Consider the following 69,353-nt stretch of genomic DNA (forward strand, 5'->3'; position numbering starts at 1 on the left):
CCTGCGGTTAGCGGACCCAGGATACATGGGGAACCTTCAGCGTTGGTGGACGGAGGCCCTCAAGCGAGTGCGGAGGATAGACAGGAAGCGTTTCGACTCGATGGTCATCAGCACGGCATGGACGCTCTGGAAGCAGAGGAACGCGAGGGCTTTTGGGAATGTGAGCGAGCAGAAATCAGTAGACCAAATGCTGACGGAGATTAGAGAGGCTTTCCACTTATGGGAGAGGGCAAGAGGAGGGAGGCTAGGTATAGCGAGAGAGTAGGCATAGGCGGAGGGAGGTGGTGTGCGTGTGTTCAGCACTCCTGTGCTCTCTTGTAATCTGTTTTGCTTCTCCTTCTATAAAGATAAGGCACGTTTTTCGCGTGCTCTCGAAAAAAAAAAAATTTAAGATGTTTAGTATCCTGTTTAGAGCAACAGTTTATATCATGGCGTTTAAGCAAGATTTTAGCAATTGTATTCAATTTTTCTATCACAACACTCATAACTTTTCCCGTTCTTGATTCTCTATAATCTATTATATTATTAAAACAACAAACAATCAACGGTGGAGATTTGTCATTGTAAAACTAAGATGTTCTAACGGTGAAGATTTACCAGCCACATAAAGCAAGCGTATACCAAGACGGACGGATCTACATGACTAGCCGGAACGAACATGGAATCTTTAAACAAACAAAAGGACACCTAGAGAAAAAAAAATACACGGATAGATGTTCCGCGTCAATACGCGCATGCAATCCAAACAGAAAAGGGACACCGATTCACAGCTAGGCATGATCAAATCTGAACCAACGACCAAGGTTTAACTTCATGATCGGTCAACAGTTGAGTTGATTTTGGTATGCGTATATATAGTTCCCTTCTTTCTCACGTCTAAAGCTACAGCCCATCACGGTTTACAACAGAAAATCTATTCGAAGCAAATCCTTTCACGGGAGAGACAGGGTCGAAGATCGGATGGCCACAGCCAACAGCGTGACGGCGAGGCCAGATTCGTTCCCATTGGAGAGGAAGATGGTGCGGATGGCCCAGCAGACGCCAAGCGCGGTGTCGTCCGGCCGGAGCACGACGTCTAGCATCTCGGCGGATACCGTGGTATAAAATCAAAAGATGATGCATGTATCGATCTGGATCCTCTTGGCATCGTCAAGACGAAGACGAGCCTCTACAGTTGCATCGACATGGTCGCGGATGCCGGACTGCGGGAAGAGGGCTGCGAATAAGGTGGGCAAGGTGTGAAGTTAGCGAGCCCCACACCGGACATGAAACCGGACGTTGAGGTAGATCACAGAGATCGCGATGACTTGACAGGGCCAGACGCCGCATGGCCCTCAGCGAAGGGTTTGGAGCTGGACGAGGACTCGGCCATGATGGATGAGTGGTGCGAAGGAAGTAAGAACTTGGTGTCTCATTGTTGATACTCCTGCCATGTAGAGGAACGGAAGAAAAAGAATGGGCTCAACAACTAATTGTATTGCCTCTGCTGTGTGTATAGAACATACAATCAACTGGACGGAAACGTGATGCCTGCAGCCACTGCGTTGTACTAGCGATCATGCATGATGAAAGGATGATATTTACATCTATGCAAGGTCCAGATGGAGAGCACATTCATACAATTCATAAAACTATTTTCTCGACTATTGAGTTTCCCTCCGATGTATTACTCACAGGAGTCATGGTGGCCTTGTGGGTTGGGCATGCAGCACGGTACGGTTAAAGATGTGTTAGAACACAGAAGGTAAATTACGTACTCCTCGGTCCATTTACACCTAAATTTAGATAAAGTTTAGACAATTTTCAGATCACTTGACTGATAATGCCATTTTTCAGTAACTTCTAATAATCTTTTTTTATTTGTAGGTTGCACATTAAAATCCCGCTTGCAGATGGGCGATGGATGACTAGAACCCCCGATCTTTCCAACATGAAAGCAAGTTGCTGCTACGTACTCTTTCTTGCATCTATGCTTTGGTACAATGACTAAAGCGTATATAAAAATACAGATTTTGATGAAACTCCATTTTTTGTGGTAGTTTAGTTGATTTACTGCCTCAGTTCACGTAAAAATTACATTATTTGTTTATACTATTTCATGTCTTCTTCATTTTGGCAAGTTTCAGATCCATTCACATGATGGTTTGTGGAATAATGACAATATAATTTTAGAAAAATCATTTAGGCATATGTCAGGTAAATACTTCTTGCCTTACTTCTGCTTCCTCAATCGGCGGGTCAATTTTCCGCAGATCATTAACTAAACAATAATTTACAGGCATCATATCCGCAGTGAGGTCTCCATAAACAAGAAAAAGGATTACAGGGGATTAATATCGAGAAATTGCAAATTAAACTAGACAGTGGAGAAGTGCACTATTTCACAAAATATAATGCTTATTTACAAAATTATGGTTTGTATTGGAGTAAGTAAATATTTCATGAAGTGTATATACTCATTAAAAATATAAAAAATATTCTGTTTTGACCTTTTGGGGTGAATAAATTTACATGATCAATGCTAACTCAAATAGATGCTACAGATTTTGGTAAATTGCTGAAAGAAAAAATATTTTGGATACTTTGAAACTTATGAAGACCAAGTAATGATCAGGATTAATAGAAAAAAGATAGGATAAGATTTAAGATCAGTTTATTATAGCAGAGAATAATTGTACAAGGATGAACAAGAAAATATGAAGTCATTGCAATGAGAGGAGTTTGGAGCAACACATAAAACGTAAAAATTGCATATATACTCATCCATATGCAATGCTTTTAACGCTAGGTTTTCTACCCTATGCATGAAAGTCACACTCATATCTCTTGGTTCGTATCCTTGGTATCATCATAATAAATTCAAGTAGACTATTCTACTTGAGATATTATAATACTACCATTGTTTGATAGTAAAGACCTGGGTAATCAGCGCGGGATGCCATTAATTCTCATCACCGATCTTTGGTAATGTTTCAGAAGATAAAAAAAATATTCCATAGAGATGAAACACAATTGATTGTTGGAGTTTGGGGAAACAATAGAGGTTGAATGTCCGAATCCTCTTCCAGATAATAGAACTTACACAAATCCAAATTGAAGTCACCCAGGTAATTTATTAGTATCATGTGCAAGCTTCACAGAGTAGCAGGAAAGCTCTATATATTGAGTCATAAATTGACTTCATTTTCAATTCTTTTTTCCTTTAAAATGTTCCAAAATGGTATCAAGAAGAACGTATAGACATTATACATGAAGATTCATATAACCTCATTGCTAGCCGCGCAGTTTGCGCGGGCTATCCAGCTAGTTATTATATAATTCTATAAGCTCCAAATAGGTTGTGGGTTCTCCCATAACAACAGTTTTTTATTTTTCGGTTTTTCAATTTTTTATGGATTTTTGGGTATATAGGAAAAATAAAACAAGACAAAAACAAACTAAACAAAAGTAAACTAAGCAAAATAATACGAAATAAACTAAGCACAAATAAACTAGACAAAAGTAAACTAAGCAAAGCAAAATAAAATAAAATAAAGACAGAGAGAGAGGTAGAGTGTACTCCCCAGGTGAACTTATGAGTAGAGCTATGCCTCCCCGGCAACGGCGCCAGAAAATAGTCTTGATGACCCACAAGTACAGGGGATCGCAACAGTCTTCGAGGGAAGTAAAACCCAAATTTATTGATTCGACACAAGGGGAGGTAAAGAATACTTATAAGCCTTAACAACTGAGTTCTCAATTCAGCTGCACCTGGAAAAGCACTAGTAACAGGGGTGATGTGAAAGCAGCAGTAATATGGGAGCAATAGTAACGAGTAACACGGCAGCGATAACTAGATAACACAGAGGCAATGGCACCAGAAAATAGTTGATACTACTTCCAATGTCATATAGGAACGAGTATATAATGATGAGAGATGGACCGGGGTTCCCAGCTATCTACACTAGTGGTAACTCTCCAATGTTGGGTGAACAAATTACAGTTGGGCAATTGATAGGATTGAAATAGCATTAAGACAGAACATTGATACGTCTCCAACGTATCGATAATTTATTATGTTCCATGCCACATTATTGATGATATCTACATGTTTTATGCATACTTTATGTTGTATTTATGCATTTTCCGGCACTAACCTATTAACGAGATGCCGAAGAGCCGATTGCTGTTTTCTGCTGTTTTCTGATGTTTTTGGTTTCAGAAATCCTAGTAAGGAAATATTCTCGGAATTGGACGAAATCAACGCCCAGGGGCCTATTTTTCCATGAAGCTTCCAGAAGACCGGAGGCCTTACGAAGTGGGGCCACGAGGTGGCGCCACACTAGGGCGGCGCGGCCCAAGCCTTGGCCGCGCCGGCCTGTTGTGTGGGGCCCTCGTGTGGCCCCCTGAATTGCCCTTCCGCCTACATATAGTCTTCGTCGCGAAACCCCCGATGCGAGAGCCACGATACGAAAACCTTCCGGAGACGCCGCCGCCGCCAATCCCATCTCGGGGATTCGGGAGATCGCCTCCGGCACCCTGCCGGAGAGGGGAATCATCTCCCGGAGGACTCTTCACCGCCATGGTCGCCTCCGGAGTGATGAGTGAGTAGTTCACCCCTGGACTATGGGTCCATAGCAGTAGCTAGATGGTCATCTTCTCCTTATGTGCTTCATTGTCGGATCTAATGAGCTGCCTAACATGATCAAGATCATCTATCTGTAATGCTATATGTTGTGTTTGTTGGGATCCGATGGATAGAGAATACTATGTTATGTTGATTATCAATCTATTACCTATGTGTTGTTTATGATCTTGCATGCTCTCCGTTATTAGTAGAGGCTCGGCCAAGTTTTTACTCTTAACTCCAAGAGGGAGTATTTATGCTCGATAGTGGGTTCATGCCTCCATTAAATCTGGGACGGTGAAAGAAAGTTCTAAGGTTGTGGATGTGTCTGTTGCCACTAGGGATAAAACATTGATGCTATGTCCGAGGATGTAGTTATTGATTACATTACGCACCATACTTAATGCAATTGTCATGTTGTTTGCAACTTAATACTTGGAAGGGGTTCGGATGATAACCTGAAGGTGGACTTTTTAGGCATAGATGCATGCTGGATAGCGGTCTATGTACTTTGTCGTAATGCCCAATTAAATCTCACTATACTCATCATATCATGTATGTGCATGGTCATGCCATCTCTATTTGTCAATTGCCCAACTGTAATTTGTTCACCCAACATGCTATTTATCTTATGGGAGAGACACCTCTAGTGAACTCGTGGACCCCGGTCCTATTCTTTTACATCGAATACAATCTACTGCAATACTTGTTCTACTGTTTTCTGCAAACAATCATCATCCACACTATACATCTAATCCTTTGTTACAGCAAGCCGGTGAGATTGACAACCTCACTGTTACATTGGGGCAAAGTACTTTGGTTGTGTTGTGCAGGTTCCACGTTGGCGCCGGAATCCCTGGTGTTGCGCCGCACTACATCCCGCCGCCATCAACCTTCGACGTGCTTCTTGGCTCCTCCTGGTTCGATAAACCTTGGTTTCTTTCTGAGGGAAAACTTGCTACTGTACGCATCACACCTTCCTCTTGGGGTTCCCAACGGACGTGTCGACTGCACGCATCAAGCTACGTTTCTGGCGCCGTTGCCGGGGAGATAAAGACACGCTGCAAGGGGAGTCTCCACAATCCAATATCTTTACTTTGTTTTTTGTCTTGCTTTATTTTATTTACTTTCTTGTTTGCTGCATTATATCAAAACACAAAAAAATTAGTTGCTAGCTTTACTTTATTTACAGTCTTGTTCTCTATATTAAAAACACAAAAAAATTAGTTACCTGCATCTTACTTTTGTTACCATGTCTAGTTCTGCACCTGTTACTTCTTCACCTGAGGAATTAGTCTTCACTTTTAAACAAGGGGATGAGGAGAGTTTTAAAGAGCTTGGTCCAGAATTTTTACTTCTTCTCGTAAAGCTGAACCTCAAATGACTCTAAGTTTGCTCCTTAGTAATTTTTATTTTGGTCTTATGATTCGCTATAGATATGCCTTGGATGCTGATGTCTACGGGAGCTTCTATTCTTGTAGACAGTGTTGGGCCTCCAAGAGTAGAGGTTTGTAGAACAGCATCAAGTTTCCCTTAAGTGGATCACCCAAGGTTTATCGAACTCAGGGAGGAAGAGGTCAAAGATATCCCTCTCATGCAACCCTGCAACCACAAAGCAAGAAGTCTCTTGTGTCCCCAACACACCTAATAGGTGCACTAGTTCGGCGAAGAGATAGTGAAATACGAGGTGGTATGAATGAATATGAGCAGTAGTAACGGCGCCGAGAAAATAGCTTGCTGGCGTGTAGTTGATGGTGGTAATATGGTAGCAGTAGTAACGCAGATAAAGCGAGTAAACAAGCAGCGATAGCGATATTTAGGAACAAGGCCTAGGGAATAGACTTTCACTAGTGGACACTCTCAACTTTGATCACATAACAGAATAGATAGATGCATACTCTACACTCTTTTGTTGGATGATGAACACATTGCGTAGGATTACACGAACCCTCAATGCCGGAGTTAACAAGCTCCACAATTCAATGTTCATATTTAAATAACCTTAGAGTGCATGAAAGATCAACACGACTAAACCAAGTACTAACACAGACATGCACATTGTCACCTTCACACTATGTAGGAGGAATAGATCACATCAATACCATCATAGCAATAGTTAACTTCATAATCTACAAGAGATCACAATCATAGCCTACGCCAAGTACTAACACGGATGCACACACTTGTCACCATTACACCGTGCGGGAGGAATAAAACTACTTTAATAACATCACTAGAGTAGCACATAGATAAATTGTGATACAAAACACATTGCAATCATAAAGAGATATAAATAAGCACTTCACTACGCCATTCATAACGGTGAATAAGTATTCTGTGAAATACAGCCTAAGAGACCCACACGGTGCACACACTTGTCACCTTTACACACGTGGGACAAGGAGTCTCCGGAGATCACATAAGTAAAACTCACTTGACTAGCATAATGACATCTAGATTACAAGCATCATCATATGAATCTCAATCATGTAAGGCAGCTCATGAGATTATTGTATTGAAGCACATAGGAGAGAGATTAACCACATAGCTACCGGTACAGCCCCGAGCCTCGATGGAGAACTACTCCCTCCTCATGGGAGACATCAGCGTTGATGGAGATGGTGGTGGTGTCGATGGAGGAGCCTTCCGGGGGCACTTCCCCACCCCGGCGGCGTGCCGGAACAGAGACTCCTGTCCCCCAGATCTTGGCTTCGCGATGGCGGCGGATCTGGAAGGTTTCTCGTACCGTGGCTTTTTCGTATCGAGGTTTTAGGTCTGGGACCTTTTTATAGGCGAAGAGGCGGCGTCAGAGGGTCGAAGAGGCGGCGACACCATAGGGTGGCGCGGGCCACACCCAGGCCGCGCCGGCCTATGGTCTGGTGGGCCTGTGGCCCCCCTCTGGTCCTTCCCGGGTGTTCTGGAAGCTTCGTGGAAAAATAGGATGCTGGGTCTTGATTTCGTCCGATTCCGAGAATATTTCCTTACTAGGATTTCGGAACCAAAAACAGCGAAAACGAGGAACTGGCCCTTCGGCATCTCGTCAATAGGTTAGTTCCGAAAACGCATAAATATGACATAAAGTATGCATAAAACATGTAGATATCATCAATAATGTGACATGGAACACAAGAAATTATCGATACGTCGGAGACGTATCAGCATCCCCACGCTTAGTTCCTGCTCGTCCCGAGCAGGTAAACGATAACAAAGATAATTTCTGGAGTGACATGCCATCATAAACTTGATCATATTGTGAACATATGTAATGAATGCAGCGATCAAAACCATGGTAATGACATGAGTAAACAACTGAATCATAAAGCAATGACTTTTCATGAATAGCACTTTCAAGACAGGCATCAATAAGTCTTGCATAAGAGTTAACTCATAAAGCAATAATTTAAAGTAAAGACATTGAAGCAACACAATGGAAGATTAAGTTTCAGCGGTTGCTTTCAACTTATAACATGTATATCTCATGGATAATTGTCAACATAGAGTAATATAACAAGTGCAATATGCAAGTATGTAGGGATCAATGCACAGTTCACACAAGTGTTTGCTTCTTGAGGTGGAGAGAAATAGGTGAACTGACTCAACATAAAAGTAAAAGAATGGTCCTTCGCAGAGGAAAAGCATCGATTGCTATATTTGTGCTAGAGCTTTTATTTTGAAAACATAAAGAGAGCATAAAAGTAAAATTTTGAGAGGTGTTTGTTGTTGTCAACGAATGGTAGTGGGCACTCTAACTACCTCATCGACCAGACTCCATGAAGGACGTTATCTCTACCAGCAAGGTAGATCATCCCTCTTCTCTTTTGTTTACACATGTACTTTAGTTTAGTTTTTCTTTATTTATGGATGACACTCCTCCCAACCTTTTGCTTACACAAGCCATGGCTAACCGAATCCTCGGGTGCCTTCCAACAATCACATACCATGAAGGAGTGTCTATTTGCAAAATTAAGTTGCTTACTGATGAATCAGAGCAAAACATGTGAAGAGAATTATTAATGCAAGTTAATTAATCGGGGCTGGGAACCCCATTGCCGGCTCTTTTTGCAAAATTATTGGATAAGCGGATGTGCCACTAGTCCATTGTGAAAGTCTGTCAAAAGTAAATGACAAGATCGAAAGATAAAACACCACATACTTCCTCATGAGCTATAAAACATTGACACAAATAAGAGGTGATAAATTTTGAATTGTTTAAAGGTAGCACTCAAGCAATTTACTTTGGAATGGCGGAGAAATACCATGTAGTAGGTAGGTATGGTGGACACAAATGGCATAGTGGTTGGCTCAAGGATTTTGGATGCATGAGAAGTATTCCCTCTCGATACAAGGCTTAGGCTAGCAAGGTTATTTGAAACAAACACAAGGATGAACCGGTGCAGCAAAACTCACATAAAAGACATATTGTAAACATTATAAGACTCTACACCGTCTTCCTTGTTGTTCAAACTCAATACTAGAAATTATCTAGACTTTAGAGAGACCAATTATGCAAACCAAATTTTAACAAGCTCTATGTATTTCTTCATTAATAGGTGCAAAGTATATGATGCAAGAGATTAAACATGAGCACAAAAATTTCCAAGTATCACATTATCCAAGACATTTTACCAATTACTACATGTAGCATTTTCCGTTTCCAACCATAAAAAAATTAACGAAGCAGTTTCAACCTTCGCCATGAAAATTAAAAGCTAAGAACACATGTGTTCATACGAACCAGCGGAGCGTGTCTCTCTCCCACACAAGCATGTATTTATTCAGAGAATGAAAATAACAAAACAAAAATAAAAGCACACAGACGCTCCAAGTAAAGTACATAAGATGTGACCGAATAAAAATATAGTTTCAAGAGAAGGAACCTGATAATTTGTCGATGAAGAAGGGGATGCCTTGGAATCCCCAAGCTTAGACGCTTGAGTCTTCTTAGAATATGCAGGGTTGAACCACCGGGGCATCCCCAAGCTTAGAGCTTTCACTCTCCTTGATCATATTGTATCATACTCCTCTCTTGATCCTTGAAAACTTCCTCCACACCAAACTCGAAACAACTCATTAGAGGGTTAGTGCACAATAAAAATTAACATGTTCAGAGGTGACACAATCATTCTTAACACTTCTGGACATTGCATAAAGCTACTCGGACATTAATGGATCAAAGAAATTCATCCAACATAGCAAAAGAGGCAATGCGAAATAAAAGGCAGAATCTGTCAAAACAGAACAGTCCGTAAAGATGGATTTTATTGAGGCACCAGACTTGCTCAAATGAAAATGCCCAAATTGAATGAAAGTTGCGTACATATCTGAGGATCACTCACGTAAATTGGCATAATTTTCTGAGTTACCTACAGAGAATTAGGCCCAGATTCGTGACAGCAAAGAAAACTGTTTCGTGCGAGTAATCCAAATCTAGTATTCACTTTACTATCAAAGACTTTACTTGGCACAACAAAACATAAAACTAAGATAAGGAGAGGTTGCTACAGTAGTAAACAACTTCCAAGACACAAATATAAAACAAAGTACTGTAGCAAAATAACACATGGGTTATCTCCCAAGAAGTTCTTTCTTTATAGCCATTAAGATGGGCTCAGCGGTTTTAATGATGCACTCGCAAGAAATAGTATTTGAAGCAAAAGAGAGCATCAAGAGGCAAATTCGAAACACATTTAAGTCTAACATGCTTCCTATGCATAGGAATCTGGTAAATAAACAAGTTCATGAAGAGCAAAGTAACAAGCATAGGAAGATAAAACAAGTGTAGCTTCAAAAAATTCAGCACATAGAGAGGTGTTTTAGTAACATGAAAATTTCTACAACCATATTTTCCTCTCTCATAATAACTTTCAGTAGCAACATGAGCAAACTCAACAATATAACTATCACATAAAGCATTCTTATCATGAGTCTCATGCATAAAATTATTACTCTCCACATAAGCATAATCAATTTTATTAGTTGTAGTGGGAGCAAATTCAACAAAGTAGCTATCATTATTATTCTCATCAAGTGTAGGAGGCATAGTATAATCACAACAAAATTTACTCTCCATAGTAGATGGCACCAAAAGACCACTATCATTATAATCATCATAAATAGGAGGCAAAGTATCATCAAAGAAAATTTTCTCCTCAATGCTTGGGGGACTAAAAAGATCATGAAAACCAGCTTCCCCAAGCTTAGAACTTTCTATATCATTATCAACAATGGTGTTCAAAGCGTTCATACTAATATTACTACCAGCATGCAAATAAGATTCCATAGGTTTTTTAATTTTCGCATCAAACAATCCATGTTTTAAATCGGGAAATAGAATAAGAAGCTCATTGGTGTCCATTATGCCTAACTAGTGTAAACAAGAAACAAAAAGATGCAATTGCAGGATCTAAAGGAAATAGCTTCGAGTACTTACAACGGCGAAAATAGCTTAGTAGCCGAGATCCGGAGTGTGAGTACCTTTTACCTTTCCTCCCCGACAACGGCGCCGAGAAAATAGCTTGATGTCTACGGGAGCTTCTATTCTTGTAGACAGTGTTGGGCCTCCAAGAGCGAGAGGTTTGTAGAACAGCGAGCAAGTTTCCCTTAAGTGGATCACCCAAGGTTTATCGAACTCGGGGAGGAAGAGGTCAAAGATATCCCTCTCATGCAACCACTGCAACCACAAAGCAAGAAGTCTCTTGTGTCCCCAACACACCTAATAGGTGCACTAGTTCAGCGAAGAGATAGTGAAATACAGGTAGTATGAATGAATATGAGCGAGTAGTAACGGCGCCTGGAAAATAGCTTGCTGGCGTGTAGTTGATGGTGGTAATATGGTAACAGTAGTAACGCGATAAAGCGAGTAAACAAGCAGCGATAGCAGTATTTAGGAACAAGGCCTAGGGAATAGACTTTCACTAGTGGACACTCTCAACATTGATCACATAACAGAATAGATAGATGCATACTCTACACTCTTTTGTTGGATGATGAACATATTGCGTAGGATTACACGAACCCTCAATGCCGGAGTTAACAAGCTCCACAATTCAATGTTCATATTTAAATAACCTTAGAGTGCATGAAAGATCAACACGACTAAACCAAGTACTAACACAGCATGCACACTGTCACCTTCACACTATGTAGGAGGAATACATCACATCAATACCATCATAGCAATAGTTAACTTCATAATCTACAAGAGATCACAATCATAGCCTACGCCAAGTACTAACACGGATGCACACACTTGTCACCATTACACCGTGCGGGAGGAATAAAACTACTTTAATAACATCACTAGAGTAGCACATAGATAAATTGTAATACAAAACACATTGCAATCATAAAGAGATATAAATAAGCACTTCACTACGCCATTCATAACAGTGAATAAGTATTCGTGAAATATAGCCTAAGAGACCCACACGGTGCACACATCGTCACCTTTACACACGTGGGACAAGGAGTCTCCGGAGATCACACAAGTAAAACTCACTTGACTAGCATAATGACATCTAGATTACAAGCATCATCATATGAATCTCAATCATGTAAGGCAGCTCATGAGATTATTGTATTGAAGCACATAGGAGAGAGATTAACCACATAGCTACCGGTACAGCCACGAGCCTCGATGGAGAACTACTCCCTCCTCATGGGAGACAGCAGCGTTGATGGAGATGGCGGTGGTGTCGATGGAGGAGCCTTCCGGGGGCACTTCCCCGCCCGGCGGCGTGCCGGAACAGAGACTCCTGTCCCCCAGATCTTGGCTTCGCGATGGCGGCGGCTCTGGAAGGTTTCTCGTACCGTGGCTTTTTCGTATCGAGGTTTTAGGTCTGGGACCTTTTTATAGGCGAAGAGGCGGCGTCAGAGGGTCGAAGAGGCGGCGACACCATAGGGTGGCGCGGGCCACACCCAGGCCGCGCCGGCCTATGGTCTGGTGGGCCTGTGGCCCCCCTTTGGTCCTTCCCGGGTGTTCTGGAAGCTTCGTGGAAAAATAGGATGTTGGGTCTTGATTTCGTCCGATTTCGAGAATATTTCCTTACTAGGATTTCTGGAACCAAAAACAGCAGAAAACAGGAACTGGCCCTTCGGCATCTCGTCAATAGGTTAGTTCGGAAAACGCATAAATATGACATAAAGTATGCATAAAACATGTAGATATCATCAATAATGTGACATGGAACACAAGAAACTATCGATACGTCGGAGACGTATCAGATGCTGTAGTGGGAGGAGATTTTCTTCATTGCGATGGGGATCAAGCTTTTAATGCCATAAAGAAGTTGGTTGCATCACATGATTCAGCTAATAACTTTGATTCAGCCCTTATTAGCATTTATAATAGATTAAACACTCTTGAGATAAGTGCATCTCGCTTGAATGAAAATTATAGATATGTTCGTAACCGTCTTGATCAAGTTTTAGTGAAATCGGAACCTTCATTATGGGATCCTACTATTAAAATTGTTATCGGTGACCAAACTCTTCATGCCAATTGTGATATTATGTCTGAATTTTGCCTAATGCCTAAGAGTACTCATGAATCTTTGAAACTTTGGGGATTCGTTGAAGGGGAGAAGGAATAACTCTTATTGATAACTCTGTTATAATTCCTAAAGGAATAGCTGTGGGTGTGCATACAACCATTCTTGGGAGAACAATATCCATTGATTATCTTGTTATTGAATGTGCGAGGAACAGGACAAATCACGCTCGGAAGATCCCTGCTTGAAACTATTGGGAGCGAGTCATAGATATGGGAGAAGGCACCCTAAAATTCACCTCTACACCGGGGGGTAGACATATATTCCCTAAATCAAAGAGTAAGAAAAAGAACAAGAAAGGTAAGGGTAAAGCCCAAGGTAATTTTGATACTTCGTCTCTTGATAACACTTGATACACACTTTCTGCGCCTAGCTGAAAGGCGTTAAAGAAAAGCGCTTATGGGAGACAACCCATGTTTTTACTACAGTACTTTTATTTTATATTTGAGTCTTGGAAGTTGTTACTACTATAGCAACCTCTCCTTATCTTAGTTTTGTGCATTATTGTGCCAAGTAAAGTCGTTGATAGTAAGGTTCATACTAGATTTGGATTACTGCGCGAGAAACAGATTTCTTTGCTCGTCACGAATCTGGGCCTAATTCTCTGTAGGTAACTCAGAAAATTATGCCAATTTACGTGAGTGATCCTCAGATATGTACGCAACTTTCATTAAATTTGAGCATTTTCATCGGAGCAAGTCTGGTGCCTCAATTAAATTCGTCTTTATGAACTGTTCTGTTTTGATAGATTCTGCCTGTTATTTCGCATTGCCTGTTTTGATATGCTTGATGGATTTTTCTATTCCATTGACTTTCAGTAGCTTTGTGCAATGTCCAGAAGTGTTAAGAATGATTATGTCACCTGTGAACATGTAAATTTTGATTGTGCACTAACCCTCTAATGAGTTGTTTTGAGTTTGGTGTGGAGGAAGTTTTCAAGGATCAAGAGAGGGAGATGATACGATATGATCAAGGAGAGTGAAAGCTCTAAGCTTGGGGATGCCCCGGTGGTTCACCCCCGCATATTTTAAGAAGACTCAAGCGTCTAAGCTTGGGGATGCCCAAGGCATCCCCTTCTTCATCGACAACATTATCAGGTTCCTCCCCTGAAACTATATTTTTATTCCATCACATCTTATGTGCTTTGCTTGGAGCGTCGGTTTGTTTTTATTTTTGTTTTGTTTGAATAAAATGGATCCTAGCATTCATTGTGTGGGAGAGAGACACGCTCCGCTGTTGCATATGGACAAATATGTCCTTAGGCTTTACTCATAGTATTCATGGTGAAGGTTGAATCTTCTTCGTTAAATTGTTATATGGTTGGAATCGGGAAATGCTACATGTAGTAATTCTAAAATGTCTTGAATAATTTGATACTTGGCAATTGTTGTGCTTATGTTTAAGCTCTTGCATCATATACTTTGTACCTATTAATGAAGAAATACATAGAGCTTGCTAAAATTTGGTTTGCATAATTGGTCTCTCTAAAGTCTAGATAACTTCTAGTATTGAGTTTGAACAACAAGGAAGACGGTGTAGAGTCTTATAATGTTTACAATATGTCTTTTATGTGAGTTTTGCTGCACCGGTTCATCCTTGTGTTTGTTTCAAATAACCTTGCTAGCCTAAACCTTGTATCGAGAGGGACTACTTCTCATGCATCCAAAATCCTTGAGCCAACCACTATGCCATTTGTGTCCACCATACCTACCTACTACATGGTATTTCTCCGCCATTCCAAAGTAAATTGCTTGAGTGCTACCTTTAAAATTTCCATTCTTCACCTTTGCAATATATAGCTCATGGGACAAATAGCCTAAAAACTATTGTGGTACTGAATATGTGCTTATGCACTTTATCTCTTATTAAGTTGTTTGTTGTGCGATAACCATGTTCCTGGGGACGCCATCAACTACTCTTTGTTGAATATCATGTGAGTTGCTATGCATGTCCGTCTTGTCTCGAAGTAAGGGAGATTTACCACTCATTTAATGGTTAGAGCATGCATAATGTTAGAGAAGAACATTGGGCCGCTAACTAAAGCCATGATCCATGGTGGAAGTTTCAGTTTTGGACATATATCCTCAATCTCATATGAGAACATTAATTGTTGCTACATGCTTATGCATTAAAGAGGAGTCCATTATCTGTTGTCTATGTTGTCCCGGTATGGATGTCTAAGTTGAGAATAATCTAAAGCGAGAAATCGAAATGTGAGCTTTCTCCTTAGACCTTTGTACAGGCGGCATAGAGGTACCCCTTTGTGACACTTGGTTAAAACATGTGTATTGCGATGATAATCCCGGTAATCCAAGCTAATTAGGACAAGGTGCGGGCACTATTAGTATACTATGCATGAGGCTTGCAACTTGTAAGATATAATTTACATGATACATATGCTTTATTACTACCGTTGACAAAATTGTTTCTTGTTTTCAAAACCAAAGCTCTAGCACAAATATAGCAATCAATGCTTCCCTCTGCGAAGGGCCTTTCTTTTACTTTTATGTTGAGTCAGTTCACCTATCTCTCTCCACCTCAAGAAGCAAACACTTGTGTGAACTGTGCATTGATTCCTACATACTTGCATATTGCACTTGTTATATTACTTTACATTGACAATATCCATGAGATATACATGTTATAAGTTGAAAGCAACCGCTGAAACTTCAATCTTCCTTTGTGTTGCTTCAATACCTTTACTTTGATTTATTGCTTTATGAGTTAACTCTTATGCAAGACTTATTGATGCTTGTCTTGAAAGTACTATTCATGAAAAGTATTTGCTTTATGATTCATTTGTTTAATCATGTCATTACCATTGTTTTGATCGCTGCATTCATTACATATGCTTACAATAGTATGATCAAGATTATGATGGCATGTCACTCCAGAAATTATCTTTGTTATTGTTTACCGCTCGGGACGAGCGAGAACTAAGCTTGGGGATGCTGATACGTCTCCAACGTATCGATAATTTCTTATGTTCCATGCCACATTATTGATGATATCTACATGTTTTATGCATACTTTAGGTCGTATTTATGCATTTTCCGGCACTAACCTATTAACGAGATGCCGAAGAGCCGATTCTTCGTTTTCTGCTGTTTTTGGTTTTCGAGAAATCCTAGTAAGGAAATATTCTCGGAATTGGACGAAATCAACGCCCGGGGGCCTATTTTTTCACGAAGCTTCCAGAAGACCGGAGGACTTACGAAGTGGGGCCACGAGGTGGCGCCACACTAGGGCGGCGCGGCCCAAGCCTTGGCCGCGCCGGCTTGTTGTGTGGGGCCCTCGTGTGGCCCCCTGACTTGCCCTTCCGCCTACATATAGTCTTCGTCGCGAAACCCCCAGTACCGAGAGCCACGATACGGAAAACCTTCCAGAGCCGCCACCGCCGCCAATCCCATCTCGGGGGATTCAGGAGATCGCCTCCGGCACCCTGCCGGAGAGGGAAATCATCTCCCGGAGGACTCTTCACCGCCATGGTCGCCTCCGGAGTGATGAGTGAGTAGTTCACCCCTGGACTATGGGTCCATAGCAGTAGCTAGATGGTCGTCTTCTCCTTATGTGCTTCATTGTCGGATCTTGTGAGCTACCTAACTTGATCAAGATCATCTATCTGTAATGCTATATGTTGTGTTTGTTGGGATCCGATGGATAGAGAATACTATGTTATGTTGATTATCAATCTATTACCTATGTGTTGTTTATGATCTTGCATGCTCTCCGTTATTAGTAGAGGCTCTGGCCAAGTTTTTACTCTTAACTCCAAGAGGGAGTATTTATGCTTGATAGTGGGTTCATGCCTCCATTAAATGCGGGACGAGTGACAGAAAGTTCTAAGGTTGTGGATGTGTTGTTGCCACTAGGGATAAAACATTGATGCTATGTCCGAGGATGTAGTTATTGATTACATTACGCACCATACTTAATTCAATTGTCTGTTGTTTGCAACTTAATACTGGAAGGGGTTCGGATGATAACCTGAAGGTGGACTTTTTAGGCATAGATGCATGCTTGGATAGCGGTCTATGTACTTTGTCGTAATGCCCAATTAAATCTCACTATACTCATCATATCATGTATGTGCATGGTCATGCCCTCTCTATTTGTCAATTGCCCAACTGTAATTTGTTCACCCAACATGATCTTATGGGAGAGACACCTCTAGTGAACTGTGGACCCCGGTCCTATTCTTTTACATCGAATACAATCTACTTGCAATACTTGTTCTACTTGTTTTCCGCAAACAATCATCATCCACACTATACATCTAATCCTTTGTTACAGCAAGCCGGTGAGATTGACAACCTCACTGTTACGTTGGGGCAAAGTACTTTGGTTGTGTTGTGCGGGTTCCACGTTGGCGCCGGAATCCCTGGTGTTGCGCCGCACTACATCCCGCCGCCATCAACCTTCGACGTGTTTCTTGGCTCCTCCTGGTTCGATAAACCTTGGTTTCTTTCTGAGGGAAAACTTGCTACTGTACGCATCACACCTTCCTCTTGGGGTTCCCAACGGACGTGTCGACTGCACGCATCAAACATCAAGATTATTAATCATGTAGGCATGTTTTCCATATATAGTTATACGTGCTCGCAATGAGAAACTTGCATAACATCTTTTGTCCTACCAGCCGGTGGCAGCCGGGCCTCAAGGGAATCTACTGGCAATTAAGGTACTCCTTTTAATAGAGCACCGGAGCAAAGCATTAACACTTGGTGAAAACATGTGATCCTCATACCTAAGCCTTCCCCTCCGAGTTATCCCGATTCTTGCTGTCACTCTGGGGCCTCGGGTTCCGGACATAGATATGTGCAAACAACTTGTAGATACAATCTAAGCAATAAGTATAGAGCTTAAATCTAAGATCATGCCACTCGGGCCCTAATGACAAGCATTAAACACAACAAGATTGCAACAACAATAACTTCACAAACTTTATAGATAGACTAATCATAATGTAGCAATCCATCGGATCCCAACAAACACAACACCGATTACATCAGATGAATCTCAATCATGTAAGGCAGCTCATGAGATCATTGTATTGAAGTACATGGGAGAGAGAGTACCAACTAGCTACAGTTAGAACCCGTGGTCCATGGGGGAACTACTCACGGAGCATGATGGTGGTGGTGGCGTCGATGGAGATGGCTTCCGGGGGCACTTCCCCGTCCCGGCGGCGTGCCGGAACAGAGATTTTGTCCCCCGAATTGGAGTTTCGCGATGGCGGCGGCGCCCCTGGAGTCTTTCTGGAGTTTCGTCAATTGGTATCGCGTTTTTAGGTCGAAAGGGGTCTTATAGGCGAAGAGGCGGCGCAGGGAGGTGCCTGGGGCCTCCTCACCATAGGATGGCGCGGCCAGGCCTGGGCCCGCGCCGCCTTATGGTGTGGTGGCCCCCTAGCCCGCCTCCGATTCTCCTTCGGTGTTCTGGGGTCTTCCGGGAAAAAATAAGATACTGGGTCTTTGTTTCGTCGAATTCTGAGAATATTGCCCGAACAGCCTTTCTGGAACCAAAAACAGCAGAAAACAGGAACTGGCACTTCGACATCTTGTTAATAGGTTAGTTCCGAAAACGCATATAAACATTATAAAGTGCGAGCAAAACATGTAGGTATTGTCATAAAACAAACATGGAACATCAGAAATTATAGGTACGTTGGAGACGTATCAAGTAGCATAGTGAAGTGATAATATCTATGTATACAATTATGATATCATTGTTGAGAGTGTTCACTAGTGAAAGTATGATCCCTAGGCCTTGTTTCCAAGTATTGAAACACCGTTTACAACCAGTTCTGCTACATGTTTGCTTGCTGCCATTTTTATTTCAGATTGCTTCTACCACTCATATTCATCCATATTACTTGCATTTCACTATCTCTTCGCCGACCTAGTGCACCTATACACCTGACAAGTGTATTGGGTGTGTTGGGGACACAAGAGACTTCTTGTATCGTAATTGCAAGGTTGCTCGAGAGGGATATCTTTGACCTCTACCTCCCTGAGTTCGATAAACCTTGGGTGATCCACTTAAGGGAAACTTGCTGCTGTTCTACAAACCTCTGCACTTGGAGGCCCAATATTGTTTACAAGAATAGAAGCGTGTGTAGACATCACTTTCTTCCCCTATCCCCAATAATTTTATACTTAGCACTCATGCGTTCTATGTTGACTTTAGTAGTGTCATGCAAATTGTAATATCATTTCAGCACGTTGTGTAGCATCTAAATTATTTTGCACCGAAGATGGTAATGGCAACAAATCAATAGGTGCACGAGGAATAAAACCATACACAATCTCAAAAGGGCACATCTTACTGGTAGAATGCAACGAACGATTCTAATATTAGGTAAATATTCTTCCCACAAGTTTAAGTTCTTCTTCAAAACATCCTGCAACATAGTAGACAAAGTTCTTTTTACTATTTCAGTTTGTCCCTCAGTTTGGAGATGACATGTAGTAGTAAACAACAATTTAGGCCCCAATTTAGCCCATAAATATCTCCAAAAATGGCTAAGAAACTTGGTATCACGATCATAAATAGTAGTATTTGGCACACCATGTAAACGAACAATTTCACGAAAGAAGAAATGAGCAACATGCGTAGCATCGTCAACCTTGTGACAAGGAATAAAGTGTGCCATCTTAGAAAACCGATCCACAACAACAGAAATGTTGTCCATCCCCTTCTGTGTACGAGGCAATCCCAAAAAAAAATCCATAGAAATATCCTCCCAAGATACACTAGGAATAGGAGTGGGCATATATACACCATGTGGATTAAGTCGAAACTTAGATTTTTGACATGTAGTGTAGCGTGCCACGAATCTCTCAACATCTCGACACATGCGTGGTCAAAAGAAGAGTGCATCAAGTACATCCTCTGTCCTCTTCACACCAAAGTGACACATCAATTCTCCTCCATGCGCCTCCTACAGCAACAAAAGACGGACGAAACTAACTGGGATGCAAATCTTGTTAGCACGAAACACAAATCCATCATTGAGGATGAATTTGTTCCATGTTCTACCATCTCTACAATTCAGCAACACATCTTTAAAATCAACATCATGCAATTATTGTTTCTTTATAGTTTCAACTCCAAAAATCTTGAAGTCAAGTTGAGATAGCATAGTATAACGGCGCGACAAAGCATCAGCAATAACATTATCTTTACCATTTTTGTGTTTGATAACATAAGAAAGATTCAAGAAATTCAACCACTTTGTATGGCAGCGATTCAACTTAGCTTGACTACGAATATGCTTCAAAGATTCATGATCAGAATGTATAACAAATTCTTTAGGCCATAAATAATGTTACCAAGTTTCTAATATCCAAACCAGCACATATGATTCTTTATCATAAGTAGAATAGTTCAGACTAGGCCCACTCAATTTCTCACTAAAATATGCAACAGTTTTGCCCTCTTGTAATAACACACCTCCCAAACCAATTTCACTAGCATCACATTCAAGCTTAAAAGTCTTATTGAAATCAGGAAGTTGAAGTAATGAAGCATGTGTTAACTTATCTTTCAGTATCATGAAGGCTTCTTGTTGTGAATCGCTCCAAACAAAAGGCACATCCTTCTTTGTAAGCTCATTCAGCAGCGCAACAATGGATCCAAAATATTTCACAAAGCGCCTATAAAAACTAGCGAGGCCAAGAAAATTCCTCACTTGCGTGACCGTCTTTAGCTGCGATCAATTCTCAATTGCCTCAATCTTGGCTGGATCAACTTCAATACCCTGCGATGTAACAACATATAGCCAAGAAACACAACTTGATAGGTGCAAAAGGAGCACTTCTCAATATTACCATACAGACGTGTATCACGTAAAGCATTGAAAACAACACGTAAATGATCCTCCAAAGATTTGCTATATATGAGAATATCATCAAAATATACTACCACAAATCGTTCAATAAAAAAAGCACGTAAAACTTCGTTCATCACTCTCATAAAAGTACTAGGAGTATTAGTTCAACCAAAAGGCATTACTAACCACTCATATAAGCTGAACTTAGTTTTAAATGTTGTTTTTCATTCATCTCCTAATTGCATACGAATCTGGTGGTAACCATTACGTAAATCAACTTTAGAGAACATAATAGAACCAGTCAACTCATCAAGCATACCATCCAAACGTTGTATAGGGTGACGGTATCGAATGGTAATATTACTAATAACTCTACAATCAATACACATGCGCGAAGAACCATCTTTCCTAGGTACCAAAATAATAAGAACAACACATGAACTAAGAGACTCACGAATGTAACCTTTATCTTGGAGGACCTGAATTTGTCATTGAATATCTTTGGTCTCTTCCGGATTGGTGCGATATGGTGTACGGTTTGGCAGCGAAGCTCCTTGAATCAAGTCAATTTGGTGTTCTATCCCACGAATAGGTGGTAATCCAGGTGGAACATCTTGTGGGAACACATCCATGAATTCCTGCAAAAGGTTAGCAACCGCAGGTGGCAAAGAAGGAGGCATATCCTCAAATGAAAACATAACTTCTTTGCAAATAATTTCATAACATTGAGTATTGTGCACATCAAGTTTAGTAGTATCAGATTTGCTAGCAAAGCAAACAAGGACTCTTCAAACGAATTTCAGTAGCATGATTAGAATCTGATTTAGAAGTATTCTTATGTGATACAAAATCTGCAACAACAATCTGATTTTCACTCTTATGTTTCTCCTCATTTTTTACTCTACTAGCTCTAGCAAGGTCATCTTTTAAAATTTCTTCAGGAGTCATAGGTCTGAGACCAATTTTCTTTCCATCATGCATAAGAGAATAGTGATTAGTTTTACCATTATGAATAGATTCTCTATCAAATTACCAAGGTATACCAAGTAACAAAGAACAAGCTTGCATAGATACAACATCACAATCAACAAAATCAGAATATGTACCAATAGTAAAATGCACACGTGCAGTTTTTGTTACATTGAGCTTACGAGAACTCTCAAACCATTGAATGTAATATCGATGTGGACGTTGTCTTGTAGGTAGAGCAAACTTCTCCACCATGTCAACGCTAGCCAAATCATTACAACTCCATCCATCAATGATGATCCGTATAGCTTGTTCTTTTACAATGGATCTTGTTTGAAATAGATTGTGGCATTGATCATGCTCATATGTGCTCAGTTGCACACTCAACACACGTTGTGCAACTGAACTCTTGTACTGATCAGCAGTTTCCGCTCCCATTACCTCTATCTTTTTCAGAATCAGAATTGGCGCCATCACGTGCAGCAATAAGGGCCAATGTATCCTCATCAAAGTCACTTGCAGAATCATATTCCCCATCTTTACGCACCAACATCACACGTTTGGTTCTGCATTCTAGTTCTATGTGACCAGATCCCAAACATTTGCGACACTGAACATCGTGCGTCTTTCCCTTGGAGGCCATCGAATATGAACTCCGAGAAGGACCGGAAGATGGTGGTGGATTAGTAGCAGGTAGTGCTCGTGATGTAGGCGCAGTGTATTTGGAGGTAGTAGGCGCTGGTGTAGCCCCACGGGTGGGTGGATCTGATTGTCGCGAAGTCCATGATGATGTACGACCTGCAGAAATATTAGGTCTTCTCCATGGTGGTTGACGATCTTGCACTTCACGTTCAGCTTTGCAAGCAAGATAAAACAAACGAGTAATGGTGTTGTACTCTTTATAATCTAAAATATGTTGAATCTCTTTATTCAAACCACCAAAGAAATGTGCAAGCATAGCTTCATTGTCCTCTACAATACCACAACGAATCATGCTCGTTTGTAATTCTTGATAATAGTATTCTATAGAATTTTTTCCTTCTTATAAGCAAATCATGTTGATAATGTGGAAGAACAAAACGAGTACGCATCGCAAGTTTTAAACCAACCCAAGTGTAGTAGAAATATTAGTTGGTGTATTCTACAATGTTCAGACCACCAAATAGATGCAAAATATGTGAACTCACAAGTCGAAACACTAACACGCAAATGATTAGGATATCGTAAACATGCAAAACGTTGCTCTACTTCCAATTCCCAAGTAAGGTATGCATCAGGATTATATTTGCCCTCAACCGGCAGAATATTCAATTTAAGTTTTGTAACATGATCATCATCATGTACCGGTCGTAGAGGTGGACGAGCGTTGCGGTTATATTGTCGTGGACGACCAGGTGGAGGTTGTTCGACCTCCTCGGCGTCAAGCACGTTCTCATCTACCAACTCGTCGTCCCATCTATAATTGTCGTATCCTTCATCAGTGGCTGCTTCATCCGCGGCTGGTGCAACAGCAGCGGTACCCGCCGACAGATCCGCACGAGGAACGCGGCGTGCGCGTTGTGCATTACCGCGAGGCTGCGTTAACCTAGCCAAGACCTCTTGGAACTTGGCATCAAGCTTGGTGTTGAAGGGTTCCTCGAGGACTTCGATCTTCTCCATGGCGTCGGTGAGTTTGGAACCAACGTCACCAATGCGTGAATCCACGTCATGTGCACGCCCTACCAAAAGTTGGGTGAAGTGGGCATGCAACTCTGCACTCTTTATCTTATCCGGGTCAACATCCGTCGCAGATCCTGTCATGATTAGTAATCAAAAAATACAAATGTATATACCTACAAACTACGGAATAGGGTGCTTCACGCGTAATTCGTCAAGTAAAATACGAAGCTCTTACAAGTTCATACCAAGCAAGAGGAAGGCGATATGGCAACCAACAAGGAACAACGTTGCCTCAAAGATTGCCAAAGCGATGACCAGGTACCGACACAGAGCACGTGGAGACAGTATGTGGAGCTGTAGGAAGCCTAATGTGGTAGCAAAAACATCAATTGTCTAAACAACAATGCAATATTGAAAGTATGCTCAACAACGATACTGTGCTGGTCATAGGCTAAACCTTACTAGAGACGCGAGCCTAAAACATTAACGAGGTCACGACGCGGCACAAGCAACGAGCATCGATGATGTGGTGACCAAAAAGCAAAAAAACACTATGATGGCAAGTGTCTCAAACTGATTCCCGATGTCTAAAAACAGTATACCCTCAAAAAAAATTGTCAAAATTTCGGGAAAATGCTCTGGAAAGCACGTAGGTGCAAAAAAATGCTGTTATAACGGCCAGTGGAGAAAAGTGATCCCCAAGGTCGAAAAACAGTGTAGCCAGAAAAAGATTTCGGAGGCAGTTCCAGACTTTTTTTTTGCTCTCCTTCACAATCTTTGTCGGCAACAAAAACTTATCTCACGGAATTTTTTTATACAGCACGACGAAATTAGAAGTCAACAACTAATAAGAAAAAACAGGAAAATCTAATTCTACTTGGGCTCTGCCGCGACAGAGAAACAACAGCAATCCGTGTCGCGGTAGGAAACAACGTATATGTAGATGTATATGACGGTGGCAGAAGGATATGATGGGTGTATATGGCAGTAGCGGAAGTATATATGGTGGGTATATGGTGGGTATATATGGCAGTAACGGAAGTATATGGTGGGTGTATATGGCGGTGGTGATCTGCGAGCGGTGCGAGCGTGCGGGGGCGGTGTAACTACTATGACCAGAACTCAAAACTGTAAAGGAACTACACGCTAAGACCAGCAACTCGACACGAAGATGCAAACACAAATTTAATTATGCAAAACTAAAAAGACAATGCTAAGGTTGGGGTGGTTTATGGGACGATATGATCTAAAACTCTAACTGTATTTTTGGTCGTGGTTTATGGGTATGAAGGCAGATGCAATCTACACTAGAAAATTGTAAAATCTCACCGAGCAACCTTAGCTTTGATACCACTCGATAGGGCAAAGGTAGCCGATCTTTCGATGAGAGGATGATAACTTCGATTTGTTGGTGGAGTTCGTGCTTGCCGATCCGACTACACGTGCAAATCTCGTGCGCCAATGCAATCGCTAGGACAATCTCCGGGAGTTACTGATCTCGCGAATGCAGGATCAGCCTAACCAAAATGTCTTAATTCCTACCTGAAATCGAGAACAAGTAAGAACTAATAATGCAATAATATTGTGGATATAGATGAAAACTTCAATGAAAAAGGTGGGATTCCAAATAGTCGGTCTTGTTCTGGGCGTTGGCCTCAAAAGAAGTACAAGGGAGTTGCAGCAATGGCTAACTTTTAATCTAATCAAAATCCGAATCTAAACGTGACAGCTAAAGAGGAATTTAAGGAGGAAAAGGAGAGGGTTTCGGCCAGCCCCAGGTATGGTGGCCGAACCGACCTCTAGATTGCCTTTTCTCGTTTAATACGGACTCTAAAAAGTAGATGACTTAATTCTTGCGAATTTGAAATGGCCCTGGCCCAAAACTAAAGGTGACGCAGCACCATACCATGCTTAGGACGAAACTATGAAGTATCATCTTGAATATTTCCTCCAAGCTCTTCTTTCATCATTATGGAAGCTTCAAGGTTCTGAAATATTCACTCGAAGCATCCTCGTCAATCCTCACATGTTTGCTGCCATCTCCATGCACGATCATGCTCCAAAGCTTGTCCCTCTTGTCCATGCTAGGTTCATCATTTCTAAGAGTAACAACATATCTGATTTAGGCAGTATCATATTGTCATGTATGTGAGGAATAGTTCCAAGAAATGGAAGTAACCGATAGTTAAGTTGTTTAGCACGAGCTCGAGTGATCGGTCCTTGTATATGTGTGGTTGTAGGTACAACATTTGTATCAATAGATGGGATGTCCTCATCACTTGCTTCCTGCCGCGCCGCCATTCTCGTTGCGTCTTGTCGGAGCCGCTCCGACGCCACTTGCACGTCGACGAAGGTGGCCTGCCTGCGGGCAACCCTTTATTCCCCTAGCACGAGGCAACATTCATGGACAACCTACGTGAAACATTCGACAACCTCAATAGATCTACTGCATCAAATTTAACCCGATAAAGTGCTTCTTTGGTGTCCCCACATGACAACTTATCGAATACCTAGTAGGGGAATCGAAGCCAACCTCGAGAAGATCTAGGCAATCCTCTAGATGAAAAAGCTTACAAACTTGAGAAATATCCAACAGCTAGATGATTGAGATAACACGATCTTAACAACCATTTTACATGCTGTAACATGCATGCATAATAGCATGGGTCTCTTTTATTACATTCCATCAAAATCCACATCCACCTAAATTCTCTAAATAGTCTCTGTGCATTCCCAGATGACACTAGTTCTTAGAGATCACTTGATTCTTGTTCTGGTCGTCTTCCATGGCGCCCTCCACGGCCACGGCCCTACGCATCCAAGCGATGAAGGCGTCCAGAGTGCTCGCATCGGACCGGTACTGCTTCTGCGTGAACTCGAGGAACTCGCGCCAGGTGAAGTCCGGGTACGCGCGCGGGCGACCGTCGACGGCAAGCAGCTCGGGCGGCGGCACGACGGGGCGGTCCAGCTGCGGGTTGAGGAAGAAGGTGAGCGACCTGCGCGCGGCGCGGCCGTTCACGACGGCGCGGTGGAGGCAGCTGATGTGGCGCCCGTTGGTTAGCGCGGCGAAGGTGTCGCCGATGTTGACCACAAAGGCGTCGCTCCGGGGCCGCACGGCGCACCACGCACCGCCGGTGAACACCTGGAGCCCGCCAACCTCGTCCTGGTGGAGCAGCGTCAGCGACGTCGGGTCATGGTGGGGGCCCGTGCCCAGCGTCAGGTGAGGCTGCGGGCACGGCGGGTAGTTGTTCAGCCGCATCACGGAGTTGTCGCCTTCAAAGAAGCCGCGCAGTGCGCCGCGGCCGAGGCCCAGGCAAGTCGCCAGCACGTCCGTCACGTCCAGTGCCAGCCGTGTCATCTCGTCGCAGTACTTTTGGTACACCTCTCTGCATGCATATAAATCATTCGACCGAACATTAACATTTGTCTGATATATCACAGAAGAAAGTGAACACCCAAGAACAAAAACTGTTGAGAGGCCAGGTTTTCCAGTTTTGGGCCGGGTTACTCTTGAGCCTTGCCCCATGGCGCTGAGCGAACACTTGAGATGCGTGGTGCAGAGGGGGGATGCTGTACACCGACCTGGTCGGCGTGTACGGGGCACCGCACACCCCACCGACCTGGTCGGTTGGTTGGGCCGCGGCCCATTAAGAGGAGGTAAGTTGTTTTCTTTTTTTGCTGTTTTTTTTCTGTTAATAATTTTCTTTTTCAATATCTCACTTTAAAATAAAAAATTCGGAGAATAAAATTTCAAAATCTATTCAGATTCGAAATTTCCGAAATTTTAAAAATATTCAGATTTTTATTTCATTTTTTTCGAAATTTGAATATTTTCGGATATGGACATAATTTAAATTTGAACATTTTTTAAAATTTGTAAATTTTATTTTTTCCAAAAATTAACATTCTTAGTTATGAACAATTTTCGAATTTGAATATTTTTTCAAATTTGAACGCTTTATATATTTGAACGGATTTCAAATTTGAACGCTTTTATAATTTGAATACTTTTTGTATTTGAACGGATTTCAAATTTGACCGCTTTTTTAATTTGAACATTTTTTTAATTTGAACGGATTTTAAATTTGAACGCTTTTTTAATTTGAACATTTTTTTATATGAACGGTTTTCAAATTTGAACGATTTTTAAATTTAATTTTTTTTAAATTTTGAACTATTTTCAAATTTGAAAATTTCTAAATTTAAACTATTTTCAAATTTGAACAAAAATAAAAATAAACAGAAAAGAAAAAAAGAAAAAAAGAAAAAGAAACAAAAAAGAAACCAAAAATAAAAAAGAAAAAGGAAAGAAATGAAAAAAGAAACAAAAAAGAGAAAACAGAAAAAAGAAGCGAACTGGGCCGACCAGGCCGGCCCATACCGCGCGCGGGGGTGTGCGGCGCGCGGTAGCGGCCGACCTGGTCGGTGTATAGGATTTGCCGGTGCAGAGCCAGTTCCTCGGGGCGCCTATACACAGACCTTGTCAGCGTGTACGGGGCACCGCACGCCCAGCGATCAGGTTGGTTGGTTGGGCCGCAGCCCAAACAATAGGTACGTTTTTTCTTTTTTCTTTTTTGCTGTTTCTTTTCTGTTAATATTTTTCTTTTTTAATATCTAACTTTAAAAAAAAATCGGGAAACAAAATTTTAAAATTTGTTCTCGAAATTTTCGAAATTTTAAAAGTGTTCAGATTTTGATTTTTTTTCGAAATTTGAACATTTTCGGATATGAACATAATTTAAATTTGAACATTTTTAAATTTTGTAAAATTCATTTTTTCCAAAAATTTAACATCTTTAGTTATGAACATTTTTTGAATTTGAATTTTTTTCCAAATTTGAACGCTTTATATACTAGAACGGATTTCAAATTTGTACGTTTTTTTAAATTAAACATTTTTTTGTATTTGAATGGTTTTTAAATTTGAACGTTTTTAAAATTTGAACAATTTTGAAATTTAAACATTTTCTGAATTTGAACTATTTTCAAATTTAAACAAAGATAAAAATAAACAGAAAATAACAAAAAAAAAAGAAAAGAAACAGAAAATAAAAAAAGGAAAAGGAAAGAAAAAAGGAAACATAAAACAGAAATAACAAGAGGCCGACTAGACCGGCCCATACCGCGCGCGGGAGGTGTGCGGCACGCGGTAGCTGTCGACATGGTCGATGGTCGATGTATAGGAATTGCCCAGTTCCTTCCACTAACGCAAGGAAGACAAATTATTAAAGTTGATGGAACAGCAAAACCAGTCTCCAATCTCCATAGCCCATAGGTCTCAGTTGTCCCATGGGTGTGTTGCATGCTCCCTTGAGCATGTCATTCTCCCTATCTACGTGTTCCCCATTTACCATCAAATTGTGTTTCACATCAAAGTGAAGCTAATCATACTATCAGAAAATAATATCAGAATTTTTCAGTTTTAAGGATTTATTTACGAAAAAAAGTAGTATATTTAGGGACCCTCAAACCCTGAGTTTAATTCACTGTATGCATGGTTTTATGCAAGAAAAAAAACAGACGCAAGTACTGCCAAAAAAAAGAAGGCTGGCGCAAGTGCGTACCCCATGTGGCGGTATTCCTCGCCGAGGACGGCGACGAAGTAGTCGACGACCATGCGGGAGTTCTCCGGCGCGGCGGAGCAGTTGAAGGACATGGTCTCCTTCCAGGGAAGCCTGCTGTTGAACCGCCCCACGAAGCTCCCCGCGTAGCCGTAGTTCTCGCCGGGGCGTCGCTGCGCGCGCCGCTTCTCGTCGATCGGCTGCGCGTAGAAGGCGTCGCAGCAGCGGTACGCCTCGGCGAGCAGTTTCGGGTCCACGCCGTGGTTCACCACCTGGAAGAACCCATGCCGCTCGCACGCCGCGGCGAGGTCGCGGAGGCCGTCGCCAGCCCCAGCGCCACCGCCGGCCATGAACCCCGCGAGGTCGACGACCGGGACGGCGATCTCCTCCACGGCGCCGACGGTCGGCGCCTCCTCAGCCGGCCAGACGAACTGCTCCGGGATGTCAGACTTCCTGCTCAGGGCCGCTGCGTCGAACACGAGGGCCATCTCTACGCTGCTAGAGTTTGGGGACCGGTGGACGGCGAGGTGGTGGGCTGGCGCGGGCTATAAGCTAGCGACGGAGCTTTGTGCGTTACCAATTGCGAATGGCTTCATTTGCGTAGATGCTCCACGTGCATATATAGGCACCGAGACGTAATCGATGCTGTGCAAGGCAAGGCGTTCCCCGTTCGTACACCGTGATCACATGTCCCGGCAGGGCCACTTTTTTTTGGGAAAGGTTTAATAATGAGCTATTAATCGTCTCTATTTGTGGATAATTGGATATACATTGCCTGTCACCAAACAGAATTTGGCTGATATTATCTTCTGGAATTGGAAAAGGAGTGTATTCTTTCACGTACATTAATGTTTTTTTGTCTTTTAGATATATACCACGGATAAAACATGGCACTGGCTAGAGCGAGGTTCTTCGTTCTCACTCAGCCATATCCAATATCTTCAGTGTGGAGTATATGGATGGGTATTGGATATCCATAGCCGATATTATCTGCTGGCATTGAAAAAAATGGAACGTATTCTTCATGTAATTAATGTGTTGCTAAAGTTTTCGAAAATTATGATGGGTTACTGCCGCGTTAGGCACTCTCAGAGCGACACGAAAACAAAATTGCCCTTTTAATTCCATCTGAGCCCTGGTAACTTTGTTTTTTCCTTTTTTTTTGGAAAAAACCTACCTGTCACTGGCTTGGATGCATGGTTTAAATCCTATCACGTTGCCATCACCAAATTCGAAAGTTTGCCCGATATGAGAGTCCAAAGTTTTTGTCTTGATTTAGATATATATACTACTAATACCATATATATACCACGATGAAAACATGGCACTCGTAAGAGCGAGGTTCTTTGTTCCTCACTCATACATATTCAATCTTCAGGATGATGGACATGGTGTTACAATTTTGTCGGGAATGCACACGCAAGTTAAGTGAAACAGTTCAGATGTGTGCAGAAAGACGCACGTCGTGTTCGTGTATAGGGTGGTGTGTGTGGTATGCGTGCGTTGCCACGACAACTTATTTTTAAAGATACCAGCTCGTATTTTTTCTTTCGCAAAACAAAACATCAACTCTATACCCAAATGCTAAAAAGTTCTTGATGTTGGCTGGTTCAACCGAGGCCTCGTTTCTAGGCCGTCCGACGCTGGTTAGTTGGCTGATCGCCCGTCGCATTGGAGAGAGCGAGAGAGAGATCCTGACCGGTTTACACCTGAGGTCCCAAAAAATCCCCACCTGGGTCCTACCTTGCACGTGTCGTCAAGGTAGTGTTGTTGAATACCACAGAGCAGTGCTCCCTTATCTCTCCCGCATGACCCGTTCCCCATTTCTCCGCCCCGCAAAATAGATCTAGGTTTTCGCAGGTCTTCTCGTTGGCGTTGTGCGAGCAGGTGTTGAGTTTGGCGGTGGAGCGCCAGCGCACGCGGGATGGATGCCTGCGCCGGCCGGAGGGCGAGCAGCATGGTAGGGCGGCGGGAGATCGAGTCATGCCGGCAGCTAGACGATCTGGTGCGGTGAGATCTACGATGAAGAGCGAGAGGTGCACGATGACATGGAGCGAGATGGCGGAGATCTAGCCGCACACAAAGACGGGGTGCTTGGCGATGAAGATCCGTGATGGAGGTGACTACACCGACTTCTCCTATGCCCGATCTCCTTAATTATATGCGACTTGTTGTGTTGGTAAGCAATTCACACTATTTGTTCATAATGAGGTTGTGCGGATTTTACCTCGCGGGGCATATACCCCGTTCAATTTTGTGGGTGCATGTCAATCCCTAACTTTTGGTTTGAACTATAGAAAGTAGATCTCCTATAAATCATCATGGTGCACATGCATATTGTGTTTGATTTCATATTGTTGTTGCAATTTCTCGCGGTGGAATTAGTTGAGTGGTGCACACACCCTGCTAGATTTAGTTGTTGTGCGTGCTCTTAGTCAAAAATATTAACTGTTCTTTCCTTTTTTTTTGGTTTATCCCTTTTCAGATGGGCATGGATCATGCCTCCCCTGCAAGACTATTCAAACTGAACAACCTACTAACTCAAGATCAGAAGATCTCATGGAAGAATGGGGTTAAGGAGGCATGTTTAAGGTGAGGACAAAAGAAATGTCTATGGATCTTATTATGTGGGTGCTATCTTGTTTTAATCCTACCAGAAGCGAGCTCCCTATTCGAAGGAGAGGTAGTATACCAGTGAATGCAACAAGTTACACCAGAGATTTTGGGCTAGTGAACGAAGGGGTACATGTTTGTTATGAGTTGAAAACGTAAGCTATCGTATTCATGAATCAAGAGTATGGGATAGAGATTGGCTCAGCACCAAAGTGGGTTGATTGGTACAAAATGATAAAAGAGATGAATGGGGCTACATATATGAAGTTTCTTCACTTTTATTTCGTTGGAGTAATCAACCATTTTATAATCCCTACAACCAAGGCTGCCATCACTTCTAGGTGTTATCAGCCCATAGTTCACCTCAATGATTTCAGTTGGACAAATTTTGCCCAATTTGCAATAAATCAAATGATCATAGAAGTCAAGAAAATGGGAGTGAAGAAAAAAAATATGGTGTTCTACACCACCTTATGGTAATGTTGCTTTTCCCCTTCTTTTCAATGGTATGCGACAAACCAAATGCATTGTTCCTGATCAAAAATAGTGGGGCAACTCATTTTTTTTATTGCAGTTCCTTTACCTAGATTCACTGGAGGTTGACGAGGCTATGGAGTGTGAAGAGGACTTCCCAAATCGTGTTGCACCTTGGAAAGACAAGCTTATACATGCTATTATTTTCAAGGACTCTAAAGTAAACGGGGAGTTCGGGAAACTGAGAGTAAGTGTCCATATTACATTTTTTTCATTTTCTGATGAGCCGGTAATTTATACCTTTTGCCATGTATATTGTCTAACACATGGTTTCTCTTTTGTTTAGCACAAACTAGCCAAAACAAGGCATCGGTGCTACCATAAGAGATATTCGCTTTATTGTGATGACGAGGACTGGAGAATTCGTATCTTCAAAGTTGCCACAGAGCTTTCCAAATGAGGTATGAAGCAACCAACAACCATTGTGCAAATAAGTTGTTTTTGTTAGTATGATTAAGTTGGATGCACAAAATAGTTAAGTTCATATGTTTAAGTTGTTGTTTTCTTAGTTTTAGTTTCCTTTTTCATCCATAAGTTTGCCACTGGTTTAAATACGTCGTTTGGTCAAGATGACTAGGATGGCAATTTTAATTAATTATTAAGTTCGCTCTAATGGCATTCTTAAGTTGTGTATTGCAATCTAGTTTTAGGTTCTTATTTTTTTAACCAACATCCATAAGCTTTGATATTGGTTCAGTAAGTTGTTTTTGTAAACATACTTAAGTTGGCTGCTACAATTAAATAAGTTGGTTCTAATAACATTATTAAGTTGTGTCTTGCAATCTAGTTGTAGGTTCCTTTTTCATTTGACCAACATCCATAAGTTTGGTACTGGTTTAAATAAGTTTTTTTTGTCAACATCCACAAGTTGGGTACTGAATTTCATGTTAATTTAGAGTAATTCGAGGTGCATATGCACAAATGGATGAGAGAACTTCCCCGAAAAAAATGGATGAGAGAACTAAAAGATCAAATTATGGGTAATTAATCTTGGGTACGCCATAAATAAAAGCAGAAAATTATGAGTATGGAGAATATGGATATACAAATAGAGCTGATTTGTGGAGAACATTGATATTGATATCATCATGGAATTTGGTCGGCAAAAAACAAGAATGTCAAATTCATGGGGTGGGGGGGGGGGAGCGAGCATGAAAGACAAGCTTATACATGTTGTTATGTGCAAGGACTCTAAAATAAATAGGGAGTTCGGAAACTGAGAGTAAGTGTCCATATTACCATTTTTTTTAATTTTCCGATGATCCGGTAATTTGTACCTTTTGCCATGTATATTGTGAAACACATGGTTTCTCTTTTGTTTAGCACAAACTAGCCGAAACAAGGTGTCGGTGCTACCATAAGAGATAGTCTCTGTTGGGATGACGAGGACTGGAGAATTTGTATCTTCAAATTTTCCACGGAGCTTTCCAAATGAGGTATGAACAAATCAACAACCGTTGTGTATTATTATGATTAAGTTGGCTAGTGAAAATAATTAAGTTCGTATGTTTGATTTTTTTTGTATTTTTAGTTTCTTTTTTCATCCACAAGTTTGTATCGCTTTAAATACGTTGTTTTGTCAAGATGACTAAGATGGCAATTTTAATTGATTAAGTTGGCTCTAATAGCATTCTTAAGTTGTGTATTGTAATATAGTTTTAGGTTCTTATTTTTTGACCAACATCCATATCCATAAGCTTTGATATTGGTTCAATAAGTTGTTTTTGTAAACATACTTAAGTTGGCTGCTACATTTAAATAGGTTGGTTCTAATAACATTATTAAGTTGTGCCTTGCTCTAGTTGTAGGTTCCTTTTTTCTTTTGACCAACATCCACAAGTTTGCTACTGGTTAGAGCATCTCCACCGGCAGCCTCGAAATATTCGCCGGCAGGGGCGCCGGCAGTGCATCCTCCATTTGAGGACGCTGTTCCCACACTAACGCCTCCCAAACGGCGGCTCCCAATTTTTTTTTCCTTTTACAATATTTTGAAACAACATATCAATCAGATTTTATTCATACAATCACATAATAGAATTAAATTATTCATACAATCAATCAAACAAATAGAATTGAATTATTCATACAATCAATCAAATAAATAGTACTTAAATTATTCATACAACCCAACAAACAAATAGTACTTAAATTATTCATACAGGCAAACAAATAGAAATAAAATCATGCATTGTTGGCTGCTCCTCTCTTCGCCCACAAATGCGCAGCTAGATCCGTCTTCAGCTGTGCATGGACACCTGAATCTCGAATTTCATTGTGCATATGAAGAAAAATAGCAAATTCTTGGGGTGCATGCTCTACCTCATCTAGTGGCCCTTGATAATCAAATGGATGATCATCCTGCACAGGTGCGTCACGCTCTCTCTCAATGATCATGTTGTGGATGATCACACAGGCATTCATCACCTTCCACATATGTGCCTCGGACCAAGTGAGAGCAGGGTACCTGACAATGGCGAAACGCTGCTGAATCACCCCAAAAGCACGCTCAACATCCTTGCGTGCTGCTTCCTGGCATGTTGCAAAATAGGCTTCCATCTCGTTTGATGGAGAGGGAGTTGTCTTCACAAATGTAACATACATCGGGTAGATACCATCAACTAGATAGTACCCCTTGTTGTATGCGTGGCCGTTTACCTCAAAGTTCACGGCAGGAGCTTGTCCCTCAGCTAGCCTGGCAAACACCGGAGAGCGCTGCATCACGTTGATATCATTGTTTATTCCTGCCATGCCAAAAAATGCATACCAAATCCAAAGCTCATGGTCTGCCACCGCCTCAAGAATGACACTGCACTCACCAGTATGCCCCTTGTAGATTCCCTGCCAAGCAAAAGGAAAATTCTTCCAGCCCCAATGCATAGTCAATGCTTCCGAGCATCCCAGGAAACCCTCTTGCTGCATTCTTTTGCAGGATCCGAGCTGTATCATCTTCTCTTGGTGCTCTCAAATAGTCTTTAGCAAACACAGCTATGACGGCTCGGCAGAACCTGTAGAGAGTCTCTGTACATATCGACTCTGCCATTCGTAGGTAGTCATTGGCTGTATCTGGAGGAGCTCTGTATGCAAGACAGCGCATTGTAGCAATGCACTTCTGAATTGAGGTGAAGCCCCACAAACCTGTGCAATCTTTCTTGGCCATGAAGTACTTGTCGTACTCCCTGACGCCGTGGACAATCTTCAAGAACAGCTCCTTGTTCATCCTAAACCGGTGCTGAAATTCCTTCGGCGAATGAGTCGCGTCGTCGTTGAAGTAGTCGGCGTCAAGCAGCATTGCGTCGGCTTCACGATGTCGGTTGATGTTCCTCCTCTTGCCTGGCTTTGAGCCGCCGCGCCGAGGCACGACGAAGAAAGGCTGGCGAACACGCAACATGTTCGTCAGAATCAGGTGCTTCTGTTGCCGCCGAACAGCCTGAGCGTTCTGCTCCTCCGTGAACAGCTGCACCATCATCTCGTCGTCGCTGTCCATCGCGGCAATCGGACGAACACCTTGCGGGCGGGGCGATACTATCGCAGTGGCAGCGAGCTCTGTTTCGGGCGAAACAGCGGTCGCCGGTCGAGGGGGTGGCGGCCGTGTCGATGGACGGCGGTTCCTAGACAGTAGGCGGTGTCTATTGCAAGCAGGGGGCCGCGGCGGCGACGGTAGCGATCTAGAGGGGTGGGATCGGCTCGGGCGTGTGTAGGAGGTGGGAAATCGGTGTGTCTGGCTGCCAGGCGGAGCCCACACTCGTTTTCAGATGTGTCGTGAGGTGCCGGCGCGCCCGATTTGCGCCTTTGGCTAAGGGGTCGACACGGGGTTGCCGGCGATTCTATTGGGCTCCAAAGTTGTCCGGCGCCGTTTGGGCGCACCGATGCGAGCCCATTTTCGCTGCCTTCCCCCAAAATGCGGTGAAGATGCTTTTAATAATTTTTTTTTTGCCAACATCCATAAGTTGGCTCTCTGGCCTCTGAAAGTTTTGGGGAAGACGGACGCCATCGGCAGAGAGAGAGAGAGAGAGCAGCAGCAGCTGCCGCTGGCACGCTGAGCGGGAACGGGGCAGCAGCCAAGGCGCGCTAGGTCATTTCGTCACTCCTCCCACCGCCTATTTCCCCGCTCTCCCCACCCTGCCGTCATCACCCCCATCCTTTTCTTCTCTCGTCACCGCCCCCCTCCCCGCTCCCCCTCCTCCCGTGGTTCGCCGGCGCTAGATCCGCCCCGTCCGCCCCCGTCTGCCGGGACTCCTCGCCGCTTTTGGAGGTACTGCTCCTGCCCCCTCCCCCTCCTCCCGTCCTCTCGCCGTCTCACGACCTCTCCCCCCTCTCCCCCTCCCCGTGGTTGCTCGACCTCGACCTCGCCGTCCGCCGCCGCCGCCGCGGCCTCCTCCTAATCCGACCCATACCCAGGTTCTCTGCTTCGGCCGGATCTGGCATGCTATGGTCGAATTTCGGCCGTTTATTTGGGGGAAATTCGAGTTAGGGTTTGAGCCTGTCATTGTTCACGCCACCGCATTATCGTAACCCTAGAAACCGCTTCCTATGGCGAGAGAAACAGCCTTGTGTCAACATGGTCGTTATGATAAAATTATCCTATGGGATGGCATATTTTGCTCTTTAACTTTTCGGAATTGCGTAGCTCATATCGTTGTTTAGTCATAAGGAATAAATTAGACAGACCGATGGAAATAATGTCTTCGCTTGAACTAGCAATGTCCACCATCACCACTTTGAATCTTGAATAGTCAAAGTAAATTGATTCTATGCAATACGATGTCTTCGTATCATGGACGATTATCTTTAACCACAGTTTGGAACTGTTCAAAAGATTTCGATGTAATTAGTAAGATGCCCTGTTTTTTCTCTGGCTTCAGAAGCCTTATAGCGGGTCATGCTTTTCTGAAGATGAGGCTTCAATTCGTTTTTCATACTCTAAATCTATCTCACTCATGTGGTTAACATTGCAAGAATGATAACCACCGTGGCCTTGTTTGGACTGATACAAGACCAGGATTTCGTTTTGTCACAGTATGAATTCAGAATAACTGAACCAGTTTGCACACTTTGTTCTCAGGATAAAAGGTTGTCACAAGCAATCAAGCATCAATATTCTGGATCGTCACTCCTCTTCTCCTGGGAGGTATTGGTCTTGTATTTGAAATATTCTCTGCTCACCCATTCCATAACCTTTTGATTATGTAAACTGGTACTTGTCAACTGATTGGACTACCTAACTACGGATCGTTTTTCCTGCAGTTGGCTTGGTTAATGTGAGCTTCTTGGCAAAGATGGCAGATAACGGTAAAGCAAAGCCAGCCTCAGGAGGAGCCTATACAATCAATCTAGAGAACTTCAGCAAGCGGCTCAAGGTGTTCTATGACCATTGGAACGGAAACAAGTCTGATCTTTGGGCTTCTTCTGATGCAATCGCAATTGCTACTCCGCCTTCTTCTGATGATCTTCGTTATCTGAAATCCTCGGCTCTAAATGTTTGGTTACTTGGATACGAGTTTCCAGAAACCATAATTGTCTTCATGCAGAAGCAGATACATTTCTTGTGCAGCCAGAAGAAAGCAAATCTCATCGGAACCCTCAAGAGTGCTGCACATGAGGCTGTTGGTGCTGATATTATCTTGCACGTGAAAGGCAAGAATGGGGATGGCATTGACCTCATGGATGACATACTGAGTGCTGCTTGTGCTCAGTCGAAATCTGACACTCCAGTTGTTGGTCACATTGCAAAAGAGGCACCTGAGGGTAAGCTCCTTGAAACATGGGCAGAAAAGTTATCTGGGGGATCTGTACAGCTTACAGATGTAACAAATGGGTTTTCTGAGCTTTTTTCTGTCAAGGATGCCACTGAGACCATCTGTGTGAAAAAGGCTGCTTACCTAACTTCATCTGTGATGAAAAACTTTGTTGTTCCGACCATGGAGAAGGTTATTGATGAGGAGAGAAAAGTCTCACACTCCTCATTGATGGATGACACGGAGAAGATTATTCTTGATCCTTTGAAGGCCAAGGTGAAGTTGAAGGCTGAAAATATTGATATATGTTATCCTCCTGTCTTCCAAAGTGGAGGGAAGTTTGACCTTAGACCAGGTGCTGCCAGCAATGATGATTATCTCTACTATGATCCAGCAAGTGTTATCATCTGTGCAATTGGTTCAAGGTACAGTAACTATTGTTCCAATGTCGCCAGAACATTTCTGATAGATGCAACCCCGACACAAAGTAAGGCGTACGAGACACTTTTGAAAGCCCAGGAAGCTGCTTTAGCAGCATGTAAACCAGGCAATCAGATGTCTGCAGTTTATCAGGCTGCAGTTGCAGTATTTGAAAAGAATGCCCCTGAATTGCTCTCTCATCTAACAAAGTCAGCTGGAACTGGAATGGGCCTCGAGTTTCGAGAGTCTGGCTTAAACTTGAACCCCAAGAATGACCGTCTGATAAAAGAGGGCATGATTTTCAATGTCTGCCTTGGCTTGAATAATGTCCAGGCAGAAACAAACAATGAGAAGACAAAGCAGTTCTCTTTGTTATTAGCTGATACAGCTTTAGTTAATGACAAGACCGTAGAGATCTTAACCAATTGCTCCAAGGCTGTTAAAGATGTTGCATATTCATTTAATGAAGATGAGGAAGATGTTCCGAAGCCTAAACAGCCGAAGTTTGAGCCAAATGGCCTGGAAGCAGTACCATCCAAGGCAACACTTCGGTCAGACAACCAGGAGATGTCCAAGGAAGAGGTTCGGAGACAGCACCAGGCTGAACTTGCTCGTCAAAAGAATGAAGAGACTGCTAGAAGGCTGGCTGGGGGTGGTTCTGGTTCTGGCGATGGACGCGGTCCTGCTAAGGCTTCAAATGAGCTTGTTGCATACAAGAATGTGAATGATGTACCTTATTCAAGAGAGTTGGTAATACAAGTAGATCAGCGGAATGAAGCTATCCTCTTACCTATTTATGGCAGTATGGTCCCTTTCCATGTTTCTACTGTTAAGAGTGTGACCAGTCACCAGGACAACCGCACCTGCACTATTCGCATTTTCTTTAATGTACCTGGCATGCCATTCTCAAATGATAACACTCTGAAGTCCCAGGGAGCTATCTACTTGAAAGAGATTACATTCCGCTCAAAGGATCCACGGCATAGCAGTGAGGTTGTTCAGCAGATCAAAACATTGAGGAGACAAGTAGCTTCAAGGGAGTCGGAGAGAGCTGAAAGAGCCACCCTTGTTACTCAGGAGAAACTCCAGCAGGCAAGCAACAAAACAAAGCAAATGAGGCTTAATGATGTGTGGATACGGCCTGTGTTTGGTGGCCGTGGGAGAAAGTTGACAGGAACTCTTGAGGCCCATGTAAATGGTTTCAGATATGCTACTTCAAGGGCTGATGAGCGTGTGGACATCATGTATAGGAATATAAAACATGCCTTCTTCCAGCCAGCAGAGAAAGAAATGATTACCCTTCTTCATTTCCATTTGCACAATCATATCATGGTTGGAAACAAGAAGACGAAAGATGTCCAATTTTACGTTGAAGTAATGGATGTTGTTCAAACTGTTGGTGGAAGTAGGAGATCGGCCCTTGATCCTGATGAGATTGAAGAAGAGCAGCGTGAGAGGGACCGGAAGAACAGAATCAACATGGAGTTCCAGAACTATGTGAATAAGGTCAATGACCACTGGTCGCAACCACAGTTCAAGGGGCTTGATCTGGAGTTCGATGTCCCTCTTAGAGAGCTTGGGTTCCATGGGGTTCCGTATAAAGCTTCAGCTTTCATCATTCCAACTTCAACTTGTTTGGTTGAGCTAATTGAGACTCCTTTCCTGGTGGTGACTCTGGGTGAGATAGAGATTGTTAATCTGGAGAGGGTGGGCTTTGGAACAAAGAACTTTGACATGGCTATTGTGTTTAAGGACTTCAAGAAGGATGTTCTTCGCATCGACTCCATTCCGTCAAGTTCACTTGACGCAATAAAGGAGTGGCTTGACACCACTGATCTCAAGTACTATGAGAGCAGGCTCAACCTGAATTGGCGTCCTATTCTGAAAACTATCATTGATGATCCTCAGAAGTTTGTTGACGATGGTGGCTGGGAATTCCTGAATATGGAGGGAAGCGATTCTGAGACAGAGGATACAGAGGAATCAGATCAGGGGTATGAGCCTTCTGATGCTGAGCCTGTGTCTGAATCAGAAGATGATGATTCCGGCAGTGCGTCTTTGGTGGAATCAGATGATGACGAGGAGGAGGATTCTGATGTAGACTCTGAGGAAGAGAAGGGTAAAACCTGGGATGAGCTGGAACGGGAGGCATCCAACGCAGACCAGGAACATGGTGGAGAATCAGACAGCGAGGATGAAAGGAGGCGCCGCAAGGTCAAGACCTTTAGCAAATCCGGTCCACCACCACAACGTGGTATTGGTAGCAGTAGCAAGCAGCGTCCTCCAGAGCGTGGCAGCGGTAGCAAGTCTCGTCCACCACCAGGTCGTGGTAGCTCCAACGGAGGGCCCTCAAAGAGGCCGAAGTTCAGGTGATTGGTACCCCTCTCTTGCCAGTCTTGGTTGTGTCCTCTGAATCTTGCCCTTTCAGGAGGCATGATATGGTTCGTTCTAGCAGAAGCCTTGTTTGCTCTTTAGACCATCGTGGTGCTTCTTTCTGCACTAGCTAAATACTATTAGGAAGTCGAAGTTCTGTGAGTTACATATTGTGTGTGATGAATCTTCAAACTTTTGTCATCGAGTAAACTCAAGTTGATTCATCTGTTGTATCCTCGTTGATGTAACATTTTACTGTAGAATGTTGACCTCCAGTTTGTATAATTTTTCTGCGGCATATTTTTGTTTGTTTAGTCCATTTTTAGCGCTACAACTCTTGGATCTAGGGAAGAGCCGACAACTGCTGAATTCGCAGAATCTTTGGTAATCATACCGAAGGTTTCGTCAGTTACATATTCCTCTGGTTTACATTAGCAGAGACATAGGTCTCGAGGATTAGTTTAACCATCCTCTAGGAAAATAATCATGCACTCTGGGATGTGCTTATTAAGCATTGATATGTGCAGTTGACTGCAAGCTCCATCGCGATATCCAATTTGATCTTTCTTGTGTAGAGTGCCACTACGGCACTACCTATGATTTTAATTCTGGACTCTGTCGTTAGGAAGTGCACCTAGTCCTGTTTGTGCCAACTCTCTTTGTGTTGTTCCGTTTGCTGCTAGTACATGAATCACTTGGAATATGTGTTTGGATGTGGCATATAAAAAAATATCCTATTAATTTGACGGAAATGCAATTTGGCTCACGGGTACATATAAACTTATTGTGTGAAAATACATTTTAAAATATTGACAAAATCTGAAAGAAAATTAGGCATACACATCCAGATATTCTATGTTCGTACACAATATTTTGGAAATAATTTTTGTGTCCCTACGTGTAAAAAAGATAAATTTTGATGCTCCAACATGTCTATAGTGGGACTTTTTTTTTCTCCTTTTACATAGGCCGTGTAAAATTCTTTTGCCTAGAAAACTTATGTGCGAACATAGTATGTCTAGATATACACGCGAAATTTTATTTCAAATTTTAAAACATTGTAAATTTATTTTTTTATAATTGATTCATATGCACCTATTAGCCAAAGCACCACTTTCATAAATTTTAGTTGTACTTAATTGGAGAAGGGAAAGTAGAGGGAAGATGCATTGGCTTTGAGCACGATCTGGGCAATGCACGTCTCTTTATTTTTTTAAACGGAGGCAACAGTTTTGTCTAATCTATTAATTAAGTAGAATGTTCAGTTTTGAAGAGAAAATAAAACCAGGCGAAAACCTACAATGATATGGCCAAGCCCACACCCACCCACATGCCGCCGCGAGGGGCATACCGAGCCACCCTAACTACTCACAGAAGCTACACAAACGTGAAGCTTATAGTGGCCTATGCCAAATAGATGGCTCCCGAGGAGAGGCCGGCAGCTTCGATTCTAAAGACGAGCTTGGAGAGGAGAAGCGCATAACCCGCACCGTCATCGTACACCGCCCAAAGGTGACTTCGTCTTCACAGCAAGGGGAGACCAACACGAAGATATTCAGACACGCCGGAACGGAGACTAAAACTGTCTTGTCGCAACCAAGGCTTGCTCAGCACCATTGTTGTTGCCGCACAAGCTAGCCTAACACATCGATGACTAACGTCGAGAATCACCTCATCGCCCACGCGACACAAGATCAAACACCCTTGAAGTTGGCGAACACTCGAAGCCACCGCTTCGACATTCCACTGTTCCATCTTGCTCGACGCGTCAACCAAGACCACCACCTTCCGAGGCCGCCGCCCCGACATACCACCGCTCGTTCTCGAGCTACAAAGCCGCACGAACCGACCACCTGCAACCGAAGCCGCACAGGGCAATCGGCCGCAGACCACAGGCAACACACCAACTCATCCGGGGCCGCCGCCCCGACATAAAATTCGACCGTCCCATCAAGGACGCGTCCGATCGAGCCAACTGTCATGTCGCCCACACGGCCAAGGTCTGCACTCAAGCCATGACAAACCTACCCGAGGCCGCCACCTCGACATCCTCCATCGCCGCTAGCATGATGACACAACACGGCAAGCAAACCACCATCGCGAAGTGAAGGCCATGCACTCCAAGACGATGCCTCCAAGAAGGAAAACGAATAGACCGCCGCTATCGCCCGCTTCGGCCGAGGCCCGAGCTTGGGTTTTCACCAGGAGAGCACGAAGCCTTGAGACTGGAGAGGCAGGAGCCCCATGATGATGCCTCCAAGAAGGGGAACGACACCCCAGGGCGTCGCCATCGCTGGCACCGACCGGAGTCGAGTTGAGCTTTCACCCGGAGCTTGCACCCTCCCATTGAGGCCTTCTTACCGGCAGGGCAGCCGGGGCACGCCAACACCGCCGTCCACAAACCCTACAAACCGTGACACCTTCCGCTAGCCAGAAGGGATTTGGCACAACCCACACCACCCTGCGCAGCCCCCAGCAGCCTCCATGCCGCCACCCCTGCGAACGTCGTTGCCGATTCCTCCCCGGCCGCCGACGCGTAGCCCAAGCCACGCCACGGTCCGCCATCCGATCTCCCGTGCGCCGCGCAACTCGGGGCCGCCGCCCCGGCGTCCGCGCGCCCGCCGTCGTCCCAGTCGCGCCGACCAGGCCCCCGGCGCCACCAGCACCTAACTCGATACCCCCGAGCCACCTTTGGAAGCCGGATCCGCCGCCACTGCGGCAAGGGCCGGCGGCAGCGGCAGCGAGGAGGGCCGGGGAGAAGGTTAGGCGGCGGAGGAGGGTCGCCCCCGGTGTCGCCTGGGTGTGACACGGGGGGAACGGGCCGAGGTTTAGTCCAAGATATTTGAAGTAGTCCTCTTCGGAAATGCACGTCTCAGTTGGTATAAACTCTACTAATGGATCTTTACGAGAAAGATTCATAGAAATTGCGTTTACAGCCCGAAGAGAATGATAAGAGTTCGCTCTTGCAAATGAGACAACCTCATCAGAGAAATTGTGGGAGTCCAACTGTCAATTCCCCAAGACTGCATCTCGTGGGCACTAAATCCTTGGATAGGTGATTGAAGGAGACCAATTGTTAATTTCCCGAGAGGCTGAGACTTCATTTCGGGGCACTAGAACCTTCAGATAGGTTCTCCGCGAAGGTATCCCGAGAAAGCACTTTAGCGTGATTTTGGGGATCACCATTCTCCTAAAAAACAGGCAACATTCTCCAAAGACAGGGCCCTTCCAGATGCTCGTGTGTCTTAGAGCAATTTCAATAGTATGCCTTAGAGCAATTTCAATAGTGTAGCTAGCTGCTGGTTATAAGCTAAGTACTATATTATCTATAGTTAACTTAGAACCAACATATACAATAGTGAGCCATAAAAATGTAGTACTTTATCAATGTATATCCCACCTTTCACTATCACAAAGTGCCTAGGAATACGTGCTAGAGCTGACTCTTGCAAAAGAGCTCACTCTCCTTCTCTTTTCTCCTCTCTCTCCTCCAACTAAGTAATAATATACTATTTTAATCCTTATAACCAGCTGACTAGAACTTATTGTACTTGCTCTTATGTAGGGAGTTTGAGGACACAGTCATTGTATCTTCTCATGTACGCTTGCTAAATTCATGTGGAGCACAATTAGAAGTTGGTATTGGAAGCCTCATATTTTGCCGACGTCTATAAGCTGTTACCCGATTAAGTGGAAATTTTGACACAAAAAATCACCTCCTAAAAAGAGCCACCTGCGAACGGAATCGGCAAAATAGACCACCCTATACGTGGCGGCATGGCCCCCAAGCGACACGTGGCAACATGCCGCCGTGGGCTGTGGCAGCAAGCCCTGTCACCGGCATTGATGACGACATGGTAGCGAGCGAGGCGACACCGTCAGCCGCCGTCGTGCGCCGCCCGAGGAAGTGGGCCATACCGCCACATCCTATGGCAGCAGGTCCGCGTGGTGGCCAGGAGCCTCCACCGGTGCTGGCCGCAAGCCTAAACACCTAGCAGTACATAAGTACTAGCGGCACCGTATTCACATGGAGATAAGATCATGAGTACATGCAAGTTAGTAGTGGATTAGTTAACTAGAAATAACGCATGCAGAATAGACTAGGACTTGCATATGGTTGAATTAATTAGGAAGTAGTCTATGCATTGTGTGACGGGTTCGTTGCATGAAAAACAAAAAAGTTCTACCGCAAAGATGAATAAATTTAAGATCCAATCTATGAAAAAGCGAAGATCTAATCTATGAGATCGGAGCAACGAGAGATATGAGAGACTAACTCTCGAAGATCCAAAGCCTTAACGAGATCAGATCTCGTAGTTGATGTAGACGATCGTCCCGGTGCTGCAATCCGGCCGCACTTCCGTACTCGGTCGTGCGTACGGTGTCGATGAAGTCCTTCCTCTCACCGTTCTAGCGGGCAGCGGAGGTGTGGGTCTCCTCGGAATCCCAGCAGCACGACGGCATGGTGGTGGTGGTGGAGGAGAATATTATGTAGGGCTTCGCCAAGCCGGTGCAGATTGTGGTGGAGGAGGAGAGGGCGGCTAGGGTTGGAGGGGTGAAGGAGGGCTGCGCCCTGCCCCCTCCCCTCTTTATATAGGGGGAGGCCGGCCAGGGTTGCCTTGGCCCCTCCTCCAAGTCCTAGGGCCGGCGACCAAAGAGGGAGGAGGGAGACTTGCCCCCCAAGTCTTTCCCTCCTAGGGTTTTGGGGAAACCCTAAACGGGTGGTCGGCCTGGGCCTTGAGGGGCTAGTGCGCCTGATATGGGGTTGTCCGATCTTCTCAGTAAGCGACGGGTGGTGATGAACACGCGATGGTAGCAGCGGATGGAATCGATGATATGAGGAGGATAACTTGTATGACACCGACGAAGACTCTCGATTGATTTCTGTCGCCAATGCAACAGCTCTCAACCCTGCAAGATATTCGCAACTCCACACACTTGCGCATGTAGCCGCCGACCACGAAGCGGTAGATTGCAATCTTCTAATCCCCAATGGAACATCAGATCACACAAACTTTCAGTAGCATAAAACTCCAGATCGCAATGAATTGGAGAGTTGGGATTCAATAGTTTTGCATAGCAAACAACTAAGAACTAGGGTTTATCTTAAACGTGGTCTAAAATAACTTTGGGGGCGTCCTGGGCACTTATATAGGCGTCCGGGACGACCTCAGGTCGAAAAAGTACGAAAATAACCTACCCAGAATAGATCTGGTCGAGACAGACTCGGACACGGCCGGTCTGGGGGCCGGTCGACCGGACCTGGGACCGGGCTGGCCGGTTCAAACCGGGCCAGGGACCGGGTTGCGATCGCGTGCTGGAATTGTCGCACAGTAACCCGTCCGGTTGGCATCAGCAGGGCGTCCAGTTGGCGCCGGGTTGGGTCCGGCGTGCCGCCCGGTTGGACCGGGCCAGGGACCGGGCGCGCCGGCGTGGCGGCCGGTCTGACTGGGTGCTGGGCCGGCCTGGACTATGTCGTCTCCTCTCGCGCATGCCTCCCGCTCCTCCCTCGCGCGTCCATGAGATATCTTCATGTCCAGCTCCATGTCCAGCTTCACGTCCATCTTCATGTCCAACTGCTCATCTCCTCCTCGTGCGAAGCTTGTCTCCTCTTCATACCTGATGATACATAAGTAACAGGACTTAGGCAGTATAAAGTTCTCATCAATCAAAGTATCGTTTAGGAACAAGTTCACCTGTTGTTTAAGTAGCTTCGCACGAGCTCTTGTAATAGGTCCAATCCGAACTTCATTGGACTTGTGCTTCACAACAGCTTCATCTTCATCTTGCAATGACGGAGGTAGTGGTGTAGTAGGGATGTCCTCATCATCTCCCCCCCCCTTCAAAAGGCGTCGACCTCGACGCTCCAAGGTCTTCTCCGTCATATGGTGTCAAATCAGCAACATTGAAAGAATTACTGACACCAAACTCATCAAGTGGAAGATCTATCGAGTATGCATTATCGTTGATCTTGGCAAGCACTTTGTAAGGACCAGCACCACGAGGAAGCAACTTGGACTTCCGCAGCTTCAGAAATCTATCCTTGCGAAAATGTACCCAGACCATATCACCAGGCTTGAACAACATCTCCTTGCGCTTCTTGTTCATCCTTGCAGCATTGCTCTTGCCTTTCTTTTCTATCAACTCTTTAGTCTTCACATGTATCTTCCATACAAAATCTGCCCTCTTGGATGCCTCCATATTAACTCTCTCATGTATGGGCAAAGGCAACAAGTCAAGTGGAGTAATGGGTTTGAAACCATACACCACCTCAAAAGGACACAACTCTGTGGTAGAATGTACCGCCCTGTTGTAAGCAAACTCCACATGCGGCAAACACTCTTCCCACTCCTTCGAGTTCTTCTTGATCATGGATCTCAACGGTTGTGACAAGGTTCGAATCACCACCTCGGTTTGACCATCGGTTTGGGGATGACAAGTAGTACCGAAAAGTAACTTTGTCCCCAGCTTTCCCCAAAGTGTCTTCCAGAAGTAGCTCATGAACTTCACATCACGATCAGAAACAATAGTCTTCGGGACTCCATGTAGTCGTACAATCTCCCTGAAAAACAGGTTAGCAATATGCGACGCATCGTCGCTCTTGTGGCAGGCAATAAAGTGTGACATTTTTAAAAAAATTGTCCACTACCACAAATATAGAATCATGGCCTCGTTTAGTACGCGGCAAACCCAACACAAAATCCATAGTTATATCTTCCCATGGTGTAGTAGGTGCCGGTAAAGAAGTATACAAACCGTGAGGCTTCAGTTTGGACTTGGACTTGTTGCAAGTAATGCACCTCTTCACATACCTGTCCACATCCCGCCTCATCTTTGGCCAATAAAAGTGATCAGCGAGCATGAGTAGCGTCTTCTCACGCCCAAAGTGACCCATCAAACCTCCAACATGTGATTCCTGCAATAAGAGCAAACGCACAGACGATTCTGGAACACATAGTTTGTTAGCTCTAAACAAGAACCCATCATGTATGTGATATTTTTCCCATACTTTACCAATAGCACACAAGTGATATGGTTCAGCAAAATCATGATCAGTGGCATACAAATCACATAGTACTTCTAATCCAGGAATTTTAACATCAGGATGAGTTAATGGCATAGTTTTCCTAGATAGAGCATCAGCAACAATATTATCTTTTCCCTTCTTATGCTTAATAATGTATGGAAAAGATTCAATGAACTCAACCCACTTAGCAAGACGCCTATGCAAAGTAGATTGGGCTTTCAGGTATTTCAAAGCTTCATGATCAGAATGTATGATAAATTCTTTTGGCCACAAATAATGTTGCCAAACCTCAAAAACTCTAATTAAAGCATACAATTCTTTATCATAAATAGGATAGTTCAACTTAGCACCAGAAAGTTTCTCAGAAAAATATGCAATTGGGCGACCCTCTTGCATCAACACACCACCAATTCCAATACCACTAGCATCATATTCAATCTCAAATTGCTTATTGAAATCAGGAAGTGCAAGCAACGGTGCAGAAGTTAACAATCTCTTCAGTTCATCAAAAGCATGATCTTGGGTGACGGTCCACTCAAATGCAACACCCTTTTTAGTCAATTCATTCAAAGGTGCATCAATAGTACTAAAATTGGGCACAAAACGTCGATAAAACCCAGCCAGACCATGAAAATTTCTTACTTGACTCACATTCATAGGAGTAGGCCAATTTTGAATAGCTTCAATTTTAGACACATCTACTTCTACTCCATGCTTAGAGACAACATGACCCAGAAATATGACCTTATCTTTGCAAAATGTGCACTTCTCAAGATTACCATAGAGTTTACTATCACGCAACACTTGCAAAACATGTCGAATATGTATAGTATGATCAGATTCATTGCGGCTGTAGATTAATATGTCATCAAAATACACAACCACAAACTTGCCAATAAAATCACGCAAAACATGGTTCATCGGTCTCATGAAAGTGCTAGGTGCATTAGTTAAACCAAAAGGCATTACTAACCACTCATATAAACCAAATTTTATTTTAAAGGCTGTTTTCCACTCATCCCCTTCTTTCATCCTAATTTGATGATAACCACTACGCAAATCAATTTTAGAGAAAACAGCAGCACCACTCAATTCATCTAGCATATCCTCTAAACGGGAATAGGATGACGATATCGAATAGTAATGTTGTTTATCGCTCTACAATCTACGCACATACGCCATGTACCATCTTTCTTAGGAACTAAAATAACAGGAACAACACAAGGACTAAGGCTTATGCGGATATAACCTTTGTCGAGTAGCGCTTGTACTTGCTTATGTATCTCCTTCGTCTCTTCGGGGTTCATTCTATATGGCGCCCTATTGGGCAGCGAGGCACCGGGGATCAAGTCTATTTGAGCTCAATACCACGCAATGGTGGTAGTCATGCGGGTATCTCCTCCGGAAACACGTCATTGAATTCCTGCAACACATTAGAAACACCAAGAGGAAGAGGGGTCATGTCGTTAGAAACCAAAACCATACGCCTGTACATGAGCACAAGAGGCATGGCTGTAGGATCCTCACTAAATTCTCTCATGTCTTGTTTGGTAGCTAATGAAACTAAGGAATTCACTCTCTCACTTTTCGTTATATCACTCACGACATTACAATTCTCTTGCCTATCTATAGATGCATCCTCCAAGTTTACTTCAATTTTCTGATGAGACTCATTGACAATTTGTTGTGGTGACATAGGCTGTAAGTTAATTTTCTTGCTCTTGAACTCCAAGTGATATGTATTGGCGCGGCCATTGTGTTGCACAGAACGGTCATACAGCCATGGCCGGCCCAACAATAGGTGACACACCGTCATAGGAACCACATCAAAATCAATGGAATCCTTATACGGTCCAATCTCAAAATCAACACACACCATGTGGCCCACCTTCATCTCACCATTATTGCTCAACCACTGAATATAATATGGATGCGGGTGCGGTAGATACTTCAGTTTCAGCTTGGCACATAACTCTTTGCTTGCTAGATTACGACAACTCCCACCATCAATAATGACCTTGCAAGCTTTGTCAGGACCAACTAGTACCTTTGTCTGGAACAAATTGCAGCGCTGTGTAGATGCACTTGACTGCACATTAAGAACACGTTGTGACACAACAATAGTTTGAGCTTCAGACGAAAAAGCATCATAACCATCACTGTCATAATCATCCTCATCTGGAGCATTGGGATCAACATCATCTCCTGTTTCATACTCATTGTCCTCATTAATGATCATAACTTTGCGGTTTGGACAATCTCGCTTGAAGTGACCCTTGCCACCACATGTATGACAAGCCATATCGCGGTTGCACGCTGTCGACATGTTAGAACTAGTTCCACTTGCTGCAGGAACGGGTTTCTTTGTGTTGGCCAAAGTAGAGACCGGCTTGCTAGACGAAGTATAAACATCCGCAGGGCGCAAAGATGGCGGCGTGGAGGGTGGCGTCCTAGGCGTATATCGCCCAGCTCCCATAGCACGACCCTTCATTTGTAGTTCTTCAGCCAACTGTGATTCAGCTTCTCTTGCATGATGTAGCAGCTCATTCATAGTGGTGTAATTGTGATGACGCACAATGCCTTTGATGTTAAACCTGAGACCATTCAGAAAACGTTGTAGTGTCATCTCAAGAGACTCACGGACACGGGCACGCTGCATAAGCATCTCCATCTCCATGTAGTAAGCATCAACCATCATTACACCTTGCCTCAATTGGGTCAACTTGTCAAAAACTGAACGTAAGTAATTGGTAGGAACAAAACAAGCTCTCATTGCCGCCTTCATAATACGCCATGTGATAATAGGCAGCTCGCCATCTTCTTCTCGAGCACGAACAAGTCCATCCCACCAACGCAATGCATAGCCATCAAATTCAGAAGAAGCAAGCTTGATCTTCCTATCTTCAGTATAGTCATGTAAACGCCATAATCTCTCAATCTTCAGCTCCCATGTGAGATATTCCTCAACATCAGTACCTCCTTCAAATCTGGGAATTGAGAACTTGGGCTTACCCAAACCATCTTCTTGTTGTTGTGGAATACGTTGGGCTCCGACGGGGACAAAACCACGACCACGGAGACCGTCACCAACGCCACGTCCAAGACCACGACCAATCCCACGCCCTTGAGCATTAGCAGCTTCTGCATTGTCGCCTTGCACACTGCCATCTTCATCAGGTGGTGGTTGTTGTGGTTGTACCATTGTACGTATCTCACCAACGGCGTTAGTCAAAGTTTGTATAGATGCTTGAAGAGTCGTCATCGATGTTTGAACGGTGTTAACCGCTGTAGTAGCTTCATCGATCTTCAAGTGGACACTCTGAATATCCTTGTCCAACACTTCATTAGCAACACAGATTTCACGTTGTAGATGATCACGAAGTGCCTCATACTCGACCCAAGTAACTATAGCATTTTGATCCTTTTTCTACATCACATCAACATCCTCAGAAGACATGATTAGTAGGTTAGTGCACTAAATAAAAGTCTTTGGTGGTACTCTCACAACTCACTCAAAACTGATAAGAAAGGTAAATCTTACCGCTCCAAAGTGAATTAGTACTGCTTACCAACTTGGATTGACGGACTAGTGCACGGATGTACGGAAGCGAATATCAAGGGTATAAGAACAAATCACACGGCAAAGCAGGATATATGTGGGGCTGTAGGTGGGCTGCCTATTTGCACCAATAACAAGCTCTAGCGCTGACCGTAGGAAACCAATGATAATCACACAAGGTGATAAATGTGGCAATGCAACTATATGGATGAAAGGTTGCAATGCACTCGAGAGACGCTAGTAAATCTCAACGGGACAGGCACAAGATTGCTCAACTACGGGTGCAGTTAAAGAAAACTTAGGCCTTCACTTGATTCTACTAGCACTTCACTTTTCTTTTTGGATTTTTCTTTTTGTATAACACGCAGCTATGTAACTTTTTTTTGCTTCTTTTCTATTTTCTCTTTTTTTTTTGATTTTATGACTCAACTCCTTGATAACACGGCCAACAGAAATTGCAAAGCACCGATAACCTAACGAGCAGCCTGTCGAGCGGTAAAACTAGTCTATTTTGGAAAAGTTCCTAGTCACTTATATCGAAAGGCTGTGTCTATGGTTGGGAACAAGCACACTGTACGCTATGTGAACTCAGAGTAACAAAAACTGAAACTAGATGATAATGGAGACTCAAACCCTAACAATACTAGATGGAAGAAAAAGATACGCAAAAACAACTACGAAAAACAACTAAAAGCTCAAAATTAGTGTAATCTAAGGCTATGGCAAACCCTAACCCTAACTTTTTATGGCTTTTTCTGGATAGGAACACACTCACAACTTAACTATGGGGTGGATTGTGGATGGCTTACCGAGAAAAACTAGAAATCTGATACCAAGATGATACGGTAGATCCCACCATGACCCATTAGGGCTAGGCTGCACCCCCACGGCTCATGTGGCCCCTCCTAGGGTCGTGGGCCCACTGGTGGACCCCCCGGAACCTTCTAGAACCTTCTCGGTCTTCCACCGGAAAAATCCCGAACTTTTCCGAACCCCAAAAATTAATTTCCCTTATACGAATCTTATTCTCCGGACCATTCTGGACCTCCCCGTGATGTCCTGGATTCCATCCGAGACTCCAAAAAATATTCGGTCTCCATCTCATATTCCAAATCTACTATACGACATCGAACCTTAAGCGCGTCACCCTACGGTTCGTGAACTATGCGGACATGATCGAGACTCCTCTCCGATCAATAACCGATGAGCGGGACACGGAGATCCATAATGGCTCCCACATATTCAACGGTAACTTAGTGATCGAATGAACCATTAACATACGATACCGATTCCCTTTGTCGCGCGATACTTTACTTGTCCGAGGTTTGATCATCGTTATCTCCATACCTAGTTCAACCTCGTTACTGACAAGTACTTTTTACTCGTACCGTGGTATGTCATCTCTTGTGACCTTGTCACATGCTTGCAAGGTAATTAGACGACATTTCACCGAGAGGACCCAGAGCATATCTATCCGTCATCTGGATGGACAAATCCCACTCTTGATCCATATGCCTCAACTCATACTTTCCGAATACTTAAACCCACCTTTATAACCACCCATTTACGCAGTGGCGTTTGTTGTAATCAAAGTATCCATCCGGTGTAAGTGATTTAGATGATCTCATGGTCGAAGGATTATGTTACTATGTATCGAAAGCTTATAACAAGATGAACTTAATGACTTGATTTATGCTACGCTTCTTATGGGTGTGTGTCCATTATATCATTCTCCCAATGACATAACCTTGCTATTAACAACATCCAATGTTCATGATCAGTAAACCATGATCATCTATTAATCAACAAGCTAGTTTAACAAGAGGCTTACTAGGGACTCTTTTCTGTTTACATAACACACAACTATTAATATTTCCGGTTAATACAATTATAGCATGGGATGCAAACATTTATCATAAACACAAAGATATAATAATAACCAATTTATTATTGCCTCCTGGGCATATCTCCAACATTGTGATGCGTCAATCAAGCTACATGCACATTTGATGTGGAGTACCAGTAGCTAAGTCAGGAAGTAGTTAGACATGGAGCCAAAGGCGGATTGACATACGTGGTGCCGTTGGAGACTAGCTCCTAATCTACAAACTTGGCAGTGACTCAACCTTGTGCGATTGTGTAGGTAGTAGAGTAGAAATAGGATCAAACTGTTGCATGCAAAGTGTGTGCGTGTGTGCTTCTAGGTGTGTGTATGCTTGCCGCCAGCGTCGGTGGAGGCACCCAGGAACGTGGATCTGCCGCCATAGGAGGTGGTGGCATGGCCCACTTCCTTGGTTGGCGCACGACAGCGGCTGACGGCGTCGTCTCGCTCGCTACCGTGCCAGCACCGATGCCGGTGGCACCGTCACAGCCCACGACGGAATGTTGCCACGTATCGTTTGTGCCGTCACCTATAGGGTGGTTTTTTTTTGGCAATTCCGTTCTGTGTCAAAATTTCGATTATGTGAGCTAAACTAAAAGTGTTCCTTTTGATCTGCTGTGCGGGCCTATGCTAGTTCTTCTGGAATTTGAGGAATAAGTTCACAATCGAAGGTATACCTATATAGAATATCTATGTATTTACATGTGTAGAAGTCGGTCCTAGAAGCGTTGGAACTGATGATTATTCGTCAGGATTCGTTCCCTCCACGCTGGTGTGAGACAGTGAGAGACAGATTGGAGTCTCCCGCCACTGCTGATCCTGTCAAGCTTTCCATTGTGCCTGTAACTTTTTCACTCATCTTCCATGCTACCTTTGTAAGCTGTTTTTTTTTTGTATGTACTACTTGTTACTGCCGGTGTCTTCTATCTAAAAAAGAATTGAGCTAGCCAGTAATCCTGCCTCTGCTGACTGCCACATACATCAACATCCCTTGAACAAAAAAAAAAGCCTATAAACTTATTTGTTTTCTCCATAGTTTTACATCCTTCTCCTCAACAAAATCACACCGTCTCTGTACTGCACTTCACTCTCAACGGGCACGATTAACACCTTATACCTGTACACATACATAAACGTGTGAATTATCATACAATTATCAACACAAATAATTAAAATAGACGGCAATAGAAAAATCAGGCGTCGCCATCTCTTCATGCGAGATAAGCGCCGAAAGTTGTGTTAGTAGTCGCTTTCTCCCCGGATGACTCCAAACGCCGGCCTTCCTCACTGATCGGGTGCAGCTAACGCATTATCTCGCTGGGAACCTCATCACGCAGTTTCCATTTTATGGCAAATGATGTACACGGAACATTGAACAGGCCAAACACGGCATTGCTATAATAGAAGTGCCAGACTAGTTTGTGTTGATCGTAGAGCTTGTGAAGGTTCTTCAGTTATAGAGCTTTATTCTGAATTTGCATCTTCTACTACAGGTATTATCATTTCGCAGCAGATAGATCAGCAACAGTAATGAAGTTGTTCTTTTTTGGCTGCTCTGCAACAGATCTGTCAGAATCATTCGAACTGAGCTCAGAGCTTGAAAGCTTTCTCCACGTTCTCCCTCCGCGCGCCGACGATCTTGTACACGCGCATGAACTCGTCGAACGTGACGCTGCGGTAGCGCGGCGGGTTGCCCTCGCCGACGAGCTCCTCCGCTGGGCCGATGAGGCAGTCTGCACCAGGCATGATGAACGTCGCCACCGACGTCCGCGCCACCGCCGCGTTGGTCATCGCCCGGTGCTCGATGCTCTTCAGGATCCCGTTGGTGGCAATCTGCATCAACAACAAGCAAAACCATCAATCAATCGCTGCGTGCGCTGAAAAAATCAAAAAAATGAGCAGTTTGAGGCAAAAGGAGACGCGATCAACGGATGATTACCTCGAGCAGGTGGCCGAAGTTGACGACGAACGCGTTGGGCACGGGCTCGACGTTGATCCAGTCGCCCTTGTAGGAGACCTGGAGGCCTTGGACGGCGCCCTGGAGGAGGAGGGTGATGAGGTTCCGGTCGCAGTGCGGCGGCAGGCCGAGCGTCAGTCCCGGGGCAGGACACGGCGGGTAGTGGTTGACGTTGATGATCACGTGGCCGCCGGTGAGGTCCCCCTCGAAGTAGTCCGGCCGGAGCCCCATGCCCTCGCACAGCAGCCGCAGCAGCTCCATCCCCACGCCTCTCGTCGGTTCCACGAACTTCTCAACTACCTCGCTGCGACGCAGGCCAAGCGAGAACAGGAAATTAGTCAGATCAAACAGAAATTAGGGGGAGATTACATGATCGAGTTGCGATTATTGTTTTTACCGGAGCTTTTGGGGCTTGTCTGGCCAGTCGTTCTTGGTGTCGCCGACGGGGGAGCCGCAGGCGAGGCGGAGGCAGTCCCGCTAGTACTTCTCGCCGCCGATTTCGTACGTGGTGCTGGAGAAGAGCCGGTTGGGCTTTCCCGTGTCCTCAGAGTAGAAGGGCGCCTTGTCCGGCGCCGGCAGCCGGAAGAACTCCTCGCACACCGCCTCCATGTCCCGAATCGCCTCAGCAGAGACGCCGTGGTTGACCACCTGCACACATTACCACGCGGCGATCAGGACGATTGAGCAAGGAGCCAAGGGGATCTCAAATTGGAAGAGCTGGGTGAGAGTTTTGACTGGCCTGGAAGAATCCGAGCTCCTTGCCGGCGTCAAGGACGGCGCGGCGGACCTCGTCGCGGCCGCGGGAGAGGTCGATGACGGGGAGGGAGACGGTGCGGGTGGAGGCCGGCGGGCGCTGGTCTGGCGGGAAGACAAAGTGGTCCGGGAGCGTCGAGTGGGACGGGGTTGAGGACAGCAGGTTCTCCATGGCCGCTTTGCTCTGCTCGCCTAGCTCTGCTAATTTGGGGGAAGAGGAGATCGGAAGAGTGAGCAGGGAAGCAGCTGGCTAGAGGAAAAATACTGATACGAATGTAACCAAAATGAGCTACGGACAACACAACGTCAAGAAAGTAATGAGTTTTTTTGTCCAAAAGTATCTTTGGCACATGAGCAACAGTGCTTCTAATTTTTAAAAGATATATCTTTTAGATTTTAAAAAAATTCGAATTAAATACCTACATACATATAAACATTCCGAAGGTACAGTATAAATTTTGGAAAACAATATGTTGTATTTTGAGCTATAAAAAAGAGAAATTTCTGACAAGTATCTATGTCTATACGTAGCAATAAATTTGTTTTTTTCCTGTAGCTTAAAATAGAGTGCAATTTCTACCGAAATTTCGCACGAATATTCAGAACATCTGTATGTATTTTATAGAATAATTGTCATGATTTTTTTGAAACGTAGATGTATAGTTTGTACTACTATTGCCGTCAATTACGCTTGTGACGTGGTGCCTGGACGCTTTCCCTCTTCAGCAGAGGGTGATTTTTGGATCCCAACAGCCGATCCACCAAGCCACCGTCGTTTCGTTGGATCCCCCGCCTCCGTCGGCCGCTCCGACGGCGGGAGGTTGGGGATCCCCGTCTCGCAGTGTGTATAGCGTAGGGTCAGGTAGGTCTCCTACCGGCGACACCATGGAGGTGGTGGTCGCGCCGGAGAGGATTTTTGTGGAGGTGTGTGTCCCCTTCGGCGGCGGCGCTCGGTGGAGCTTCGCGGCAGTGCACCTGCTTGTTCCGTACTCGCGGATCCTTGGATTCGTGTTGTACGTTTGTCCTCTGCCGGATCCCTTGTGGTGACGGTTCCGTTCGAAGATCAAGGTGAAGACGAAGGTGATGATTCACGCGACGATGATGGTCTCCCTGGGTGCAGGTCCTCCGGGGCCGTTGCCCAGTGACTTCCCGGCTGCTGGAGGGCGGCTTCCAATCCAGGCCATCAGTGGAGCTGTTGCAGATCCGGCGCGCCACCGGCTAGTCCATGGCGCCGGCGTAGTTGGAGTCTAGGAGGGACTGCTTTGTCATTTTCTTTGTGTCCTGGGATTTTCTGTAAGATCGTGGATTTAATGTCATCTTCTTTTCCCCCGCAAAAAAATGTATAGTTTGTAAATTTTTAAAAAACTGAGAGCACAGGTGCTCATGCGCATCAAATTTGCTTCCGTTTTTTCTTTACTATTATATTAGATTTGGTCGTAGGTCATATAACGCGTTTGGTGAAAAAGATTGGAATCATCCGGACCGTCAAATCGCCATCTTAACGTCCGACCTACACCGTCCGATGTTACCTCAACAACGAATTATAGTACAACAAATAAGGGAATTTGGAAAGATATCATATCTTTCTGCATAAATTTTCACGTGGATCATGGAAAGTTTTTATAGCGGTACATCCTACTATATTGAACATTTCAGATTGCCCCCCATCCTCGTCTCTTTGCGCCAAAGGGCATATATATATTCTCCCGTGATTCATGGAGCACGTAGCACGGAGGCAGAATAAGGCTGGTGCCAGTGCATCACCTGTTATAGCCTCGCCATGTCAGCTTTTACCCTCACTCTCACCCTACTCTCACCCCACTCTCACCTAACGGTGTCAGTGGGCTATAGTGCCAGCTCTCACTTCTCTCTCACATCACCATTTCTTTTTCAGATTAAGTTATTTCACTCGATTTTTTTTAGACATTCAAAATAATGCAAGAAAATTATTTTATTCAACTCAAAATGTTACCGATTACGTAATAATAAATAAAATTGCATAATAAATTTTAAAAATTACATAATAAATAAAAAATAAATTCTAATCCTCTTCCTCCTCCTCGTTGTCATCATCTTCCTCCTCCTCGAAATAGGCTTTCGCCCCGCTTTATATTAATAAAGCCACACGGCCAAACGATACAAGGTGTTGAGAAGGCCCTCAAAGGCTGAACATACAAAGATACACGACAAGACTCGCTAAAAACGCTAAACTAAACGCCTCCAAAGAATTGCCGAGAAGAAGCTCAGGAGACACCGGCGCGCCAGGGAGACACCCTCACTCAACAGCAATGCCCTCAAGAGGGTCACGACGCCAAGCGCCGCCATCGCCGCGCCTACCCGAGGCAGACGTAGGTTTTCACCTTGAGTGTCGGAAGGAAGGGGAAAGGTCAAAGCGGCGCCCCAAGAGGATTGTGACACCCACAGGTGACACCACCGCCGGTGCCAAGGCACAGAGCTTTTGCTCGACCTCCCCCACCCACCACGTCTAAGGCACAAGCGTCCCGACGGGGAACCCACCATAGCGGACCGAGAACTCCAGGTCTAGATCAGGGCTTGACCGCTAGCAGCGACAAAGCCAGGACCATCCGCCACCGCACACCTCGCCATCCACATGGCCGAAGTATGCAGTCAACACCCGCTACTACGCTGCCCGCCGGAGAGAGCCAGACCGTGTAGCCCGCCATCCAGAGCCGCCGCTCCGGCATCCTCGAACTCGAGCCCGTGGTGCGACCGATAGTCCATTGCAAGGTCGATGAATCGGAAGAGGAAGAACTGCAAGGTCGCAGTTGGTCAGCACAGCAGCCAACCAGAGGGGATCAGCCGCCCTCCTCCGCCGAGGCCAAGCTCTTTTTCCACCATCTGGATAGCCTTCGCATGTTTGCGCTTTTCTGCTTCGTTCATGTCGGCGGTTGATGTGTCTTTCATTTTGTTCCATTGCTTGAGTAGCTTAGCCTTCACTAAACCATTCCACATGTTCTTCATCGCGAAGGATTTACTTGCTACCTCACTGCTTGATGAGGATTCCTTCCCCTTCCTCCTATCCTTACGTGTCGCGGCCTTGGCCCTATCGCGGCCCGTTGGACGCTCCTCCTCCGTCGTCGCCTCGCTAGAGTTGTACTCACCAGAAACTCCCAGACGGCTTCTCTTGGTAGTGGAATCGGATCCACTACCAGGACCATGTTGTCCTTTCCACTTCGCTTCATTGCGAACAGCTTCCCACCAGTGGTGCCGTCTGAAAGGCTGAGTCACTCTTTTGTCATTCGCGTACCTCGCCATTGCCGCCTTCATGACCATTGCATCGTCTGCTCCACTCTGACGTAACGCTTCTTCTTGGATGTGGTATGCATTGAACAGGGACACCTCCTTGTTGTAGGCGTTCCAATGATCCTTCAGTTGCTTCGAGGTCCGATTACGGGCAGGATCCGAGGTAGAGTTGAAGGTTGCAGCTATCTGACCCCAAAAACTAGGGCCGGTCTTGCAATTACCGGCGACAGAGTCCTTGGAGTTAAAAACCCAAGCATGAACCTACCCCGAAATAGATATTGTTAGTGAAAAATCCAAGCAAGAACCAACCCCGAAATAAATATGTGATGGGTAAGTAAAGTACCAGTTTTTCCTCGTCCGCAGTTGTCCAGTCAAGCCTCTTTGGACGCGTTGGTAGGATTGTTTCCGCGGCATCGGACTCGAAGCTTGGAGCACTGGCTTCAGGAGGTGGTGGGGGTACGGACCATATGGCGCGCATGGATACAGAGGTGGAGCGTATGAACCGTACGAAGGTGGTGGGTAAGGAGGTACAGTCCCACTCCCGCTACCTGTAGGTGGAGCATGTGGAGGTGGTGGGGGGGTATGGATACGGAGGCGGAGGGTGATACGTCTCCAACGTACCTATAATTTCTGATGTTCCATGCTTGTTTTATGACAATACTTACATGTTTTGCTTGCACTTTATAATGTTTTTATGCATTTTCCGGAACTAACCTATTAACGAGATGCCGAAGGGCCAGCTTCTCGTTTTCTGCTGTTTTTGGTTCCAGAAAGGCTGTTCGGGCAATATTCTCGGAATTGGACGAAATCAACGCCAAACATCTTATTTTTCCCGGAAGCATCCAGAACACCGAAGGAGAGTAGGAGAGGGGCCAGGGGGCCACCACACAACATGGCGGCGCGGCCCCAGGCCTGGCCGCGCTGGCCTATTGTGAGGGGGGGCCCAGGCACCCTCCGACTCCGTCTCTTCGTCTATATAAGCCCTTTCGACCTAAAAACGCGATACCAATTGACGAAACTCCAGAAAGACTCCAGGGGCGCCGCCACCATCGCGAAACTCCGTTTCGGGGGACAGAAGTCTCTGTTCCGGCACCCTGCCGGGACGGGGAAGTGCCCCCGGAAGCCATCTCCATCAACGCCATCGCCTCCACCATGCTCCGTGAGTAGTTCCCCCATGGACTACGGGTTCTAGCTGTAGCTAGTTGGTATTCTCTCCCCCATGTACTTCAATACAATGATCTCATGAGCTGCCTTACATGATTGAGATTCATCTGATGTAATCGGTGTTGTGTTTGTCGGGATCCGATGGATTGTTACATTATGATTAGTCTATCTATAAAGTTTGTGAAGTTATTGTTGCTGCAATCTTGTTGTGTTTAATGCTTGTCACTAGGGCCCGAGTGGCATGATCTTAGATTTAAGCTCTATACTTATTGCTTAGATTGTATCTACAAGTTGTTTGCACATATTGCTGTCCGGAACCCGAGGCCCCAAAGTGATGAAATTGGGACAACCGGAGGGGAAGGCTGTGATATGAGGATCACATGTTTTCACCAAGTGTTAATGCTTTGCTCCGGTGCTCTATTAAAAGGAGTACCTTAATTGCCGGTAGATTCCCTTGAGGCCCGGCTGCCACCTGGCTGGTTGGACAAAAGATGTTGTACAAGTTTCTCATTGCAAGCACGTATGACTATATATGGAAAACATGCCTACATGATTAATAATCTTGATGTTCTGTCTTAATGCTATTTCAATCCTATCAATTGCCCAACTGTAATTTGTTCACCCAACACTTGTTATTGGAGAGTTACCACTAGTGTAGATAGCTGGGAACCCCGGTCCATCTTTCATCATCATATACTCGTTCTATATGACATTGGAAGTAGTATCAACTATTTTCTGGTGCCATTGCTCTCATATTACTGCTACTGCTGCTGTGTTACTGTTACTACTGCTCTCATATCACTGCTACTTTCACATCACCCCTGTTACTAGTGATTTTCCAGGTGCAGCTGAATTGACAACTCAGTTGTTAAGGCTTATAAGTATTCTTTACCTCCCCTTGTGTCGAATCAATAAATTTGGGTTTTACTTCCCTCGAATACTGTTGCGATCCCCTATACTTGTGGGTTATCAAGACTATTTTCTGGCGCCGTTGCCGGGGAGGCATAGCTCTACTCATAAGTTCATCTGGGGAGTACACTCTACCTCTCTCTTTTTTTATATTTTATTTTGTTGTGCTTAGTTTATTTCTGTCTAGTATTATTTTGCTTAGTTTAATTTTGTTTTTGTTTTGTTTTATTTTCCCTATATACCCGAAAATCCATAAAAAATTGAAAAACCTAAAAATTAAAAACTGCTATTATGGGAGAACCTACAACCTATTTGGATCTTATTGAATTATATAATAACTATAGAGAATCAAGAACGGGTAAAGTTATGAGTGCTGTGATAGAAAAACTGAATACAATTGCTAAAATCTTGCTTAAACGCCATGGTATAAACTGTTGCTCTAAACAGGATACTAAACATCTTAAATTTCAATGTGGCTTTAGTGAGGAAGTTTTAATTATGAACTATAATTGGAATAACTATATTCATTTTGGGTTCGAAGAGGTAGAACAATTTGTCTTATTTATGGGAGCTTCTGAGATAGAATCCTTCATGTCTAAAAATTATGAAACTTGTGTTGTTTGTAAGGACCTTAAAGATTATGTCTCTTCTATTCTTAATTTTTGCATAGAAAGCTACAGTGATAATCCTTATATCATTGATTATAAAGAGAGACTCATTAATGCACAAGAATGTACTCGCAATTTGCAGGAATCAGTGGAAGAAGAAATTGATGAACCTGAAAGCTCATTGGATGAAAAAGAGGAGGAGAGTGATGAACCGGAAAGCTCATTGGATGAAAAAGAAGAGGAGAGTGATGAACAAAAGGAGGAAGAATGGATTAGCTACCCATGCCAACCTTCTAATGAGAGTAACTCTTTATCTCTGACACTATTTGATTGTCCTCCATGCTCACCGAAAGAGGTCGAATGTTATGTTCCTATGGATTCTCTTGAAATAGTACCTATGAGTAAAACTTGTGAGAATAATTATGCTACTGTTATTTATGATAATCCATGCTACTTTGATAAATTTTATAGTAATGCTTTGTTTGTGCCTGATGTCGAAATGCATGGTACTAAAGAGTTTTGCTTGGCAAATGTTTATGATAAATCTCTAGATGATGGTCCTATGTTACTTGATAATATTAATTGTACTACTAATGAAAATGGGATTGGAGAGTTCTTGAATTTATCTATGAGTCCCATATCTTTTGAGAATGATCAATCATCTTGTTACATTATTGATAAAAGTGGGTTTGAAAGTTTTAATCCTATTATTTTTGAGCTTGATAAAAATAATATGTTTATGGATCATGAGAAACATGCTTTATGTGATAGTTATGTTGTTGAGTTTGTTCATGAAGCTACTGAAAATTATTATGAGAGAGGAAAATATGGTTGTAGAAATTTGCATGGTACTAAAACACATCTCTATATGCTTAAAATTTTGAAGTTACTCTTGTTTTATCTTCTTATGCTTGTTACTTTGTTCTTCATGAATTTATTTGTGTACAAGATTCCTATGCATAGGAAGTGGGTTAGACTTAAATGTGTTTTGAACTTGCTTTTTGATGCTCTCTTTTGCTTCAACTCTTATTTCTTGCGAGTGCATGATTAAAACTGTTGAGCCCATCTTAATGGCTATAAAGAAAGCACTTCTTGGGAGATAACCCATGTGTTTATTTTACTACTGTTTTGTTGTGTTTTGGAAGTTGTTACTACTGTAGCAACCTCTCCTTATCTTTATTTTATTGCAATGTTGTGCCAAGTGAAGTCTCTAATAGAAGTTCGATGCTAGATTTGGATTTCTGCGCAGAAACAGATTTCTTGCTGTCACGAATCTGGGTATGATTCTCTGTAGGTAACTCAGAAAAATCTGCCAATTTACGTGAGTGATCCTCAGATATGTACGCAACTTTTATTAGTTTTGAGTTTTCTGATTTGAGCAACGGAAGTACCTCTTAAAAATTCGTCTTTACTGGCTGTTCTGTTTTGACAGATTCTGTCTCTGTTTTTTGCATTGTCTCTTGTGGACTTTAAGTGAGGCTTTCTAGACGTGGAGAGCTGTAGCTAATGTTTTATTGAGTACTTGTAATGTGTCACTACAGGGCTAAAGTGGATTAAGTTTTTTTTTTTGAGTACTAACCCCTCTAATGAAGTTTATGAGAAGTTTGGTGTGAAGGAAGTTTTCAAGGGTCAAGAGAGGAGGATGATATATGATCAAGAAGAGTGAAAAGTCTAAGCTTGGGGATGCCCCCGTGGTTCATCCCTGCATATTTCAAGAAGACTCAAGCGTATAAGCTTGGGGATGCCCAAGGCATCCCCTTCTTCATCAACTTATCAGGTTCTTCTATTGAAACTATATTTTTATTCGGTCACATCTTATGTTCTTCACTTGGAGCGTCTGTGTGTTTTTTATTTTTGTTTCTGTTTGAATAAGATCGGATCCTAGCAATCCTTGTTTGGGAGAGATACACTCCGCTTTTTCATATGAACACTTGTGTTGTTCGTTTTACTTTTAATGTTCAATGACAAAAGTTGGAAGCTATTGCACTTATTGCTATTTGGTTGGAAAAAGAAAATGCCTCATATTATTTTGGATAATTTGATACTTGGCAATTGTTTTGAGCTCTCAAGTAGATCATGTTTCTCTTGCATCATGTAGTTTAAACCTATTAGTGGAGAAATACCGTAGAGCTTGTTGAAATTGGTTTGCATGATTGGTCTCTATAAGGTCTAGATATTTTCTGGTAATTGTGTTTGAGCAACAAGGAAGACAGTGTAGAGTTTTATAATGCTTGCAATACGTTCTTATGTAAGTTTTGCTGTACTAGTTCATACATGTGTTTGGTTCAAACAACCTTGCTAGCCAAAGCCTTGTACTGAGAGGAAATGCTTCTCGTGCATCCAAAACCTTGAGCCAAAACCTATGCCATTTGTGTCCACCATATCTACCTACTATGTGGTATTTCCTGCCATTCCAAGTAAATACTTCATGTGCTACCTTTAAACCTTCAAATGCTTCTCAATTTGTGTTGATGTTTTATAGCTCATGAGGAAGTATGTGGTGTTTATCTTTCAATCTTGTTGGGCAGCTTTCACCAATGGACTAGTGGCTTCATCCACTTATCCAATAATATTGCAAAAAGAGCTGGCGCGGGGTTCCCAACCCCCAATTAATCAACCTTCATTAATAATTCTCTTCACATGTTTTGCTCTGATTCATCAGTAAGCAACTTAATTTTGCAAATAGACACTCCTTCATGGTATGTGATTGTTGGAAGGCACTGATACGTCTCCGACGTATCGATAATTTCTTATGTTCCTGATGGCGTGTATTTCACACGTTCGTTGGGCAACCCCAAGAGGAAGGTATGATGCGCACAGCAGCAAGTTTTCCCTCAGAAAGAAACCAAGGTTTATCGAACCAGGAGGAGCCAAGAAGCACGTTGAAGGTTGATGGCGGCGGGATGTAGTGCGGCGCAACACCGGAGATTCCGGCGCCAACGTGGAACCTGCACAACACAACCAAAGTACTTTGCCCCAACGAAACAGTGAGGTTGTCAATCTCACCGGCTTGCTGTAACAAAGGATTAACCGTATTGTGTGGAAGATGATTGTTTGCAGAGAAAACAGTAAAAACAAGTATTGCAGCAGATTTGTATTTCGAGTATTAAAGAATGGACCGGGGTCCACAGTTCACTAGAGGTGTCTCTCCCATAAGATAAAAGCATGTTGGGTGAACAAATTACAGTCGGGCAATTGACAAATAGAGAGGGCATAACAATGCACATACATGACATGATAAGTATAGTGAGATTTAATTGGGCATTACGACAAAGTACATAGACCGCCATCCAACTGCATCTATGCCTAAAAAGTCCACCTTCAGGTTATCGTCCGAACCCCTCCGAGTATTAAGTTGCTAACAACAGAACAATTGCATTAAGTATGGTGCGTAATGTAATCAACAACTACATCCTCGGACATAGCGCCAATGTTTTATCCCTAGTGGCAACAGACACAACACAACCTTAGAACTTTCTCATCATCTGTCCTGGTGTCAATGCAGGCATGAACCCACTATCGAGCATAAGTACTCCCTCTTGGAGTTAAAAGTAAAAACTTGGCCAGAGCCTCTACTAGAAACGGAGAGCATGCAAGATCATAAACAACACATGTATAATAACTTGATAATTAACATGACATGGTATTCTCTATCCATCGGATCCCGACAAACACAACATATAGAATTACGGATAGATGATCTTGATCATGTTAGGCAGCTCACAAGATCCAACAATGAAGCACAATGAGGAGAAGACAACCATCTAGCTACTGCTATGGACCCATAGTCCAGGGGTGAACTACTCACTCATCACTCCGGAGGCGACCATGGCGGTGTAGAGTCCTCCGGGAGATGAATCCCCTCTCCGGCAGGTGCCGGAGGAGATCTCCGGAATCCCCCGAGATGGGATCGGCGGCGACGGCGTCTCGGTAAGGTTTTCCGTATCGTGGTTTTTCCCCATCGTGGGTTTCGCGACGGAGGCTTTAAGTAGGCGGAAGGGGCAGGTCAAGGGGCGTCACGAGGGGCCCACACTATAGGTCGGCGCGGCCGGGGCTTGGGCCGCGCCGCCTATAGTTTGGCCACCTCGTGGCCCCACTTCGTGTGTTCTTCGGTCTTCCGGAAGCTCCGTGGAAAAATAGGGCCCTGGGTTTTCGTTTCGTCCAATTCCGAGAATATTTCGTTACTAGGATTTCGAAACCAAAAACAGCAGAAAACGGAACCGGCACTTCGGCATCTTGTTAATAGGTTAGTTCCGGAAAATGCACGAATATGACATAAAGTGTGCATAAAACATGTAGGTATCATCAATAATATGGCATAGAACATAAGAAATTATCGATACGTCGGAGACGTATCAAGCATCCCCAAGCTTAGTTCTGCTCGTCCCGAGCGAGTAAAACGATAACAAAGATAATTTCTGAAGTGATATGCCATCATAACCTTGATCATACTATTTGTAAACATATGTAGTGGATGCAGCGATCAAAACAATGGTGATGACATGAGTAAACAAGTGAATCATATAACAAAGACTTTTCATGAATAGCACTTCAAGACAAGTATTAATAAGTCTTGCATAAGAGTTAACTCATAAAGCAATAAATCAAAGTAAAGGTATTGAAGCAACACAAAGGAAGATTAAGTTTCAGCGGTTGCTTTCAACTTGTAACATGTATATCTCATGGATAATAGTCAACATAGAGTAATATAACAAGTATAATATGCAAATATGTAAGAATCAATGCACGGTTCACACAAGTGTTTGCTTCTTGAGGTGGAGAGAAATAGGTGAACTGACTCAAGATAAAAGTAAAGAGAATGGTCCTTCAAAGAGGAAAGCATCGATTGCTATATTTGTGCTAGAGCTTTTATTTTGAAAACATGAAACAATTTTGTCAACGGTAGTAATAAAGCATATGAGTTATGAAAGTTATATCTTACAAGTTGCAAGTCTCATGCATAGTATACTAATAGTGCCCGCACCTTGTCCTAATTAACTTGGACTACCGGATCTTTGCAATGCACATGTTTTGACCAAGTGTCACAATGGGGTACCTCCATGCCGCCTGTACAAAGGTCTAAGGAGAAAGCTCGCATTTTGGATTTCTCGCTTTTGATTATTCTCAACTTAGACATCCATACCGGGACAACATGGACAACGGATAATGGACTCCTCTTTAATGCATAAGCATGTGGCAACAATTATTATTCTCATATGAGATTGAGGATATATGTCCAAACTGAAACTTCCACCATGAATCATGGCTTTAGTTAGCGGCCCAAAGTTCTTCTCTAACAATATGCATGCTCCAACCATGAAGGTGGTAGATCTCTCTTGCTTCAGACAAGACGGACATGCATAGCAACTCACATGATATCCAACAAAGAGTAGTTGATGGCGTCCCCAGAAACATGGTTATCGCTCAACAAGCAACTTAATAAGAGATAAAGTGCATAAGTACATATTCAATACCACAATAGTTTTTAAGCTATTTGTCCCATGAGCTATATATTGCAAAGGTGAATGATGGAATTTTAAAGGTAGCACTCAAGCAATTTACTTTGGAATGGCGGATAAATACCATGTAGTAGGTAGGTATGGTGGACACAAATGGCATAGTGGTTGGCTCAAGGATTTTGGATGCATGAGAAGTATTCCCTCTCGATACAAGGTTTAGGCTAGCAAGGTTATTTGAAACAAACACAAGGATGAACGGTACAGCAAAACTCACATAAAAGACATATGGTAAACATTATAAGACTCCATACCGTCTTCCTTGTTGTTCAAAACTCAATACTAGATGTTATCTAGACTCTAGAGAAACCAAATATGCAAACCAAATTAGCAAGCTCTAAGTATTTCTTCATTAATGGGTGCAAAGTATATGATGCAAGAGCTTAAACATGAGCACAACAATTGCCAAGTATCAAATTATCCAAGACATTTTAGAGTTACTACATGTATCATTTTCCAATTCCAACCATATAACAATTTAATGAAGAAGAACTTCGCCATGAATACTATGAGTAGAGCCTAAGGACATATTTGTCCATATGCAACAGCGGAGCGTGTCTCTCTCCCATAAAGTGAATGCTAGGATCCATTTTATTCAAACAAAACAAAAAACAAAAACAAACCGACGCTCCAAGCAAAGTACATAAGATGTGGCCGAATAAAAATATAGTTTCGGGGAGGAACCCGATAATGTTGTCGATGAAGAAGGGGATGCCTTGGGCATCCCCAAGCTTAGACGCTTGAGTCTTCTTAATATATGCAGGGGTGAACCACCGGGGCATCCCCAAGCTTAGAGCTTTCACTCTCCTTGATCATATTGCATCATACTCCTCTCTTGATCCTTGAAAACTTCCTCCACACCAAACTCGAAACAACTCATTAGAGGGTTAGTGGACAATAAAAATTAACATGTTCAGAGGTGACACAATCATTCTTAACACTTCTGGACATTGCATAAAGCTACTGGACATTAATTGATCAAAGAAATTCATCCAACATAGCAAAAGAGGCAATGCGAAATAAAAGACAGAATCTGTCAAAACAGAACAGTCCGTAAAGATGGATTTTATTAGGCCACCAGACTTGCTCAAACGAAAATGCTCAAATTGAATTAAAGTTGCGTACATATCTGAGGATCATGCTCGTAAATTGGCGTAATTTTCTGAGCTACCTACAGGGAGATATACCCAGATTCGTGACAGCAAAGAAATCTGGAACTGCGCAGTAATCCAAATCTAGTACTTACTTTTCTATCAAAGACTTTACTTGGCACAACAAAACATAAAACTAAGATAAGGAGAGGTTGCTACAGTAGTAAACAACTTGAAAGACACAAATATAAAACAAAAATACTGTAGTAAAAACATGGGTTGTCTCCCATAAGCGCTTTTCTTTAACGCCTTTCAGCTAGGCGCAGAAAGTGTATCTCAAGTAACATCGAAGGGTGGTGCACCTACAGCGGGGTTTGGAGTTTTCTCAACCATGCATAGTATATTGGATACATAAGTTTCAGCGTCTCCCTTTTCATTAGTCTTGGGCTTGCTACTCTCATCGAACAAATTTTCAGGAACAAGCCAAGCATAGTTATTTTCTAGTGCATCATTCATAGCCAGGAGTTTACATGGTATTGGTGCTTTGATCTCCCCTCCATCATTAACATTATTAGTGTACCTTATCCTATCCATATCCATTTTTTCAAGGAGGCTAACAAAATTAGTATGAGAACCAAGCATATTAAATTTAGCAAAGACCTTTCTAGCCTCTCTTGCTAGACCACCAAATTCTCTAAGAAGGGTTTCTAAAACAAAATCTTTCTTTTCCCCCTCTTCCAAATCACCAAGTGTGAGAAACATGTGTTGGATTA

General features: G+C 43.5%; 2 protein-coding genes and 1 pseudogene across 2 annotated transcripts; 1 reads left to right on the forward strand and 2 right to left on the reverse strand.

Moving 5' to 3' along the window:
* Nucleotides 1–26,357: 26,357 nt before the first annotated feature.
* On the reverse strand, nucleotides 26,358–29,663 carry LOC124672026 (gibberellin 20 oxidase 3-like). The gene is made up of 2 exons (XM_047208325.1): nucleotides 29,179–29,663; nucleotides 26,358–27,000 (listed from the first exon to the last, which is right to left on the reverse strand). Exons 1-2 carry the CDS (start codon nucleotides 29,661–29,663, stop codon nucleotides 26,358–26,360), a joined length of 1,128 nt encoding a protein of 375 aa, XP_047064281.1.
* Nucleotides 29,664–37,549: 7,886 nt separating this feature from the next.
* Nucleotides 37,550–41,158, forward strand: LOC124679006 (FACT complex subunit SPT16-like). The gene has a single exon (XM_047214841.1). It carries the CDS (start codon nucleotides 37,599–37,601, stop codon nucleotides 40,848–40,850), a length of 3,252 nt encoding a protein of 1,083 aa, XP_047070797.1. The 5' UTR covers nucleotides 37,550–37,598; the 3' UTR covers nucleotides 40,851–41,158.
* A 13,531-nt stretch (nucleotides 41,159–54,689) lies between these two features.
* On the reverse strand, nucleotides 54,690–56,273 carry LOC124676843 (annotated as a pseudogene).
* Between the last annotated feature and the right edge of the window lie 13,080 nt (nucleotides 56,274–69,353).

Source organism: Lolium rigidum, chromosome 7, assembly GCF_022539505.1.
Source record: "Lolium rigidum isolate FL_2022 chromosome 7, APGP_CSIRO_Lrig_0.1, whole genome shotgun sequence".
Taxonomy (NCBI): Eukaryota; Viridiplantae; Streptophyta; class Magnoliopsida; order Poales; family Poaceae; genus Lolium; species Lolium rigidum.

Bases quoted from the DNA above. Each gene is read 5' to 3' on its own strand.
- LOC124672026 (XM_047208325.1), bottom strand. From the start codon at position 29,663: ATGGCCCTCGTGTTCGACGCAGCGGCCCTGAGCAGGAAGTCTGACATC. The intron at 27,001-29,178 runs GTACGCACTTGC...ATATGCATGCAG, and splicing joins GAGGAATACCGCCACATGGG to AGAGGTGTACCAAAAGTACT.
- LOC124679006 (XM_047214841.1), top strand. From the start codon at position 37,599: ATGGCAGATAACGGTAAAGCAAAGCCAGCCTCAGGAGGAGCCTATACA.